The sequence below is a fragment of the Herpailurus yagouaroundi genome, unplaced genomic scaffold, assembly GCF_014898765.1.
Source record: "Herpailurus yagouaroundi ecotype Mexico unplaced genomic scaffold, PumYag 28, whole genome shotgun sequence".
Lineage (NCBI taxonomy): Eukaryota > Metazoa > Chordata > Mammalia > Carnivora > Felidae > Herpailurus > Herpailurus yagouaroundi.
Genome location: NW_024412376.1, coordinates 141,245,911 through 141,317,999, shown reverse-complemented (window position 1 = coordinate 141,317,999; position 72,089 = coordinate 141,245,911).

The window sequence follows — 72,089 nt, the reverse complement described above, 5'->3', positions numbered from 1 at the left end:
GGCTTTGCAAAACAGTTATAAAAATTTATATCTCTGCGTGCAGCATTTCAAAGTTTTAGTTGCTCCAAATCCTTGACAATACATAATATTGTCCTTTTAATTTTTGCTATTTTAGTAGTGATACCTCATTTAACATTTAATTTTTATCCCCCTGATAACTAACTATAATTTGGCCATGTGGATACCCTCTTTCATAAAGTCCAGTTTTAATAATTTATCCATTTTTTAAAAAAAAATTATGTTTATTTATTTTTTGAGAGAGAGATTGACAGAGTGTGAGCAGGGGAGGGGCAGAGAGAGAGAGGAAGACACAGAATCCGAAGCAGGCTCCAGGCTCTGGGCTGTCAGCACAGAGCCCCATGTGGGGCCCGAACCCACGAACCATGAGATCATGACCTGAGCTGAAGTCAGGTGCTCAACCGACTGAGCCACTCAGGCGCCCCTAATTCATCCATTTTTTAACTGAGCAATCTGCATTTCCTAATGATATTTTATTGGGTTTGTTAATACACTGTATTTACATCTTATATCTGATATATAAATGGCAAGTATCTTCTTCCACATGTGACTTGTCTTTTCAGCTTTTTTACAATAACTTTGAATATTAGAAATTCTTAATTTTAATTAGCCTACTTCATAAATATTTTTTCACAATCAATACATTTTGTTTCTTAAGAAATGTTTGTTTACCCCAAGTTTATTAAGACATTCTCTCATGTTAATTTCTAAACATTTTGATCATATGCCTTTCAAATTTTTAAAACATGCTAGATACTATCGAATAAATATATGAAAGCACTGAAGAGTATGCAGAGAAGATTATTGGGAAATTGTTAGTGGTCTGGGTGAGATACAATCATCACAAAGACCAGGATGATAGCAAAGGAGACAAAGGAAGTGTTTTTTTTTTTTTTTTTTTTTTTTTTTTTTTTCTGGCTCAAGAAATTGTGAGTGAAGATTGTGAGAAAACCAAGTTGCAGTTTTGGTAACTAATGGGTTCTTTGTAGGATACTTTGAGTTTCATTAACAAATACCAAATACGTCATTACATACACAAGACTGAGACTCATGGAATAGGTGAGACTTGGAACAGAATTTACAAGTTACCAGCATTTAGGTGGTATGGAAAAGGGCCAGGATTGAATCATACAGCTTTTTAATATCTAGAACCCCTGAAGAGGAGGAATATTGAGTGAGAAGTATCCATTGAGTAATGGTAAAGCAGGAGAACATAGCGTTACAGAAATTTATAGAAAAAAAAGTATTTCAAAAGGCAAACAATTGACATGTGAAATGATCCTGAAAGATGGCTTGAAAGAGGAGAAGGAAATATCTATTGAGTTGGTAACAAAATGATGGTAACAGAACTTTGGAAGAAAAGTTTTTGTTCATTGGCGGCAACAGAAAGCAAATTAGAAAAATTGAAGCCTCTATAGGACTACAGGATAAGTAAAACAACAAATACAGGGTATTCTTTATAAAATATTACTTTTCTTTTTATTTTTTTATTTGAGAAGTGGGTTGGAATAATGAGCAAGTACCTGAAAAGAATGTGCTTAAAAATTGTTTTTTATTTATGTGTTTTTTAAATGTTTATTTATTTATTTTGGGGGGGTGTGGAGGGACAGAGAGGGAGAGAGAGAATCTCAAGCAGGTTCCATGCTGTCAGCACAGAGCCTGACATAGGGTTCGATCCCAGGAACCATGAGATCATGACCTGAGCTGAAATCAAGAGTCAGACACTTAACTGACTTTCCACCCAGCCACCCTAGAAGATTGCTTTTTTAAATGAAGGCAAAAATGAATAAATTCATACAGAGTTACATGCATACATATCTACATACCTACTTACATACATACATACATACATACATATGTAAGAACAAAGCTAGGCCGTGGGAATGATCAAGTTGAATCAAGGAGATTAATGATCATGAATAAAGCAGAGCTGAAGCAGAGTCCTTGAGAAAGAGAAAGGCCAGCATCCAAAACACAAGATGAAGTATTGGCCTTTGAGAAGAACAGAGGCTCTTCTTTCATTGTAACAGGAAAGACAATAGAAATTTAGTTATCGATTCAAGTTTCTGTGTTGACTCATGGATGGGGAGATGACCTGTTTTCTACCTAGGTTTTCCCCCACTTTATGAATACTAATACAAAGCCATTGCCTTAAAATGAGTATGGAAAAGGGAGTGTTCAAGTCTTAAGAATGAGAGGAAAACAGTCATCTCCTGGAAGAGGGAGAGAGTGATTTTACTGGACAAACAGTAAGACATTCAGGTTGTATCGTGAGATTCATTGAGATCTTTGTTTTGAGGTAAACTTACATATAAATTTGAAATAAAACTAAACAGCCCAGTTTGGTGGTGTTTGCTATAAGGTCCAATTACGTGGATTGCTGCACAGAGAATGAATAAATAAAATGGTTAGTTCTACAGATTTTCAGATTTCCTAGATAAAAATAAAATTAGTGGCACATGGGGAATGAGAGTGGTTTGCAAAAAACTAGGTGTCATAATAGGCCACGAGTACAGACTGATTAGAAATACAGCAACACATAATAAGTCAGTGGAATAGGGTAAAGACATAAAGTACACTTTGTCATGGTAAACCAAGGTTACGAAAAACCTTGTATATAAAATTTCAGTTGCTTCTGTGTATAAATATATATATATATATATATATACACACACACACACATACATATACATATATACTTTGTACATCTTTAGACTTTGAAATTTTTTACCGTGTATATATATGATTATTTAAGAAAAAATAAACTTGGTAAATAATTCCAATAATACCAATCAATAATATATAAAATATTCATATAAGATAATATGATGCAGCAATTAAAATTAAGATATTTACTAAGTACATGCACTGTATTAGAGTATACAATTATATAAAATATTATTATATTTTATATTGTATAAAATATCCATGTATAAGAATGTCCCATCATAATGATAACTAACCAGTATACAAAATATTCATTTAAACATTTTCTATGTATTAATCTACAAAAGCCACATGAGGTGCATACAGTTATGATTCCCACTGTATTGCTAAGGAAATTGAGCGTCTGAGAAGCTGTGTCTTATGCCTAAGGTCACTTAGCTGTAAGTGGTAAAGGCCAGATTTGAGCAGAAGCTTGTTTGAGGATCTTGGTCATTACCACTACGTGATATGTATGCAGAGGGAGAATTCTGGAAGGGTTCACTGTTAAAACTAGCAACAATGCTTGTTTTTTGTTTGATTACATTTTTAAAAATTGTTATTTACCTGCATTTTCTAAATTTTATAATATAAAAGCACTATATGATTGCAAATGAAAAGAAAAATATAATTTTTAAGAGCAGCGGGGATCCTGTATAGCCTGAATTAGTGCTTTTTCATAAGCAAACAGTAGTCATACGGACAAAAATGTTTTGTTTGGTGCAGCATGGTTCAGGGCCTCAGACGGAAAGAAGAAATAACCTCTTCCTTACGCTGAAAACTACAGTCCTGCTATTTCTTTCCTTAAGTGATGGAGGTACATGTGTAGAGTCATCCATTGGGTCAATATTTAAAATTATATAGCACAGGGGAGCCTGGGTGGCTCAGTCGGTTAAGCGTCCGACTTCAGCTCAGGTCATGATCTCACGGTTCATGGGTTCGAGACCCACATCGGGCTCTGTGCTGACAGCTTGGAGCCTGGAGCCTGCTTCGGATTCTGTGTCTCCGTCTCTCTCTGCCCCTCCCCTGTTCATGCTCTGTCTCTCTACGTCTCAAAAATAAACAAACGTTAAAAAAAACAAAATTACATAGCACAAAATAAAAATCTATCGTGTTATGAATTAATTGAGTATGTGCTACCCACTGCCCACTACCTTGAATTGAAAGATTAATCCTAGTAAATAAACTCAGCCCCAAAACGAATTTGCCATAGGTAAATTATCAGTACAATTTTCTATTTTCTTATCTTCGCTTCTTTTCTCGATTTTCCTTAATTTGCTTTTATCTTCATGTAACATGTACTTACAATTATAAATTAATTGTGATTCACCCATAGCCATCCAAATTATAGATCCAAAAAATGAAGTGATATTTTAAGTATGCTTATTATAAATAAAATTAAATACTGAACCATTACCAAAATACCCACAAGGATAATAGTTCTTGAATGTGGACAAGTTCCTTATTCACTTACGACATATTCTTAATCATATAGATGTTAAAATAATTTACTCAAACATTAGGAAAAATATGACAGAGTAGACAAATCACAAGTCTTCAGAGTTCTGAGTTGTAACTGGGTGAACATGTCGTTCACGAGGCGATATAGGAAAATACTGGCAGTAAAAGTGGTGCTATAAAAATGATTCCAGGATAACAACATAAATCTAAACTCTGTTGGGTAATCTGTATTATGTACTCAAGCTACTTATAATCCTCATTTACCTCATACCTGATACATTGCACATTTATTTGTCTTCCTGGCCCCAATTTTCACATCTGAAAAATGATAATAAGGAGCAGATAAATATCTTATGTGTTTAATATTCATTTATTATTCACTTAATTAAGGTTTTTTACACACATACTATATGAATACATACCAGTTTTATATGTTGGGATAATAGCACAATAAAAAATATATATAAAATATCACTCAAGAAGAATATATTTCATGAAAGAAGATAATCTATGTACACGAGTAGTTCAATACATGGTGAAGAATTGGGAGGGCCATAATTGGGATAACAGGATGAGTCCCAACTCACTTCTTTTTCACCGATGATTCTAGAACCTGGATTGTATTCCTTCTCTTACCCACAGGTGCTATTAAAATCGAAGGTGACTTCTTTTCATGTGCCTGTTGGCCATCTGGATGTCTTCTTTAGAGAAGTGTCTATTCATGTCTTCTGCCCATTTCTTCACTGGATTATTTGTTTTTCGGGTGTGAAGTTTGGTGAGTTCTTTATAGATTTTGGATACTAGCCCTGTGTCCAATAGGTCATGTGCAAAAATCTTTTCCCATTCTGTTGGTTGTCTTTTAGTTTCGTTGATTGTTTCCTTTGCAGTGCAGAAGGTTTTTATCTTCACGAGGCCAATAGTTCATTTTTGCTTTTAATTCCCTTGCCTTTAGACATGTGTCCAGTAAGAAATTGCTGCGGCTGAGGTCAGAGAGGTTTTTTCCTTCTTTCTCCTCTAGGGTTTTGATGGTTTCCTGTCTCAAATTCAGGTCCTTCATCCATTTTGAGTTTATTTTTGTGAATGGTATAAGAAAGTGGTCTAGTTTCATTCTTCTGCATGTTGCTGTCCAGTTCTCCCAGCACCAATGTCACTCCTCATCAGGGAAATACAAATCAAAACCACACTGAGATAGTACCTCACACCAGTCAGAGTGGCTAAAAGGAACAAATCAGGAGACTAGATGCTGGAGAATATGTGGAGAAATGGGAACCCTCTTGCACTGTTGGTGGGAATGCAAACTGGTGCATTCGCTCTGGAAAATAGTGTGGAGGTTCCTCAAAAAATTAAAAACAGATCTACCCTATGACGCAGCAATAGCACTACTAGAAATTTACCCAAGGGATACAGGAGTGCTGATGCATAAGGGCACTTGTACTCCAATGTTTATAGCAACACTTTCAACAATAGCCAAATTATGGAAGGAGCCTAAATGTCCATCAACTGATGAATGCATAAAGAAATTGTGGTTTATATACACAATGGAATACTACTTGGCAATGAGAAAGAATGAAATATGGCCTTTTGTAGCAACATGGATGGAACTGGAAAGTGTTATTCTTAGTGAAATAAGTCACACAGAGAAAGACAGATACCATATGTTTTCACTCTTATGTGGATCCTGAGAAACTTAACAGAAGACCATGGGGGAGGGGAAGGGAAAAAAAAAAAAAAAAAACGTTAGAGAGGGAGGGAGCCAAACCATAAAAGACTCTTAAACACTGAGAATAAACTGAGCGTTGATGGGGGATTGGAGGGAGGGCAGGGTGGGTGATGGGCATTGAGGAGGGCACCTGTTGGGATGAGCATTGGGTGTTGTATGGAAACAAATTTGACAATAAATTTCATATTAAATAAATAAATAAAAGGTGACTTCGAAAACCTCAGTGAAAAGGTCCATTATTTCAACTGCTTCAGCAGCCTTTAGTCAATGATCACATTTCAAACCTTGCCGGCACCTGAATCAAAATATCTAAAACCTCAAATCCCAGAATGCCAATAGCCGGTTAACAATAATCTCACATTATTGTGTAAGCATGACTGAAGCAAATAAAGGCTAAAATAATGTAATTTCCTTTTCAGATTAATTGAAGACGTAACAAAAATGTAAATAATTATTGTGAGAGAAAGTGGATTCTAGAGATTGTGTAAATTGAAAAATCAACCAATCATAGCAACGATGTAGTGAGGATGAAGTGGTCAAACATGAACTTAGTTACCTGAATGGCAACAGTGTTCCTAAGACAGAAGCCAGAAAAACACGTATGTAAAGTAAATTACAGTATAGGTTATTAAAAAAGAGAGAGTTCATTTACACTAAATATTTTAATCATTAAAGAATACATTAATGGATAATATAGCAATTTTTAAGAAATTTGTCTCTTTTAATTTAATTTTTTCATATCATAATTTTATAGCAATATTGATCGAATACTTGGTTACTTCTAAAGGTTACAGAATTTTCTTTTTACTTAATTAGATATTAATAACTGTTATTAGAAAAATACTGGCACGACTGTGTGGCTCAGTCTGTTGAGCGTCCGACTTCAGCTCAGGTCACGATCTCATGGTTTGTTGGTTCAAGCCCCATGTCAGGCTCTGTGCTGACAGCTCAGAGCCTGGAGCCTGCTTTGGATTCTGTGTCTCCCTCTCTCTCTGCCCCTCCCCAACTTGCACTCTGTCTCCCTCTCTCTCTCTCAAAGATAAATAAACATTAAAAAATAAAAAAAAAAAAATAAAGGAAAAATACTTACCATCATGTCTTGGCACAATTCCTCATTTTTCTTCTCCCAAATTAATTATTATAGTCACTGATTTACATGGAATCACCACTGCTGATGCTCATTTATCTAAACTGACTAGTAGTGGGAAGGAAAGTGAGAGGGATCCGAAGCGTGCTTCATCTAAACCAATCGAACTGGGTTTAGGCATCTGTGAATATATAGTAGATGAAAAACTGGAAGAAATACTTTCTATGAGTCAAGTAATAATATTTTAGTCATAAGAAGTACTTCAAAATATGCCTTCAGATGAGAAATAAGCCATTCTGTAGCTTCTGCACTGAACTAAGCAACATCTGGGCACTCTGAGAACCAGAAGCTGCATACTCAACTACAGTCACTATGTTTACCATGGCCAGTGGCATACTAACGGCAGACAAAGATGGAAAGAAAGTTTTGCCAAACAACTTCATGGAGATTTTCTATAACAAGCGAGTAATGGTGCATAGAAGCAAAAAGGGAAAATGTGCCACAACAAAACTATTAGAGTTTTATAAGATACCACCATGGAGATTCTTAGGTATAACTGATGGACATTTTAACAAGGACAAATTCTAGAAATAAAGTAGGTGGGAGATTGTGCCACAATGTCTCACCCCCCCAAAAAGAATAGTCTAATTGGAGACCGTACCCAATATGTGGGTCATATGTAAATAACCACAATCTATTTAAAAAATAATAATCTTCATTAACTTTCAGTTGATTAAATTCAAATAAAGAAGTCATGTTATGTTGTCTCCATAAAGAGTGAATCAAGGCCAAAACAGAGTAAGAATACTGTTTGGATCACAGATAGTCTTTTAATCATTTGACTTCAGATTTCCTCAGTCACGGTGAATGTGGGTCTCTAATTAGTGTGTATTTATAAGGAATTTTACAGGTCTATCTGTGGAGTCTCAAAATGATCCATAGACAATGTCCAAAATAAATATTCTTATTCCTGAGAGCATAGCATAAGGTATACAGCCTTGACTTTGAAATCTTAACAATAACTTTGTATCCCAGGTGAGAAAATGAGATATATCAACTTGATATTTCCAGTTCAGTGTACTACCTTACAACTCACATCTTCCCTAACATTTCTGGAATCATAACAGTTTCAAAGCCTGTGATAGAAATAAGTACAGGTTTTATTTACATTTTATTTTTTGATGCCAACATTTTTAAATGCCCTACACTTATGTCTCTTTAGGGGAAAAGAAGATTTTCTAATCACAGCCTTACAAATGTGGAAACAGATATAAAGAGATAAAAATTGCTCAAGGTCATTGGCAGAGGCGCGATTAAGAGCAAGCAACCACAGAATATAGAACATTACACAGATGTTCAAATTGTAAAGAATATGGATAGTTGCAAAATGAAAAGAAATGCCTTCAAAAATCATTGTAGTCTAATGAGAAAGCAAAAAAAACACATTATAAAGTTGCATAAATATAAATAAGGAGAAGAGATCTACCTATACTCCCTGATTGTTTTCACAGTGCTTCCCTTGAAACTGGGTTAGTTATAGAACAGCATGGTGTAAAGCAGGCTGACTCTTTTCAGACAGTGTGAGAATCTAAGACATTATGCACACATACACACACACACTTGTAAGTGCATATAACGACTCTGGACTCGGTGAGGCCTGGAACATTATGATATATATTTCCATGGCTCTTTGTTATGTCAAGGAAAAAAGGAATGGAGCTTATTTTTTACCCAAATTGTACTGAACAAGTCATATATGTCATTTCAATCAGGACTTACAAAAGTCCTACAAAATAATGATTTATTCTCCATTAAAACAAGAAGGAAAGAGTCAAAAGTAGAATATCAGTGAAATCACAGACCTTGCAGGAAATACATCTAGGATTAAAATTTATATTTGTCATACTCTTTCCAGCAACTCACCCTTTCGAGGAGACCTCTGAAATGTAACTATCCATCATGAATGGGGAGGTGGCACTAGGGAGGAGATGGAAGAGAGAAGAAACGAGAGAAAACAAGAGAGAAAGAATTGGTGGGGGGAGGGGTTAGGTGGAGATTTTGAGATCCTTATGGAACAAACCAAAGTTCTAATAACAACGTGCCCTCTATACTGTCCAGTAGCCAGAAAAGAATTGGCACGCCTCCCCACAGTCTAAATCACCACCAGGAAAATAATTTGGCATTAAGGCAATCATTTTAGAAAATCTGCATCCACAATGCAACTGCTAATATAATAGTCCCACCGGGGAAAATAAAGAAAGAAACGGTTCAGCATGAGAACTGTTTTCAGCATGTGCCAAATTCTAACTTAAAATCCACTTCAAATAGAGTAGCGTTATTTCCTTTTTATTTCATTTCTCCCCCAGTATTGCTTTGAATATTGGATTTTCTTGTGATAAGCGTTCCAAGTTAATGATCAAAGTGCACTTCATGAACCAAAATGATTTTAACTCAGCTTTTCAGAGTTACTCTTCCTAAAATGTTCCCTGGGGAGTCAGATTTTCCTGACTCAAGATATTTCTATTCAAGATCTAAAACCACTTTTAAGGGTAATAGCTAAGTAAACACTGTTATATTTCGGTTGATTGAATCCACATGAATTATTTTTCATTAAATGGCAAAATCTAATTCTAGGGGGGAAAAGTCTTGTTAATTGTTTTCATAAAGATGCGCCCAGGGCAGCATTTAGTTTTTCACTGACCATGGGCTTCAGAAAGCTTTTCAATTCTGCCAAATCATTGCTTGCGTGTATTTTTCAATGGAAATGGAAAAAAATAAAAATGACTTTTTATGATGAACATTTATTAGATGCATTTTTCCTTGTAGCTAAAAACATCTTCCTAGTATAAATATTTACTTGTATTCAGTAAATGAAAAAAGACATGAAAGCCAGTAGACTGGTATGAAGGGAACTTTTGCCAATAAACCAGTTAACAGTTTCAAGTCATGTCTCTCTAGAAAAAAAGCAAAACAAAACAAAACAAAAACCTGTCCATCATGAGCCCCTGCTCAGTTCTCCCAAAGTTGAAGAGAAAGAAAGAGTGTGGCCTGGGAAAAAAAAGGAGTGCTCTTCCTTGGCCAAATGCTCTAATCACTACAGATACTTCAGACACGTATATGCACAATTGTTTTTTTTAATGTGTTGCAAGAAAGAATGAGCCATTGTCCCCTAAGACTAAGCAAGATTCTTATTCATGGCTGATGATCTAGGGCAAGTACAGAAAACAAGCAACCTGATTAGCCACTTCAGTAATATCAAGGAAATGCTTTTGTCCACATGCGCACAGGCACATAGTCACAGTAGAGAATTGAGTGAAATATTGTCTTAGCGATGTTTTAAGTTTAGCGTTTTCTCCTGACCAAAGCATAGATTTTTGTAGTGTTACATCACTTTTATAAGCTGCTTTTATTTTTACTGTGGTCTAGAAGCTTCCTGTTGCAGAATGGATCGATCTTACTTTAGCTTATAAAATTACTCCAAAATGGACTTGATTCCTTCAAACTTTCTACTTAAAATGTCACTAAAGCTTGCATGTCCAGTGTAGAATGTACTTTTCTTAAGGAACATATTACTTGCATAACTTATTTTGTCTCCTATTTGAGAAAAAATTGTCAGCGGCTGTCCTGACTACTTCTACTAATAGAAGCTAAACTGGAGGATTCTAGTGACCTTACCTCTGTGGTAAATGTCCTTCAAATATTAAAGTAGAAAGTTTCCTGAAGTTTCAGTGGTAATGCAGTCAAATGGTTACGTCCACATTCTGGAGTCAACCACTGAGACTAAGAGATAAATTATTCACTTCATAAAATAAACAGCACATTTGAATATCATGTTAGTAATGTTATCATATTCTGTGATTACTCTTAATTGCAAAGACACTTTAACAAAATGTCAAAATATAAAATTTCAAAACAAACCTATCATTCTTTATATGAGAGGATTTTTCTAATTTATTTCTTATTTTTTGATAAGTATAGTTGAATTCCCTTTTCATTAAATTATAGAAAGAGCCTAAGTGTCCGTCAACTGATGAATGCATAAAGAAATTGTGGTTTATATACACAAAGGAATACTACTTGGCAATGAGAAAGAATGCAATATGGCCTTTTGTAGCAACGTGGATGGAACTGGAGAGTGTTATGCTAAGTGAAATACATCATACAGAGAAAGACAGATACCATGTTTTCACTCTTATGTGGATCCTGAGAAACTTAACAGAAGACCACAGGGGAGGCGATGGGAAAAAAAAAAAGAGAGGGAGGGAGCCAACCCATAAGAGACTCTTAAAAACTGAGAATAAACTGATGGTTGATGGCGGGGGGGTGGGGGTGGGAGGGAGGGGAAAGTGGGTGATGGGCATTGAGGAGGGCACCCGTTGGGATGAACACTGGGTGTTGTAAGGAAAATAATCTGACAATAAATTTCATATTAAAAAAAAAAAAGACTGTCTTATTTTTGTGTGAAAAATAACAATTTATTCAATAACAATTTATTGACAGACTGTTATATTGATTTGCTAATGAATACCATGTGTTTGTAAGGAGGAGAACATGCAGTGTTACTTTAGAAATGAGGTCAGTACTAGAAACAATTGCAGCTGTCAAGTATTGTGAAAGTCTAAATAGTGAGTGCTAAGTATTAGGCAAATTACATAGGTTATTTTACACAAACATGCAACTTTGTAAAACTGATAATATTCTCATTTTTAAAAATGTGTACCAGAAAACCTAAGCTTCTTGCACAATTAGTAAATAGAAATATTAACTCCAAACATGAGTCTGTTATGGTCACTCCAAAATATATGTAATACACTTCCTTTACACTCTAATACTAAAAACACAATCTTTCAATCCACTGAAATAACCTATTTAATGGGGGAAAAAAGTCAGGAACTGATGTCAGGAAAACTGGGTTCGGCTATTAGAAATTGAAATATCATGAGAATAAGTCAAAGATTAATGAGATTGGTTACCTACATGTAATGGATGAGAATGAGAAAAGGAGGTAAGAAGGTGGCATATTTCTAAATTTCTGTTTTTGGTACAATCCTGATTTTCAAAACATGCTAATGTTTCACACACTTAAAGAGAAAAAATTAAAATCGGAAATTTTGAAAGAACCTTAAAATTGATTAAACAGAAACAAGTTAATTTGTAAGTTAAACTGAATTTTAAGGCAAAAATACAAGTACACTGAAGAGTGTGTGTGGGGGGGAAGAAGCAACGCACGTATATTTTGAACACATTATTTGGACTATATGACCTAACCTAAAAGTAGTACATAAATATATTGTGTGCGTGTATATATATATATATATATATATATATATATATATATGGTTAGTAGACTTCCTTTTTACAGAGACATATTTTTCTATAATCTAGATATTAATTTTTCTATACATTTTAGAACTAAGCAAATATGTTGCTACGTTGTGGCTGATGAGAACCAGCTTTGTCAGAGAAGGTAGTTATAATGTGGAAGGGAAAAGCATAGAATAAACCATGTGGTGTTGAGTTGGAATTAAGGATATCCTAGGTTCCAATCCATATAGGTGGTTAAGGAAGTAGAAACAGATGTGTATGGGGATTGTGTGTGTGTGTGTGTGTGTGTGTGTGTGTGTGTGTGTGTGTTACATAATTTCCCAGTTCTATCAGCTAAAAATACTAAGAAGCAATAAAAACCATAAACAATGAACACGCAGTACCCATATCTTGGCTTCAAAATAGAATGAATCCTCCACAAAAAGCAAGCTGTGACAAAATGCCCGAATCCAGATATATAGCTGAAGAATAACAAGATAATCCTGGAATGCCCTGATGTGTCAGAAAACAGACAAGTATTAAAAGAAATGATCAGATAGGTCAAAAAGAGCAGGAGTCAGCTCGGAGGGGCTAAAACTAGAGAAATCTGGGACAATTTGAGTCTCAAAATAATAATGACAGTGAAGGATTATAGTCTATTTAATAATATAATTCCATGGATCCACACTGATACAACATAAATGAGAGATGATGGTGATGGTGATGATGATGATAGAAAAATAATAGGTGAGAGGTAGATAAAGGAAAACTCTTCTTTATAACAGAAAAACAATTAATAAATATAGTCAGAGTTATAGAACTGGAAAATAAATCCCAATTTGTCAACCATGGTAATAATAATTGATTCACGCATGAGTCCTCATAGATGCTCAAACTTGTGGTAGAAATTTTGAGAAATATTAAGATATTCGCATATCTTTCAGAATATCTCTCCACAGGATGTTTATTAATTAAAACGTATAAAATCATAACTTCATGATGTAGAAACTCGGCAGACAGCAATTTAACCAAGTATTAAGTTAATATCACCAATATTTTAACACACTTCCATTTCCTGTCTACTAATACAAGGCACCAAGAAGGATAAAAGATCACTTTTGTTGTCATTGTGCCCCCATGGTGCATAACCTGAATCTAGTCATGAGGAAACATCAGATAAATCCAAATTGAGGGAACTTCTGCAAAATAACTAGTCTGAATTCTTTGATCATGACACTGTCCAAATACAAAGAAAGATTCAGGAACTGTAACAGATTAAAGGAAACTAAAGACGTGAGAAATAAATGCATTTCATAACCCTAGTTTACTTTTGGTATAAAATATATTATTTAAACAATTGACAAAATCTGTATATGGCTTTCATACTGGTACCAGTATTAAATCTCTTGACTGTTAATTTCACTCTGGTTATGCAATATAATGCCTGTGTTTTTGGAAAGAAAACACTGAGCTATGTAGGAGTAAAGGGCTACATGTCTACAACTTACTGTCCAGTGATTCAGGAACAAAATTATATATACCCATACAGATGCATAAAGGGATTCACACAAAGAAAGCCTACAAAAGCTAAAGGATATCTAGCAACACATTAACACTTGGGGAAACCATACAAAGAACACATGGAGTTTTTAGTACTATTCTTGCAAGGTTTTAATCCTGAACTGACATTAATGTACATTTTTGAAGTCAGCAGTAATGGGCTTCAAATTTCTCATCCTAAAAATTTATGGTAATCTCAAAGAAAGCTTGTGACTGTCACATGCTCTAATTCAATGAAACAATTTATCAAAATAAATCTTCATGGTAGCATACATCCCATCAAGCATGATTCTTAAAGCTGAGTTCCAAAATTATCTTTATGCCAAACCAGCTGTAATCTAGCAGGATCTTTGAATTTAGAAAACTCATTTTTCATGATAGTAAGATACATGCTGGGTTTGAATGTCATTAGACAAAACCTGTTTATCTGCTGCCTTGTTAAGTGTTTAATATTGCCCTGAAATTAATGACATTCATGACAATTCACTCACTTAATTTTTCCAAACATTACGGTATTGCAATATCTCATTTAGTGATTGTCATTAGTACAAAACTAAACTAAACTAAAATGCAAGTGATATGGTATTTTGTAACACATTTTACCTATCACAGTGACACTGTTTCCACTCAACTTACCTTCACAGGCTTTGGGTGTGCTGCTTCCTTATATCCTTTTTGCATGTTTTCAGGTTTGCTTCAGAATTCAGGGTTTTGAAGTACTTTGAAGACTCTTCATTTTTCTTTCAATATGTCTGTTCAAAGTGAATTGACTTTACATGAAACTATAATTTTTGGCATTAATTGTAGTTAAAAAAAAGATGTAGACATCTACCTCTTGAGGGGATAATTAGATACATGAAAACACCAACTATGGAATAAACGATACACCTGTTGTAGAGTCATAAATTTGCTGCTAGAGAAGTAATATAACAATAAGTAATAGACAAATGGGTACATCTTACTGCATAATGCCTCCTTGTGACCATATGCATTTCACTTTGTTTACTTTAAAGTACCAGCATTTTGGGGCGCCTGGGTGGCTCAGTTGGTTAAGCGTCCCACTTCAGCTCAGGTCATGATCTCATGGTCTGTGGGTTCGAGCAGATTCCCTCACTGGAGCTGATTAGGCAGTTCCTGATCGGCTGGTTTAGAATTCCTTTTATGGGAGAGCCAAAACTATAACTAAGTTAACTCTCAGTTTGGTGATGTGGGGCTTCTCAAAAGCAACTCCATTTGAGGCCTGTTGTCTTGAAGAGCTTAAAATTGGCTCTTTCGGGAGCAGGATAAAATCCTTTATATTGAGACTTTGGGAAACAAAGTGATGTGCATAGTTCCAGTAGCTAAATGCCTTTATTTTTTTCAATTTAACATGTATCTTCACTTTTTTTTTAATGTTTATTTTGGGAGAGAGAGACAGACAGCAATCAGGGGAGGGGCACAGAGAGAGAGAGAGAGAGGGAGACACAGAATCTGAAACAGGCTCCAGGCTCAGAGCTGTCAGCACAAAGCCTGAAATGGGGCTGGAACCCACAGATTGCGAGATCGTGACCTGAGCCAAAGTCGGCTGCCCAACCAACTGAGCCACCCAGGCACCCCTATCTTTACCTGTTTTATGCAAAGGGTCAATACTATTATTATGTGAGAATACTATCTTGGTATGTTTTCTTATGACAAATGAAACTAACAAAAATATAGAAATTCAGGATGGGGATTGAGAGAGCAAACAAGTTTAGGGAAAATAATTTCTCCATTCTTGGGTAAAGTAAATGCACATTACTTTCCATAAATTATCCACCCCCTTCATGCTTCATTTTGATTGGTTTCAGAGCATAAAATAAATAATTTTGCATGGTATATTTGTTTTAAAGCTCAACATTTTTGCAAAGTCCCTTAGAAGCCATAGCCCAGCAGTATCCTAGATGATATCCAATACATTGAAAAACAGAAGAGAGCATTTCGGAGGCCTTATTGTGCTAGTGAAGAGAATAGGGAAGTAGACAGTAGCCGAAACCTAGAGAGAATAACAGATCAAAATGGAGGAGGACGCAAAGAAGTAAGTTTTACATTGGTATGTTGCTCACCCTTCCTTTCTCACGTCTTTGTACCAGTTTTACTTTTCTCAGGACCTGTAACATTTTTAACATTAACAACTTACTCTACCTTAGTATCTCATTCCCTTAAAACCAATAGAAAGCCAAAATGAGGGGGTGCCTGGGTGGCTCCGTAGGTTGAGCATCCGACTCTTGATTTCGGCTCACATTATGATCCGGGGCACTGCGCTGGGCACGGAGCCTACTTAAGATGTGCTCTCTTCCTCTGCCCCTCCTCCCAAATAAATAAATAAATAAATAAATAAATAAATAAATAAAATAAAGCTGATCGGAAATTTGTATGAACAGAGCCAAACTGGGAACCCTTAATACTGTGTATGTTACCAGAAGGATGTTATGCAATATCCTTTTAATGAAATTTCACTGCTCATGTTAATTCATCTGATCTGAAAACCTGGGAACTGGTTCTTATTAAAACTTCCATCAATTTCTTGAGTCCATTTACCAGGATTTGTGTTCTCCAGTGTTACAGACAAGACCACAGGCCCAAATGGAGTTGTTTGTGATAAGCCCCGCATCACCAGAGACTTAACTTAATTACAGTTTGGGCCACCCCAGTTAATCAGGAATTTCTTGATTAGCACTAGTTAGGTAATCTGCCTGATAGACCCCTTCCATCTACTAAAAGAAAGTAGCCTTGCAGTAACCAACTGCTTCACTGTCTAGTGTAATTTCTTGTCCCTCTCCTTTCTACCTGTAAAAGTCTCAGTTTGCACAGCTCTGTTGGACTCCTTTCTATGTGCTAGGTAGATTTGAATCAATTTTGCTGAAGTTAACTCTTGAAACTTTTAATAGGCATCAGTTTATCTTTTTTTTTTCTTTTTTAAGATTTATTCATTTTTCAGAGACAGAGAGACAGAGCGTGAGTGGGGAGAGGCAGAGAGAGAGGGAGACACAGAATCCTAAACAGGTTCCAGCCTCTGAGCTGTCAGCACAGAGCCCAACGTGGGGCCTGAACTCATGGAGGACAAGATCATGACCTGAGCTGAAGTCAGACACTTAACTGACTGAGCCACCCGGGCACCCCAGCATCAGTTTATGTTTTAACACAAGAGAAGTAGAAAGAGTAGAAAATATATATTTGGAAAAAGAAAGAGAGAGAATGAGAGAAAGAGATTTATTTTAAGGAATTGTTTCATGTGATTGTAGGAACTAGTAAGTTCAATATTTGTAGTCCAGACTGGCTGGATGAAAATCAGGCAGTATTTCAATTACAAGATTTGATTTCCTCTTCCTCAGGAAGCACCTGTCTTTTCATTAAGGCCACAACTGAATGGAAAAAGCCCAACCACATTATCATGGGTAATCTACTTAAACTGTCTATAAATATCAATCACAGTGACAAAATATCTTCATAGCAGTGACTAGACTAGTGTTTGACCAGACAACTGGGCAACCCAACCTTGCCAAACTGATAAATAAAATTTACCATCACAACGTAGTTGGACACTATATTTAACCAAGTCATGCCAAAGATCTATTATGAACCCACTGACAAATATTTTGTCCTTGACCAAACTTTAGCAAATGTCCTGTGAGCCCTTCTTTGACTAGGCTTCCGTTTTGTCCTATAAAGACCTGAACAAAACACTTATATAGTTTCTAATAACTCAAGGTCATGTCACTAAGATGACCCTAAGTCTCCTTGTAAGCACCTGCCTGGGAAAATTCAAACCTGCCATAAGAATTTGCTACTTTTTTCCAGATAATGACTGAATATAGGACCCTTGTCTCTCTCTCAGTTTTTGTGGGAGAGTAGGAGCCTGACTTGGATGAGCACCAGTTAGCAAATCCACATGGATTTCACATGGATCAACTTCCCCTTTCCCACTTGTAATTTTTCACTTCCCCACTCAATTGAGTCCCTGTTCACCCTGTTGGCTATTTCTTCATTGTCCCTTTAAAATGCTCAGTCATTGGCACCTGGGTGGCTCAGTCAGTTGAGCTGAGCGTCTGACTTCAGCTCAGGTCATGATCTCATGGTTTGTGAGTTCAAGCCCCATGTCAGGCTCTGTGTTGACAGCTCAGAGCCTGGAGCCTGCTTCAGATTCTGTGCCTCCTTCTCTCTCTGCCCCTCCCCCACTTGTGCTCTGTCTCTCTCTGTCCCTCAAAAATAAATTAATGTAAAAATAAAAATAAAAAAAAATGGGACTTCCTATATTTAAAAATAAGTAAATAAAATGCTCAGTCATCTCTGCACAAATCAGAGCTCAGTTCACCTTAGACTCTTTTCCTTATTGTAATAACACATTACTGATCAAAATCTTTCCTTACCACTTTAACTAGTGTCTGGTTTTGTTTATCTCTGACACCAGTGTCTTTTCCAAAAAACAAAGAAACATTGAGAAAACAACAGCAGAAATGTAGTAATTAATTATAATATAACTATAATTATATTAATTAATGTTAATAATCTATCAATTAATTAATATAGCATATTAATTAATTAGCATATATATTATTTAGCATATATAATTAATATATATGCTAAATATATATATTTAATATATATTTATATATATTATATATATAATATATTATATTATATTAATTAATGTTAATAATCTATCAATTAATTAATATAGCATGCAAACCTCTGATGCCATGATAAAACCAGAGAAAGTTAGACTTTACAAGACAGTATAATTAAAATATATAATTAATATAATTATCATTATACTTAGATGTCTCAGATGTCACATCATCCTATGTAAGTGAATCAAAATCTAAGCCTGGAAATGCACTTACAAAATCGAAGCCTAAGAACAACCAATCATAAAAAGCCAATTAATCTTTAGGCTACAGCCAATCAATAATTTATTTTCTTTGCTTCCTCACTTCCAGTTTGGCTCTGTCCAATTCCAATCAATTTTTTTTTTTCAAATAAACTCCAAATGTTTAATATGCTTCAGTTTATCTTTTAGCTACAGAAAACTAAAAGTGGAAGAGTTGCTAAGTTATTCCTGACTTTTTTTTAAATGTGAAGGAAAAGGAATGTTTTAGATATAAATATATAGAAATATACATATAAATAATACATGTTGTATTGTATTACATTATTTATATAATATATAACTATAAATATATTATTCTCCATGGAAAAATGATAAATGACTAAGAACTCACTTCTCTGAAAGTATCATTTGCCATTTGTCACCCTGATACTATGGTTGAAAGAAATGACTGTTGCAAGATTACTAAAGTCTTCCATAATTAAGGCAAAGATGTTTCCTTCTTCAAAACTTATTCTTCTACTGACAAATAGTTCCACCTGGACTTTATTTCAATGAATAATATTGTATTTCCACTTTCAATTCCCATTGTAGAGTATCCACCGTCTTGTTTTTCCTCTTTATTCTAGTCTTATATGAGTTAAGACATATCAATGCACATCTTCTCCCACAATAAGTGCTATTTCTTCTCTTGGTAGGAATCACTACTCAATCTAGTTCAGGTCACAGGTAAAGTACAGAATTCTATCTTGCATTCACAACTGCTCCTGGATCCATAACACAGAGCAGATTCTGCCTCTACTTGTCATTACTTATTATTCATTACTCACACCAATTTATACTGATTTACACCAAATATCCATTACATCTCTATTTATTAAAAAATATTTTTAATATTGTATCTTTACCTTTCTAAGTCCTTATTATATCCATCTACATTCATTTTTAATATAATATATAGTATATAAATTACTACAGTTAATATATTTGTTACTAATATAATAATGTCAATATATGTTAATAATACAGATGTCAGTTTCAGTTCATCAGAAATTGTATGTCTAAATTTGTTGAGGAAGTATTCCTGCCTATATAAATTCTCATGTGTTCGAAAACATGGAATATAGGAGTTAGAAATTTTGAAAGACTGAGCCTATACCCAAAGATAGGTGAACAAAACACTACTGCTTTAAACTGAAGAATACTGGGGCGCCTGGGTGGCGCAGTCGGTTAAGCGTCCGACTTCAGCCAGGTCACGATCTCGCGGTCCGTGAGTTCGAGCCCCGCGTCGGGCTCTGGGCTGATGGCTCAGAGCCTGGAGCCTGTTTCTGATTCTGTGTCTCCCTCTCTCTCTGCCCCTCCCCCGTTCATGCTCTGTCTCTCTCTGTCCCAAAAATAAATAAACGTTGAAAAAAAAAATAAAAAAAAAATAAACTGAAAAATACTAACTCAGCTTTAAGTAAAGAGTTTACCTCTCAGTCATGCATATCATTATATATCTTCTGTCAATTGGAATAGGAATGACAGAACAATTACATAAATTTATCTAAATAAAGGAACTTTTTTTTTAAACATGTGAGTTGTATTTGAATACATTATATTCTTGCCACAAGAGGATGTCAAGCTCTTTTTTTTTTTTTTAAATTTTTTTTTCAACGTTTATTTATTTATTTGGGACAGAGCATGAACGGGGGAGGGGCAGAGAGAGAGGGAGACACAGAATCGGAAACAAGCTCCAGGCCCTGAGCCATCAGCCCAGAGCCTGACGCGGGGCTCGAACTCCCGGACCGCGAGATCGTGACCTGGCTCAAGTCGGACGCTTAACCGACTGCACCACCCAGGCACCCCAAAGCTCTTTAAAATCACGATCTCAAAAGGTCCTAATTCAGGCATCTGGCACTTAATTCTCTCCCCCTCAAATCCCCCTAAGAAATGATTTAAAAGTATTTAAAAATAATGAAAACATATTTGTCACCTTATTAATCCATTTGGTTAGAGTTATTCAAGAATAGAAGTATACAAGTAAAAGGAAGCCCACACTGTTCCATTGATAGGATGTAAGATGTAGACAACTAGGCTATATTGTTAAACATTTTTGCCTTCATTCAGTTCAGTTAAATCCAGTTTTCCTTTCACTAATACAAAAACCCTATTTTTCTAATGAAAAGATAGGAAAGCATAATTAAAGTATTCAGCATGTTAAGTCATAAAAAAGGAAAGGAAAAGGCTAGCCTCAGTAGCTCTAATGTTTTCATTTGACTAAGAATATATATATGTAACAGAAGGATTTTTACAAAGTTTCTCCTCATTTTTGTAATTTTCATCTTAAAGGTTGTTAATTGCTTATTTTCAAGATAACTGAAATTCTTATCACATAGAGGGAGTGGAGATTGTTTTAAATTGCTTTTAAGTGTTTCATGAAATAATAGTCATTTCAAAGCAAATTTTAAGGAAAGATTTAGATTAGGGAACCAGGATTTTAGTTTCTAAACCAAACATTGGTGATTATAAGTCTCTTAGCTGTAAAAGGCTCATATTTCTATCTCTGTAACAGAAGAGGCCCAAATGATCAAATCCCAAAGTTTTTAATGACTCCAACATTCTATGATTTCCAAACCCTATCAAGTAAAGGATTCATGTTTCAGGTATTTTAATGGTTCTAAAAAAATGGGAAATAATGACTAAAATTAAAAAAAAAAAGAGTTTATCTGAAATGCTTACCTTTTCTTGATTATTATCCAACTCAACTCTTGAGCAATTCTAATGAGATTTACATAATAATAGCAATTATATCACAACAACAGCCAAATATAGCCCTAGTAAACTTAAAGAGAATTTTTCAACCCTCAGGGCAGCTGAGAGCCATACCAGGATATTAACAAGTGAACAAACAGAAATATAGTATGAAACAAAAAAGTAAGGGGAGGAAAGCCAAATATAGAACAAACTTAAATGATAATAAGGAAAACTAGGATATGAGGAATACTATTATTTCAAACTGGAGAGTGCTTTGTTTGTTTTATAGGTTTATAAGTTTGACCACAAGAAAACAATGAAAACATCTAAATTAAATTTGGGAATTTTTTTTTGAAAATAAAAAAAGGGGGTTAAATAAAGTTTTTATTAGAATTCTTATATGTTACAAGAGGGATTAAGAAAATAGCTTTTATTTCCCGCCCTTTGACATTCCCTCAGCAACCTAATACAGTGCAGTCATTTTCTGATAAAAAAGATCTCACATTAAAATCAATTTAGAGGGGCGCCTGGGTGGCGCAGTCGGTTAAGCGTCCGACTTCAGCCAGGTCACGATCTCGCGGTCCGTGAGTTCGAGCCCCGCGTCGGGCTCTGGGCTGATGGCTCAGAGCCTGGAGCCTGTTTCTGATTCTGTGTCTCCCTCTCTCTCTGCCCCTCCCCCGTTCATGCTCTGTCTCTCTCTGTCCCAAAAATAAATAAACGTTGAAAAAAAAATTAAAAAAAAAAAATCAATTTAGAAACAACTGTCAAGTTGGATTCAGATGAGAATGATTAAGTTGAACATTCATGAATGTGATTTTTGATAAGCCCTCTGGAACACAGACATAGTTTGGGGTCAAATAGAACCTAAGATTATATTTAGTAGGGCTCCTGGGTCCTTTCCTCAATCTTCCAATTAGAGAAACATTACAATCAACAGGTAGAACACTTTCTAATATATTTGATCGAGCTGAACAGACAAATGGAAAAAAGTAAAATTCCTTCCTTCCCACTATATGGGATTACACTTATTTAAAGAGTAAAATTATTTTCCTATGACTATACAAATTCAACCTATAAATGGGAGTGAAATAATAAGAATGGTCTCCCTATTAGCAAGCTATTTTTTAAAAAGTAATCATTTGCTGAATCAAACTTCAACCGGAAAAATGCAATCCTTTTATTTGAGCCAGGTATGATAAATGATGTTTAGTTTTAGCATCTTGGATGATCGTTAGACTTGAACTTTTATACTCATGAGTGGCCAAAACTCAAAATTTCTAAGAGATAATGATCATTATTAGAAAGCCAATTTTGATAGGTTTGCATTCCTGAAATATTTTCATTCAGATATGGCTAGAGGAGCTAGGTTCTCAGTTTATAAGTGAATGCAATTATATCACTCTTTTGCTTTCTGTTCAAGAAAACTGCATTTGGATAATCTAAACGTTCTATAGTAAAAACAATAATTCCATAATGTTTAAAAATAATTTATGTTTGGGGCACCTGGGTGGCTCAGTCAGTTGAACGATGAACTTCGGCTCAGGTCATGATGTCACGGTTCGTGGGTTCGAGCCCTGCGTCGGGCTCTGTGCTGATAGCTCGGAGCCTGGAGCCTGCTTCGGATTCTGTGTCTGCCTCTCTCTCTGCCCCTAACCGCTCACATTCTGTCTCTGTCTCTCTCAAAAATAAATAAACATTAAATAAATTAAAAATAATTTAGATTTTACTTTTAAGTTCTACAAAAATAAAAGATTTATAAATGTTAAAATTATAATTTGTTTATAATCAGGGAACTCCAAGACATTGATGTTTCCACCTGGTTCCTGAGCTACTGGTTTCCCATCTCTTTTATGCATACGTATATCCCCTCCCTGCTAGCTTCAAGCAGCCTGGTTTCCTGGCTGAGAGAGAGAGAGTGTGTGAATGGGCAGGGAGAGAGAGAGAGGGAGAGAGAATCCCAACAGGCCTTGCACTGTCAGCACAGAACCCAATGTGGGGCTCGAACTCACCAACCATGAGATCATGACCTGAGCTGAAATCAAGGGTCAGACACTTAACCGACTCAGCCACCTGGGCACGCTCCTAGCATTTAATCTCATGGGCCAAATCAAGCAGTAGGTCATGAGACAGCGATAGACTTACTGCTAGAGATTGAGCCCAGACAGAATTCTCAAGCATTTTCCTCCCTTCTTAATGTGGAGATTCCTATATTTGGTGCAGTAAACTTAGCCTATTAGAAATTACACTGATGGAATGCTAAAAAATAGGATGATTAACATCTTCACTGATTCCATAAGTATTTCCTGAACACCTACTTTGTGATACTGGTGGTGAATTAAGATGGATAAAATAGACAAAATCTCAGACCACATGGGAATTTCATAAAAAAGGAACAAAGCACTTTTCTTATTCTTGAGAAACTTAACTTATTAAAATAGGAAATACCTTGCTGACAGAAAGCAGTTGGAGCAAATAGCTAGGCAATGGGTAATCAAGAAAGAGGATGTAATTATAAAGGATATAGTTGCAAACAGCATAAGTTCAAGGAAAAATAGATCAGTATGTATTCAAGGAGTTGGAGAAAACATTCTGGAAAAGCAGAAATGGAGAACAGAACATTACATGTTTAAACAAAAAATAAGTAGGCATCATTTATCAGCATAAGGAAAAATCTAAGCAAAAGACTGGAAAAAGAGAACAAATTTGACACAGATATGTAATCGATGAGGTGTCTTCTCAGAATGACAATTTTACATGTTTAATTAGATATATGAATATGAGAGAGAGACCAGAACCATATAATTAGCTTCCTTAGAGTTAAAAGCACATGGAATAAATAGTAGTTAATAAATAACCAATAATGTACTATTCATTTCTCTACAAATAACTTTCATCTGGATTTTTTCATAATGGCTCATCCTATTTATATAGTAGTATCTCATATAGTAGAGCGATTTACTACATTGATTTCACATCTATAAATTGAGTTCTCCCATATTCTGATACATCGTTTGGTACAGTAAACATAAATATGAATCAACTGTCTCCATCTTTATCATGCCTACAACTGAGATTAGAGAGTGGTACAATGAAAGTATACAAATGCGGAAGTTACTTTCATGAGTTAATGCTTTACTTTTCAAAAACTTTTCACAGACATAAATTTGCAATTTGAAAAAAAAAACATGATAAATCTCAATTTCTGATTCAGAAAATGTGATCACAAAACTGGGCTGGAATCAGGCTCCAAGCACTGTTTTCTGAATTATAGGAGTGGCTACAATTAGTATGCATGCCATATGTTAATATCCAGATGGTCAAGAGCTTTGGAACACATTGTCGATATGTACTATATAAATAAACCTGTTTAACTTTGTCTAATATCCTTCTTTCTTAGTAACATAAGTTGAAAATATTTAGAAGAAAGGAAGGTCATGTCCCTTTTAAGATGCCACAAAATGACCATGAGTAAATAAAGACCACTGAAGGCAGGAAAATAAATGGCTATAATCACATGAAGGTCAGAAATACTTCAGAAAAAATAAATCCAGAATATTAAAAGTGAGAAGAAAGAGAAACTAGCCATTTTTCCACTCTGTGCCCTAAACAGAACCCTGAATAATAAAGAACAGATTTTGACATCTATGGTAATACTAAATAACAAATGAGGGGAAAAAAAAGGAATAATAATACTATCTGTGTTAAAAGAAGGGGAAATTTAGAAATAGTATATGTTACATTAGGAACTCAATAAATAATAAGTGAAATTAACTATGTGATGTTGGTTCCACAATAAATATTGTAGATAGATAGATAGGAAGATGATACATAGATAGATAGATAATCACATAATTTGTTTTACATATTTTTTAATGATTGAATGACTTCTGAATGAATTTAGTACTCAGCGTGACTATAGTATTGCTGATTACAAATGAGAAAAAATACTAGTAATACTGATTATAATGGTGTGAGGTATAGAATTTATAAATGCAAAGTATCATTCACAGTGTCTGTTGCCTTGCAAATTGTAGCTAATAAATTAACAGATTAATATGTTATTGATTCTTAAACATGTACTTTTGAAAGAATATGTTTTATATGATATAAAGGACTTAATAATGTAATATCGGTTTATGGAACAATTTGTCTATGATAGATACTGTAATAGTTTCTATTAGTCTCCTATTGCCACTGTAAAAATATTATCACAAACTCATTATCTTATAATTCTAGATGTCAGGATTCTAAGATGAGTTTTACATAAAATCTAAAATGATTCTATGATTTTATATAAAACCAAGGTATCCGCATGACTACATTCTTTCTGGATACTCCAAAGAAAAATCTGTTTCCTTGACTTTTCCAGCTTTTGGAGGCTATATTCCTTGGATCATGGCTTTTTCTTGCACCTTCAAAACATACCACACAAACCTCTGCTTCTCTCTTCATATCTCTTTTTTCTCTACTATGATCTGCTCACTTCCTTTTTATAATGACTCTTGTGATTACACAGGTCCTATTCCCCCTTATCCAAAATAATCTCCCCATCTCAAAATCCTTAATTTAAGTCACATCTGCAAATTCCCTTTTTCCATCTAAGGTAATATAGTCACAGATCTGAGATTAGAATGCAGACATCTTTAGGGATGTTATTCTTTCCTCCACACACAGTCTTAAAAACGTATATATTCTAATTACATATTAGAAGTGGGAGTTACCCTGTTTTGCAAGTGAACAAATGTAGGCATCATCTAACAAATAACAGACTTCATCTCTATTCTGTCTATCCAAAGCCCTATCTTTCCATTTGAAAATCCTACTTATTCCAGTATTCCTTACTGAGAAATAATTTACTGTTTGTAAGGAATATAAAGAAAGATCCCACATTTCAATGCTCCCCTTGGTTTTGCGGCTAATATATTAGGATGATGAATATGAATGGCCAGTCTAGCCTCTGAAATGGTCTTTCAGACCAATTACTCTCACAGCAGTGCCTCAGAATTTAGCCGATGCTCCTGGTGAAGCACATGGCAACAGCAACTGTCAACACAGGGACTTCCAGAGCTAACATTTACTTCCTTTGCTAGTAACTTCCTAGTAACTGCTTCTGGTGGCATCTTTGTAAGCCCTTCTGTGTCTTTCATGTTCCCCCAGCCTCTTCTGTGACAAAATATTTTAAAGTTGCTGTTTCAGGAACTGCTCTATTGTTGCTCAAAGAACAGTTCAGGCTGAGCCCTCTGGTGGTGGCCACAGGGCAACACAGCCCTTTTGAAAAACCTGTTCAGGGCTACCTAGATAATACACCATCTGATAGTACATCTCAAGTGAGCCCTCAGTGCCATTTAACTGTTCCACTCATGACATTAAGTGGGACATAATCCTAAAACGACTTTGGAGCCTTGGAGTAAACCTTGCGATTATTCCCCCTATGACTTCTCTTTGTCACAATAGTGCAGGGGGGTGATGATGCAAAAGAAGAGCCAGGTTAAACTAGGGTGTTCCATTATCCCTTAGAGGCCATGTTTCAATTAAACTCTAAGAGTAATGTGAAGTGTGTGTGTGTGTGTGTGTGTGTGTGTGTGTCTATAAATACAAATAAGCACATACAATCACATGCACATATATGTGCATTTGGCATATATACATAAATACACACATACGTCTGTAAATATGCATAAAACTCTTTATGCACAAGTATACTATAAGGGATAGATACTGGCTTGATGCTGTTGACCTCACTTGAAGTGAATCTACCTTTGACATCCTGTAATTCATCTCACTGGAAGTAGTGCCCTCTCCAGGGATATTTTCCTGAGCCTTTCTCTCAACACCACAGAAGTGCTCTGTTCAGAGCTCTGTCACTGCACTGGTTTAAAATCTCCTGTTTTAGTCAGTCTGCTTGACTTAAATTACACTATAAGCAACTTGAGGGGAAAGACCACCCATTATTCATTTTCATAATTCCTGAAACATAGAAGCTCAACAATAATTGGCTGGCTTAAACAGGCGTTCAGTCAGACAGTAGTGATCTGTGCCCAGGAAAACGATAAAGTGCCCTGGAGAACCCAGGAAGGCATTCAGGGTTATTCTGTGACTTCATAGTTTTACTATGATGGCTGCATCAACCAGTGTTCAGAGCTCTGCATTTCCACTCACTGGTACCCACCTCTAGTCTCAACATTCCATTCCTCTTTTGTATTACCTTCCAGTTACTTATGCCAGTTTAGGAGTGTTCATGTGTTAGGGTATAAATTGAAGATATTATGAAAAAATTCAGAGGAATATTCTGAAAAAAACCCAGAAAACATGTTAAGCAGATAATTTCCCCCCTGGACCTCAATATCTTGAAAAGGAAAAGCAAAACAAAAAACAAAAACAAAAGCAAAATGTATGCAAACAGCCATAGAAGCAAGCAAGAAACCAACCAACCTCATTCTGGATTCTTCCAACTTGGAGAAATTGCAACTTAAGAACCATGCTGGCTGAATTAGGACTCACGCAGATTCCATTATGTAAGTTCACTGATTGTTTGGTTCAACCCACTTGAGGCACCAGAATCTTGGCCACAATGTTAGTTCGGTTGATTAGTCAGGTAGCTTTCTTCAATAACACCTCAAGGGGTTGTGGCTTTTGGCAAGAATGAGGCTAATTCCAGTTTAATTGCCATATAAAGTTTTCCCTAAAGCACAGAAGCCACTGACCTTATGCTGCTTCCTGTGACACACTTTTAGACATCCCTCTTGAGCGTAATAACCTACGCTGGGTTTGCTGGTTAACAGCTTACACCCACAGCAGATGATCCTGTCACCACTGTCACTTTACCTTTTCTGCAAGGAAAGAGGAAAAACTTCAAGTGTTTATACCTCAGACCAGTGAACCCCCATTTTGTTCTGTGTGAAATAACCTCCAGTAGCTGTCCTTTGTCCTTCACAGAATGGAGATTCTAAGCACAGAGCAATTCAAATGCCATCTCTTCTTTTCCAAGGCCTCTAAAGTCCCCTCACCCATGCGTATTCTCTCCTCCCTCCACACTATCAAAGAATTCCATGTGTATTCTCTCCTAAGTATAGCGTTCAATTTTTCCCTCTTCACAAGCTCCTTAAGAGCTATGTTTAGCACACCTTTGTGTTTGGCATAGCATGATTAAACACCTATGTTCTATTGATTCCCTATTTACATCAAGGCTGTGATTCCCTTGTTTGTTCTAAGAATTCCATTGTATGTAGAGTCTCCATAACAGTGTAAGACACTTGTATGCTACCATAGTGTTTGGTTAGTTCAGTAGGACTATATTTTCAGCATTTATTTCAAACTTTCAAAGAATCTGGCCAAGAGGTTCAAAAATTTCAAAGCTGTTTTCCCTTTCTATTAGAGAAAAGCCCTATAAAATTTCCAAAGACCTGACCTTATCCATATTGCTTTCCAAATCCAACAAAATTCAGAATGGATTCATCAAGTCTGGTTGTGGTTGGTCTTCTAAAACAAGATTTTATCTGAAGGCTCTTTCTGATTGGGCATGGGCAAATTTTAGGTGAAAGCATTCTTGCCTGTCCAAAGGTAATTCTATAAGACATACAGAAATGTTTTGCTAATGATTCATTGTTTCAGATAAGCTGGACTTTTATCCTAAAACAACACATTAGGTTAGGAGAGAATTGAATTGAACAGAAGAGGACTATACTTCAAGGAAATGTTGGGTAGAATTTCAAGCATTGAAGGGTTTACAATACATTTTCACCATCCTTACACAAATTTAAATAAAAAGAAACCATTAAAGGCTGGAACAAGTGTAAATAAATATAGCAAAATTCTAGCAACTTACCTCCTTATTTTGAGTATTGCAAGACTTTTTAAAAACATGAAATATCAAATTATCTAAAATAACTCCTGCCTTATTTGAGAAGTACTCTCTGAATCTACCAACTGGATTATCTGGTATTACAAAAATAGATGAGCAAAGATGACAACAGCCTTCAGTTATTTCATAGTTGTATGAAGCCTGGCAGTGAGTTGAATCTGGACTTGTGTCTGGCCGTCCTCTAAATATAAAATACAAATCTGATTTCACTTCTCATTCCACACAGTTCCCTGCTTTAAGATTGTCTTGCATGACTTCTTAGTTCATACTTCCCACCCCCTACTATTGTAGCTTTGGCTTCTAGGATTTGGTATAATTCTTGAAAAATATAATGAGTGTCATCCACCATGTTATGGAGACAATATATACTACGGAATTCTTAACAGCAATAGAGGAAATTAAAACCTTGATATGTCTAAGTGCTGGCTCAGGATCTGGGTAGAATGTTGTGCTTCAGATTCTCAGCACCCAAAAAAGGAGCCCATTATAATCATTAAACAAGATAATGGCTTGTAGTGCATGACCTAGTACATAATGGCCAGACTTTGAAATCAAACCCACACACCATACCATGCTGCACATAAGGTTCATTCTGCTTTAGCAAAAAGTCTAGTGGGTTTTAGTCATGATCCTAGACAGGAAAGTGGCAGCAAAATTCTCAACAGCCCCATTCCCAACCATATATTTCCACAGAAGACCTATTTTTCCCACTGCTAAGATTAACTTGCCTTCCTTGGGTGAGGGAGAGGATAAAAAGTGGTGTGGGAGTTGAAAAAATCACCCAAAAGTAGTGAAGGTGTGCTGTACGTGCAAAGACTCCATTTGAAGTTTGCGCTCCATGAAGATTACATTTGAGGCTTTTACACAGCACTCTGTAAAGTTTCACTTCAGAAATTATTTAAAAAGCATGAACTTATGTCAGCAGGATGATCACAGGTACACTAGATACGAGAATTGTGAGCGGGTAAGCCATCTGATACCAATTATAGAAATTAATTCCATTACTTATTAACCTACTAACTTCTGCCTGATGCATGAAGCTTTTGGGTGTTCAAATGTATAAGACACATTTATATGAAATGTTGTTTCTGGATTCCCAATTTCATTCCACAAATACCCTTTAAAAGCTATTACATTTTACTACATTATTTATTAAGCAATTGAGCTCAATCTTCTTGTGCCATATCATTTTACATTCTAATGACATGTTATATTGTCTACAGCATCTTATATTTGATCTATTTTGTATGCACAGCTTATTACATTTATAGATTGACATTTGCATATCTGATCAATTACAAACCATCAGCACACAGTGCAATATGATACCTTAGTTTAATTCAATTTCACTTTCAATTGGCTCCATCCTTAAATATTAATTTAGGTAAATGTGAGTGCACAATAGTGTAATTACTTCAAGCAAGAACAGATTTAATCTATTTTTAAAACTACAGAAGTAAGATTTATGTGCCTATTTTCCAACTATAAAAAATGTATTGAAAATTGTCCTGCATTCAACATTCTACTTTTTGTACTTCCAAATTGCTTCACACACACACACACACACACACACACACACACACACACACCAGAAAATAACTGTTTTAAATAAAGTTTCATAGAAGCATGCAGTGACCTTCCAACCAATAAAGACACAATCAAGCTCCTGTCTGAAATTATTTATGGCTGAGGTCAAAACATTCTTGCCAAAGAGGTCTGGAGCTCATTTTAGATAGTCTTGGTCTATCCCCCAACACAAAAGAGGGCCAACATTTTAATATTAGACAATTTTGCACAAAAGTCCAAACTAGAGATCTTAAACACCTGGATTTCACTCTTGCATGACAACAATTCACTTGAGTGAAGTGGCAGGACTTGACTTTTTTTTTTTTTTTTTTTTAATGGACGAGGCACAGTCACTACAATTTGCTATAGTCCGACTGTATCTTCTAACACATGCTTACTAAATAAATAATATAGTTACATCTGCCTGTTCGGGGAGGCATTGCTCTTTTCTGTTGTTCATCTCTTATGTTCATATTGTAGACAAACACAAATGAAAAATATACTCGGGGGAGGGGGCCAGTGGGCACATCAGTGCTAGTTGGCATCCTGTCTTGGAAACTCACATAATGAAGAAACCTCCAGAAAAGTACCCCTCACTCTGTTCCTGCTCCTTCTTTTTTCAGCTCAGGTTAACATGAGATACGTTATTACAAAGTAATATTCAGCAAGTACTGGGAAACACAGGTAAGAACATTTTTTGAGGTTGTTAATTTTCCTTGTAATAGGAAGTGATCAGAAACCAAAAAATGCTTTACATTAGGGAAAAAAAAAAACCCTGGTTTTCCTGAATTATTTTGCCAATTTCCCCCACTTGTTACAAATTAATGTGATTTGGGAGGATGTTGCTTCTATTGGTTTTCCATTAAATATCTGTGAGACTCTGAGTAAGTCACATAGACTCTCAGGCTTCTGATTTTCTGCTAAAAAGGTGTCTAATATAGTGATTAAGAGCACAGAGTGAGGAGTTTCAATGCTGGCTATACCATTAGTTTTGAGACTTTGTGCAATGCACCTGAAGTTTCTTGGCCTTGGCCTCTGTACCTGCCCAGTAGAAGTGATAACAATAGCATTTCTTTCATAGGGTTATTTGCAAATTAAATGAGCTACTATTGTAAAGCACTCAGAACTTTGGTTGGCATATATTAAGCACTATGTAATTTTTTTAATAAATAAAACTGTTGATGAATTCTATAGGTTATATCTAAATAAGTTATAAGTTCTAAACTTCTGCACTACTTTGACTTAATATTCTGTGACTTGATATATCAATAGATTAATTAAAATACCTCTCTAACTGTGTAATGTTAAAGAGGTTATCCCCATTATTAATGATTTCAGTTTTATAAAATTATCTTGGCTTAATATTTTTTCAATTCTGTATACAGTTTTTTTATTATCATATATATTTTTAATTTGTTTAATGTTTATTTATTATTGAAAGACAGAGAGAGTCAGAGCGTGAGCAGGGGAGCAGCAGAGGGAGAGAAAGAGACACGGAAGCCGAAGCAGGCTCCAGGCTCTGAGCTGTCAGCACAGAGCCTGACGCGGGGCTCGAACTCACAAACCGCGAGATCATGACCTGAGCTGAAGTCGGACACTTAACCGACTGAGTCACCCAGGCACCCCAATTATTATATTTTTTAAGAGAGAGAGAGAGAGAGTATGTGTGAGCAGGGAAGATGGGAAGAAGAAAAGAGAAAGGATCTTAAGCAGGTTCTATGCTCAGCATGGAGCCCAAAGGGGGGTTTTGATCCCATGACCCTGGGATCATGATCTGAGTTGAAATCAAGAGTTGGATGCTGACTGAGTCACCCAGGTGCTCCTGTATATAATTTTTTTTAATGTTTTTTTTCAACGTTTATTTATTTTTGGGACAGTGAGAGACAGAGCATGAACGGGCGAGGGGCAGAGAGAGAGGGAGACACAGAATCGGAAACAGGCTCCAGGCTCTGAGCCATCAGCCCAGAGCCGGACGCGGGGCTCGAACTCATGGACCGCGAGATCGTGACCTGGCTGAAGTCGGACGCTTAACCGACTGCGCCACCCAGGCGCCCCCTGTATATAATTTTTAATAGAAAAAAAAAAAGATAGAAGCTCATGTATGGAAATTCATTGTTCAAGGTCACATCAGTTCCTTAGATTAGAGTGAACTTTCAGCTATATTTTGAAAAAAAATACACAACTTGGTGGGTAATAAATCGGAGATGTTATGATATAGTTATACTGGAAATGTATGTTGATAATCAGGCAATGAAACCTCACACCAGGTAAACTGTCCTGACAACTTTTTCCAATTTAATTCTACCAACAACTTTTCTTCACCTATACTTAGAAATGTTACTAATTATGTTGTGTTCTATCTGGGGATCCCAACTTTAAAGACAATATTACTTCTTTAAAACTATCCTTATGCTGTTTATACTTAACATGGTTTTAATACACTTAATTGAATATTGAAATTATTCTCTCCAGAAAATTTTAACCAGTTGTTTAATTCCAAGGTGATGAAATGTCTACAATTGTTGAAATGCCTTGGCAAAACTAGTGACCTAATTTCATATGGAAATGCAATTTTGAACCAGTATAGTTCTATGCTAGAATATTTTAATTTTTTCCTGTTTCCAGTGAAAATGTATTTTAAACTCTACTTCATGAGTCATTGAGAATTACTACCAAATGGGACTTAATTTAAAAAGAAAAGAAATTATTTAGTTGCAGACAATGATAGAGAAGGAAGGAAATATAGAATACATCTGGTCCAATGCCCTCACTTAAAGAGGAAATTTCAAACCAGACAGTTTAAGTTGTCAAAAATTTATTCCATGAGGCAGAGTCACAGCAAAAACTGGATACAAGCCATCCTGCTCACTGACCACTTCTCAGTGTTTAATGTGGGCTGGACTGTTAAATAATTCCCGAGTCCAACCAAAAACTCAAATCTTAAATGATATTTGGACACTAAGTGTATCAGGTGTTTTTCTGTTGTTTGTTTTGTTTTGTGTGGGTTTTTTTTTTTTTTTTTTTTTTGCTTCTTTAAAACACTGAATCTCATTAACATTTATGACTTCTCACTGGAAGAGGATTAATAAAATTGTTTTTCAAGTTGAAGAATTGTACTGACCAGTAAGTTCAAAGTGTTGGCTGCAGCTAGATTTTAGCTCTAAATATTCTATATTTAGATATATCTGTAAATAATTCTAAGATAAACTTAGAACTGTGGGCAGGATGTATGCTTTCCTCTTTCACACTAATCCAAAAATAATTTTTATCTCATTCAATACAGAAATCATTCTTATTTCTCATATTGTATTTCAGGATGTTTGTAAGTGACCTTCCTCTTTCTGTCTCACACACATGGAGGAATATACATTTACAAACCGACTTATTGTTTAAATTATATTTTCATCCTACAGAAATTAAAGTTTTTTAATTGTTTTAATTTTATTTTTATTTTGAACAGAGAGAGACAGAGCATGAGCAGGTGAGGGGCAGAGAGGGAGACAGAGAATCCGAAACAGGCTCCAGGCTCTGAGCTGTTAGCACAGAGCCCATCGCAAGGCTTGAACTGGTAAACCATGAGATCATGACCTGAGCCAAAGTCGGCCGCTTAACCGACTGAACCACTGAGGCTCCCCATCATCCTACAGCAATTAAATACAACACGAAGAAGACATAGGTATTAGGCATTTTTCACTATCATTAATCATTTCTGAATAATAATAACTTACAATTATAAATGCATACAGCTCTCAAGAATTTTAAGTGACCCCATAATTTAACCACCTACTTTAGCTACTGTAATGTTCCCCCCAGATTGTTTATGATACATATGTGTGTTTCTGAGTGTACCTGCATCTGTCATGTGCTAAGAGAGGAGAATCCTTAGAAAAATCTAAATTCATAATATTTTATTTGTTCTGTTCAAGGATAGTGCATGTACTTTAAGACTTGAACTCCTTTATGAAGACCAAGTATATTTTTCTACAACATTAAAGCTGATGTATAGTTATTTATTCGTCTTGACTTAAACATGTAAGTTAAAATTTTGTAATGCTGTACTTTAAAAATAGTGGGATTTATTTCTATGGATTTACCTCTAAATACAACTGACCAAATTACATGAATTTTGATGGAGATAAATTTCATTAAAAAATTTTTAAGTATTTTATTTTTTTAAATTGTTTAATGTTTATCTATTTTTGAGAGAGAGAGAGAGTGTGAGTGGGAGAGGGGCAGAGAGAGAGAGGGAGACATAATCTGAAGCAGGCTCCAAGCTCTGAGCCATCAGCACAGAGCCAGACGCGGGGCCAGAGCTCACAGACCGTGAGATCATGACTTGAGCCGAAGTTGAATGCTTGACCCACTGAGCCACCCAGGTGCCCCTTTAGTATTTTATTTTTATAACTTTGGCCGAATTATTCACTAATTGGACATTAAGAAACTGACTTCCATTCATTAATTCAAAAAGAGTTTTGTATCCATAGTGTATAAGAATCATTCTCTTAGATGAACATTAAATGTGGTGAACAAACATTGCCAAGCAAAATAATAAAGCCCTGCCTTAATAGAATTTAACATTATGATAGGCAAATAGATAGGATACAAATTAGACAAATTAATACACAATATGATGGCAGAAAGTGATAGTGTGATGAATAAAAATAAAGCAGGAGAGTGACGTTGGAGTTGACAGGAAGCATTGTTTGTGATGGGATAGTTTCAGATAGCCTATCTCAAGAGGTAAGATTTGAGCAGAGACCTAACTAAAGTGAGGGAATAGAAAAGTGTCTCCCATGAATCCAGTAGCCAGATGCAATGAATGCTGTCATCAACCACCTGAACAGAGAAGCTGAGCCTCTCTTAGGCAAGTATCCAGATGAAAACCCAGTCCGGACCATTGTCCCTTTGTGAAACCCTAATCAAAGAACCAAAGTACTGAATTCTACTGCTGAAACGGATATTGTGTTTTATGTTACCTAACTAGAATTTAAAGAAAGATTTGAAAACAAAACAAAACAAAACAAAAAAACACAAAAAAAGAACCAAAGTAAGGCATGCCTGGACTCCTCACTCATCATGGCAAGGGTGAGGTAAAAAATGTGTGGGGTGTTTTGCACCACTACATTTGTCTTAATCTGTGATGTGGCATTTGGAAACTAGTAATCATTTTAATAGCTGAAGTGGGATGCTGCTGAAAGAAATACCTCCAAATGTGAAGGTGGAGTTCATCGAGGCAGAGGCTGGAATTTTGAGGAGCATTATAGAGAAACCCTAAATTTCTTTGAACAAACTGTTAGTAAAATAAGATCTTTAAGGACACTGCTGATGAGGGCTCAAAAATCAAGTGAGGAATATGTTTCTGGCAACTGGAGGAAAAAGTATTCTTGTTTTATGCTGACAGAAAGGTTAGCAAAATTGTCTCTTACATTTATGTGGAGAGCAAAATTTAAAGGGATAAATTTGTTTATCTAGCTAAGGAGATTTCCAAGCAAATTGCTGAAGTTACCACCTGGATTTTTTGCATTGGATTTAGTAAAATGTGAAAGGAGTGAGATAGTTGAGGGGATGTCAGAGAGGAAAGAAGGGAGAAAGAAAGAAAGAAAGAAAGAAAGAAAGAAAGAAAGAAAGAAAGAGGGAAGGAGGAAAAAGAAACCAGATCTTGATGGTTTTGAAATACTGAGTCTTTCCAGGTTGCAAAGAGTGCCAAAATTAAGAAATGTCTTTCAAAAGTATGGCATAAGGAAAAACAGAGAGCATCACTATAGAACCTTTTGTTATTACCTCAGGAAGACTGAAAAGTCAGTCACACAAAGGACCCTTAAATAAATTAATAATGTGCCTGGTGATCCTCTCAATCTTCTCAATCAGCCTAGGGAGATTGAGAGTCTTGTCCTTCAGACATCTGAACAGGAGGTAGACAGGAATTATCTCAAAAATATCTGTAAGTGTGACTTGTGTCTAATGGACTGAACCCCACTGAAATCCACAGGAGATCCATAAGGTTCTTCAGAAAATTATTTCAGTAGATATATTGCCAGCTTGGACGGAAAGAGAGAAAATACCAAAGGATGTAGTTGAACCTCAAAAATTCTACTAACCATCTCTTAGTTCATTGAGGCAATCATACCAAAAATATCATAAGCCAGGTGGTTTATAAATAACAAAACATTTATTTGTCATAATTTTAGAGGCTGGGAAGGACAAGGTCAAGGTGCCAGACTGTCTGGTGAGAGCCCACTTCCTGGTTCATAGATGCCATCTTTATGCTGTGTCCTCACAGGGCAGAAGGGGCAAAAGAGCTCTCTGGGGCCTCTTTTCTAAGGGTACTAATACCATTCATGAGGCTCCACCCTCCTGACCCAAGTACCGCCCAAGGGCCCCATCTCCACTACAATCAGGGGTTAGAACTTCAACATAGAAATCTGGGGACACACAAGCATTCAGTCCATAATAGGTGAGAAGCAGACACACAAACTATTTACCTGCAAGCAGCTCTCTTTCATGGAAAAGAAGATGAAACCAAGAAACCAGAGGATGGAGTAAGAAGCCACAAGTAATTATTCTTAAGCTTTGAAATGTAACCAAAAAATTCCTAACATTTTCCCAAAAAGACCAGAACTCCTCTTAAACAAGGACTTATTTTTGCCTCTTATTTCTCACTTTTCTTTTAAAACATGTATTCAGTTTTGAGAGACAGAGCACAAGCAGGGGAGGGGCAGAAAGAGAGGGAGACACAGAATCCAAACCAGGCTCCAGCACAGAGCCCGACACGGGGCTCGAACTCACTAGCCATAAGATCATGACCTGAGCCTAAGTCAGACGCTCAACCTACTGAGTCACCCAGGTGCCCCATTTCTCACTTTTTAAACTGTACATTTATAGCTTATTATCTTGTGCTTCACCTACCACTGCATGGAACTGAGGCCAGTACTGTGTCTTGTGTTTCACAGGTCCACAAATGGAAAGGGATTTTGTCCCAAGAGCTATACATACGGGATTACACCCAGGAGCCTCATCTGCTCTAGGACCTGATTTATATGATGAGATTTTAGACTTTGATTCTGAAGCATAATGGCATGAGATTTGGAGGATCCTTGGGAGGGAATGAATGTACTTTGCCTTTGGCCACAGTATGATTAAGTTTACAAATGAAACATGGTTCTTGATCTCCACCCTGCACATTTATCCCTCCCTCTCCTATCCCCTGAAGTACCTAGAAAACCACTGGGCCAGATTATTTACAACTCCTTTCTTCTCTAACATGTGTTTTTTTATTTTTTCAGAAAGACACATGGGTATTCAAAAAAAAATTATCAAAAAGTGTGAATCATGTTCTTATCACAGATACTGGGTTTAATTCCTAACTGTAATATCACTATTATTAAATTATTTAATTATTAAAACCCCAGTGTTATCTACACATTTAAAGACAAAAATGCATGTTGAAGTGTCTGGGTGGCTCAGTTGGTTAAGCATCTGACTTCGTTTCAGGTCATGATCTCGACTTCATGATTTTGAGCCCCATATCGGGCTCTCTGCTGTCAGCACGGAGCCCACTTAATATTCTCTGCCCCCCTCTCTCTGCCTCTCTCTCTCTCTTTCTCAAAAACAAACAACAACAAAAATACAAAAATTCATGTAGAGTGCTTAACTCAAAGAAAGACAAGTGTATAGTAAGTGCTATATTTTAGATATTCTAATCATAACTATACTAAGTGATAAGTTATATACATCATTTATTATGGAAGTGGAGGAGAAACATCTAATTGTGTAAAATAAGCACAATATAAGATGAATATTTAGCCAAACTAATTCAGAAACCAGAAAATATGGTTTCATTATAATTCATGTCACTAAAATATCTCTCTCTTTAAATGACTCAACTTACTCCTGAAAAATCTCATGTTTTATTAGGCAAAGATAGCGGTAAAGAAGTTAACTTATTTGTGTGGGATTTCACGCTTTTACACTTCTCTGTTTATGAAAATATTTTTCCAACCTGCATGGCACACACCAAATCCTCCTTCTCCCTTGACAGTTTTCCTCGCCACTGGAGAAGCTGTTTCCAACTAACTCTCAACCTATTATACTTTCCTCCTCAAGGCGTTTATCACTAGCTATATTTTAATAGAGTCCTCCGTGCAGTATCCCATTCTCTGTACAGGGTTTTGTGAATGGCAGGTACACAGATGTTTATCAAGTTGTTCTACATTCTGCCATAATGACTCAAGCCTAGGGATTTTCTCTGTATTGTTTCAATGCAAAAAAATAATTACTTAATAGGCAAGGGATGTAGTTTCTATCCTCCACTTGTCCCACTCCCCAAATCACACAGTACCATAGCTTTGAAAAGGATATTATAACGTCTCTGTAATTCTCTTGCATTATTGGTGAAACGATTTTATGTCTTATCTTTTCGAAGAAGGAAATCCTGAACCAAAAGATCTGTCCGGGTCCCTTGCAAATCTTAGATCTTTGTTAAGCAAAGCCTTTCTGAACTTCACATTGAAGATATGTCTCCCGAAGTAGAAAGTAATTCCTCTGCCATGATTCACAAGGGAATTATAAAGATTTGTGAAAAACACAAGCGACCTGCCTTTAATTCTTAACAGGATTTCCAGATGGCTTTGTTATAGAAGGACATTTTTTTTAGTGGGAAAAAAAAAAAAGTTTGCTCGAAATAACAAAGCACAATTATGGGTTTGGACATGAAAGAAAAACCCAGCACCCTCTGAGTTTAATTTGAAAGTGAAAATAAGTACTTGGAATAAGGAAGTTGGGAATACAAAGAGGGAAAAAGGCAGACTCATGCATAGAATCAAGGTACACCAAGGCTGAATGCCAGTTGGGACGATTACCTGAAAAATTAGCAAACTTCTCCAAAGACAGATGACAAAAGTATACTTAGGGCTGTGTACAAGATGCTAGACCACACTGCTTTTCACTAGCTCTTTATTTTTGTGAGTGATGGTCTTTGATTTGGTTAGATGAATGAGACTTAAGGTGTTTTTTTGGCTGGTGAAGAATTTCCAAGTGTTACAATGGAGACGAATAGGAAGAAGAGGAATTTAGAGGATTCTCACTATTATCAGTATATCAGTATTAATATTTTACCCTTATAATCCCCTTCTGCCATCAGCCGGAAAACATCCTCTGCTTTTAAAGAGCTTGTGCAACTATATTAGGCCTGCCCCTATAGTCTCCCTATCTTGAGGTCAACCATGCCCTATAATATAACTTAATCACAGAAGTGAAATTTCATCATATTCACCACTTCTGGCCACATTCCAGGAGGCCGAGAAGTATTCAAGGCCAAGTTCAGTGAGGATCACTCTGAGAATTCTGTCTACCAAAATAGGAAATATAGTTCAACTTTAGCCCAGATATAAGCTTTCATTCAATGTGGAAAGGAGGCCACCAGCTTCCTTTATTATATATTGACTGCCACATTTAATAGAGAACATAATAATAATGAAAATTTATACAACATTTTTCCAGATACTTCCACATTTGCCCCTCACAGACAACCTAAGTGATTCTTATTATACCTATTTTCTCGAGAAAATAGAAGTGAAGCACAGAGATTTTAAGGGATCTCCCCTCAAGTTCTAGCAGTGATAAATGCTATATTCAAAGAAAAGACTGATTCTAAATACATTATGCTTTACTTTACACAGAATTATTTATCATAGATAATTTATTGTTGCCAAAATCATCAAACATGATTGTTCTCAATATTGACATAGTGAATGTGTTCTAGTGCCTTATGGTGTGGTTTCTAATGTAACTACATGAGTTATAGAAAATGTGAATATTAAATTTGGGATAGAGTCCAAGATGAAGTGAGTCACGTTTCCCTGCATCTCTGAGTCAATGATGGTGTTGAATATTAGGGATGAGAACATAGAAGAGGACTCCCAATTCAGGACTGTTCATCGCCAGATGATCTATCTGTCTTTAGGAGGCTCCCCAAATGCTTATGTTGTGGAAATTAGGCTTTCCTTTTGCTAAATGTCTGGAAGCCTATTCTGACCTACTTAGGTTTCTAAATAGATTTCCCTGGCATTATATATCAGCAGTTGCATTGAGGACAGAAAAACACACCACTTAAACTCTAACCTGCCCACTGCAAAATCTATGTCATTTCCCAAGCATTGTGCCTGTCTCTATTCTTTTGTGTAAGCTAGTTGACTGTTATAATGTGGCTTCATTACCAGAAAACTAAGTAAATGAGGTATCATTATATGCACATCCAGAGGGACATTGAAATAATTTAAGACGATATAACCCTTTCTTCGGGATGATATTTTTCAACAAAAATTTTACCTTCTGGCATTTTTCTGCTGAGTTAAAAAAATCGACAGCTTTAGTAACTAGTTGGCCTTAATATATTGCTTGTAAAAACTTGTACAAGGAATCTCAATGACGGTCCCTAGGAGAATTCTGCTTGAATAGGATTTACACTTAAATAGTTCATGCATTGTTGATTTTTGAGTGTTGGTCTTCCGAGAAAGACAAAGTGCTTTATAAATTATGTACTTTAGCCATGGTGGCCTTGAAATTTCTCACAGACGGTATCTTTTTTTCACATTCTGAATGTGATTACATAGCACCTTTTCTAAGAGTTCAAGTGTCAAAGTGAAGAGCTCTATAGGAATTACTAATTATAATATTTTCAAATGGGAAGCTAACCATAACTAACAACAATAGAGGCAAAAGATAAAGGACAATTAAAAAATAAAATATAAGCTAAAAAGATAATTGGAGGGGTAGATAATAGTCAACAGTTGCTAACTTGCTATTTGGGCTTTCTGAAATACTTGGAGTTTGCATGGTGAAAAGATTGAAAGGTATTTTTCTTCAATTTTGACATTTGGATAAGAAAAGCGAAAGTAGATACTTCGAGAGATGAGCTGATTTAACAGAATATTTTTTTCCAACTGTGACTTAGAGCATACATACTTTGCTTATAGAAGTACCACATCTGAGTCTAAGAACCTAGACTTATCTTCTCAAATAAAACTGAACAGAATGGTAAAAGAGGTTTGCACCTACTTATAATATGTTTAAATTTAAAACAATCCGAGTTGTGATTAATACCTTAGAATAAATAAGAACACAGAATTTTATCGATTCAAGGAATTTTTAGAGGATTTCTGACCTCTGTATTTTCCAGAGTCAGATGGGTATTTACTGAAAGACAATGGATTCAAAGTTGTCATAAGAGTCTTCCTTTATGCATTTCCATTTATATATAAGATAGAAGATTTCAGGTATATCATTCCACATTATCATTGACTCATTTTATTATTAGCAGGAAGATGTTTATCAAGGTTTTTAGTAGATGGTAGTCGTATCTCGGCAAATTTTAGGGGCCCCTGGGTGGTGCAGTCGGATAAGCGTCCGACTTCAGCCAGGTCACGATCTCGCGGTCTGTGAGTTCGAGCCCCGCGTCAGGCTCTGGGCTGATGGCTCAGAGCCTGGAGCCTGTTTCCGATTCTGTGTCTCCCTCTCTCTCTGCCCCTCCCCCGTTCATGCTCTGTCTTTCTCTGTCCCAAAAATAAATAAACGTTGAAAAAAAAATTAAAAAAAATTTTACTCTGAAATTTGAAATTTTGATGATTCTAGTTTAGTTTTGAAACCAGCTAAAGTGCTGGTACATTAAACCAAGTTTTCTTAAAGTCACAAAATAATAAGAATAATAATGCAATAAAATTGTGGTAGCAATATTGGATTTTATTTAAAATGAAAATAACTTATTTTGGAGGGCTTTGGGGGGCTCAGTTTGTTAAGCATCCCGCTGAGTCTGTTAAAGCATCCAGCTCTTGATTTCAGCTCAGGTCATGATCTCATGGTTCATGAAATGAAGCCCTATCAAATAATACCTATCACATAATATGCAACACTTAGTTTCAGTTTTTGTTTTTAAATTTCATTTAGTTTGAAGTGCCATACAAATGAGACCAATGGCGGGAGTTTGTCATACCTATTTGGTTTCTCACAAATGCAAACAGAAATAGCCTCCCTGGAAAATTACTTTGAAAATTATATTTGAATGAATTCTATGAGGTTCAAAACATATTCAATAGTATATATTTTCTGTCTTTTAAAAACATGTCACGTGCACCTTATAGCAACAACACAAAAACTTCTTTCATCTTGAGCAGTAAGAGATCTACCTGTCTGAAAGAAATTATAATTTTTTCAACAATGAAAAGCCAGTAGATGAACAGACAGACATTCCTTCTGGTAATAAATTTACTCCAAGGGAGACATGTGACGTCACACAAGTTATTTGATCTTTCTAAAAATCCGTTTCTTACTTAGACAATGAAGCTAACTAACCAGGATCTCAAAGGGCCCCAGTATCACCAGGGTAAGCGAGCAAATGCTCCTATAATGGGGAAAAAAATGTCAAAATCTCATTGGCACTTTCTTTTTTTAACTCACACAAATTCTTCTGAAGATCCGGACAACTCCCTAACCCTCTGAGGCTGCTGTGCCCCACGCATCTGCTTGGTGACTGGCAGGAAGCCTCCTATCCTTGTATAATCTGGAACACGTAGCTTTTTTGGATGATTCAAGAAAATATGGGTGGGTCACACATAAGGCAATATGTGCTTTAAAACGTGAATCTCCTTAACCAAATTCTAGACAGGCTCCTCTGAGTTCTTTTTCAACTAGTCCCTGTCCTTTTGTGTCCTCAAGATCCCAGTTGTAGCAAGAAAACTGCTCAGGTCAGTTTAACGAGATTCTCCCCACCCCCAACATCTAATCACCCTTAATATCTGATCAAATTCCTCATCCTTCACTATTATAGTCTGCATTTTTATGTCTCCCTAAAATTCATACGTTGAAACCTAATCGTCAATGTGATGGCATCAGGAACAGATGCTGATGGGAGATGATTAGGTCAGGAGGGCAGAACTCTAGTGAGTAGGATCAGTGTCCTACTCATAAGCAACCCCAGAGAGCTCCCTTGGTTGTTCACAATGTGAAATTAGCAGTGACAGGTTACCTTCTATGAAGCAGTAAGTGGCCCCTTATCAGGCACCAGATCTGCTGGCTCCGTGATCTTGGAATCCCTAGCTCCCAGAACTTGGAGAAATACATTTCTGTGGTTTATAAGCTAGTCACTTTACAGTATTTTGTTATAACAGCCCAAATGAACTAAGATACTCATCATCCCCCAGGCAATATATATTTACCTTTAGTCCAAAGTTGTAATTCTGCCTTCAGAAATTCAGAAAGCATTCTTTTAGGCCAATGTGGCAAGAATTTTCTTACCCTCTTAATAGTTTTCTGTCTACCAGCTCCCTACTCCCGCTTTTCCTTATTATATTTGGTATTGAGCCCTCTCTAAACTGAGGTCTTTTGTCCTCTGTTGTAATAGTGCTTAACTAAAATCTGTTTTTACCACTTCAGCCGCTGTCCAGCTCTGGATTTCTTTAAAAGTTGGAAGTGATCAGTGACTCTTCCCCACACATTTCTTCGGTCACAGCTGGTCACCCAGTCACTCTTATTCAAAGAGGCATGTAGAAAGGTGAGGAACACTAGAAATCTTTGTGGGAACTGATTATGTCTATCATATTCCCTTGCAGCTCTGACTTCCTGTAATTCCATTATCCCTTGAAATTTCCCCAGGGTTATGACAACTTTACCGATAATAAAAGCTTGAAAATTTCATCATTTTAAACATATTTAAATACCTTTCCCAATGTATATTCACACATACACATGTTATAGTCAGGTATGATAGACATCATTCCTTTATCACAAATAAACTTAGGCACACAGTAATGAAATAAAGGTATTAAATAACATCTAAAATTTGTACCCATCTGCTCAGAGGCAGAACAAAGTCTAGAATCTAATTTCCTGAATCCTAATCCAAAATTCTTTTCCACCAGGCTATGTCAAATGCAAATGTAAATAACTAGAAAATCCTAGGAGAACCCAGTGTCGACGAAAGTCAGCTTGAAACAGTGTTTCAGTATTTGAAGGAAAATAAGTAGTTTCATTTATTTTTATTAAAAATATGAACGTCCCCAAATAGGAGTTATGTTCCGTTCCATTTGCTTCCATCCCAAGTTCAAGGCAGGACAAGAAGAGAGCTGGCTCTCCCCCACAGCATGCACACCCCTCTCCCAGTCAAAATGCATTTTTTTCCTGAATACTGCTCACAAATAAGCCTCTGCACCACTCTGTGATATGGTGTTAAGCACCCCAGGATAATTGGAACTTATAAAATATTAGCACACGTAGGTCCTCAGCGAACATCTGCACTAATGCCCTCATTTGCAGATAAGCTGCATGAGATTTAAGGAAAGGGATTTGTTTTTCAACTGCTATGCTACGGGTCCATATTTTTAAAATTTTTTTTAATGTTTATTTATTTTTGAGACAGAGAGAGACAGAGCATGAACGGGGGAGGGTCAGAGAGAGAGGGAGACACAAAGAAACAGGCTCCAGGCTGTCAGCACAGAGCCCAACGCGGGACGCGAACTCATGAGATGTGAGACCATGACCTGAGCTGAAGTCGTTCGCTCAACCAACTGAGTTCCCCAGGTGCCCCTGGTCCATACTGATGAAACATGGACTGGGCTTAAATCTAAGTTAAGATGTTTGCAACATTTAGTATGATTGCAAACGCTCTAAGGGATCTATCTGGGGAGTTGGCCTTAGAAATCTTCCAGTAACAAAATTCATATAGTTTGATTGTTTAAAGTAAACTTGTTGCCACTAATCTTCTCCCACCTTTTTATATATTCTGTTTTTCTCCCAGTCATTGCAAAAGAACAAATACAATAGCATAACACCCCTGCCAGAAGACCTCCGTAAGCCTCTCTTACTTTCGATAGAAAGTACAAATTCTGCAGTATCTAATTTTGCAGTCTGGCTTCCATTTTATTCTCTACACTCATCGACAATTCTACAGCCCACGGCACAATCACACCAAAGTCATTCATTTCTGCACACACCATGGGATTTCACAACGCTGTGCCTTTGCTATTGTTTACTTCTATCCAATCCCCCTGCCTCTTCGTCCAGCCAAGGCCAATCATTTGACATCCCTCATCTCAAATGACAACCTTTCAGGGAAGACTCTCCCATCTAGGGAGGATCTGTGCCCTCCTACAGCATACTGTCACATCATTATTAAAATATTTACCAAACTATATTGCAATTGTCTCTGCTTCATCCATTAGACACCTTGAGAACAGGCAGAACATTCCATGCATTTTCATTTCTCAGGGATACCAGAGTATCTGGATCTGATAGCTGTGTAATGTATTTTGTAGAAGAATGAAAATATCAATGAATAAAATCTCCTTGCATTGGCGTAACATTTTATAAATCACAAAACACTTTTCACATTGTGTTATGCCAACCACATTGAATCCATCTATTTATAATTCTTATACACAGGCTTGGCCATATGTGGGGGAGGGGTCCTTTTGAAAATTCCATGACTGAAGAAAACTGCTGGTAATTGGAAAATGGGAAACATTTCACCAACTCTCTCCGCACATCTGTGCCTCCTGGTGACTTACCCAGTTGTGTACATCTCTCCTTCTGAATGGCATGACCATGGCGACGCAGCGGTAATCTAAACTAGCAGCTAGACACATTTTCTCAAACTGTAGAAAATGAGGATTTCAAGGCTACACACCAATTTCCCTTTGTAAGGTGTTTCACTCATTATGTTCACTGACCTTATTTCCACTGTGTTAGTTTATATTGCTCTCTGCTTGAGGAGTTTAATGAGTGTGCGAATTCCACTGGGCATTCTGATTACAATATCCCTGCATATGTGCACCTTTTTATGAGAAAACAGATTACCATGTATCTAAAAAAAAAAAAAAGTGTTTTTTTTGTTTTTTTTTTTTTTTTTTTTTTTTGGTCTTCCATCTGAATTTTACAGTTTTGACTCAATTATGTGTTTCTCAATGCAGATTATAATATTTGTGACAAATAAGCTAGTATGTCAAGAATAAATTCATGTATTTTATTTTAGCCCAGCTAGAAGTGGAAAGAACATGAAATTTTGAGTGAAACATCTAGTTCCACCCCCACTACTTACATTTCGCTTGACATTGGGAAAGTCTCTAACTGCACTTAGCCTCAAGTTCTGCTAAATGTAGATACTAATTAGATTCAGATTCTGTCAGAACCAAGAGAGGGGATAGATGTAAATGTGCCTTTTTAGATTCAAAGATGTATATACATTTCATAGAACAAAATTATATACGCATATTTTCATTGGTTCTTGCTAAATCTTATTCAGGTATTGACCTGATGCCTCTGAAGGCCGTCAAGGAATATAATGAAGCAGCTATGACAACTAATTCTGGCTCTTTAGTCAGAGACATTAATGGGTGACATTGGGGAGTTCACAGTAACCTTAGCCAAACCTGCTTCCTACTTTTAATATTAACAGATTCTGAGAACTATCCCTGTTTTGGAGTTATTGGATATGAGTATATCACCACGGGTCAAGATAATTCTTTCTTTCTCTTTTATATCTTTCCCCCTCTTCCTTCTATGACTCAAATGACAACACAATTTTGCCTGTGTCTGGAATCTACTCTTTGTCATTTATTCTGAAGAGTTTGTCAATATCTCCATGATATTTCAGTCCACAGAAAGAAATCACAAATAGGTGCAGACCTAAATTTAAACTAAAAATTAAGAGATCTGCAATCTATTATGAGGATCAGCATTTAATACTGGACATTCCCAAGTTTATATCATTTACTAAAAAATTCAGATTTTTAAAATATTCAATTTCCCACACAATATTACAATTTTAAAATACATATGCAGACTTCAGGTTTCTTCACCAGCACATGAAGAGCTTACAAGTCACCTCTCCATCCTGATGGCAGTAAAAAGATGAACAAAGTGAAAAAGATCAACAATTCCTCTGAGATATGTCAGAAAAGTGAGATCACAAGACAAACTACTGCACAAAAAATTAGACATACAGAGGTAACATAGAATCATAACTTACCCCAGCATAAACCCTTGGGGAGAAAGCTTTGTAAGGTCCAGGGAATGGGTAGAATAACATGCACTATAATTAACAAATTCCTGGAGGCTTATCATAGACAAATACGAGAGTTTAAAACTCCAGGAGGACCCAGTAAGTTTCTTCATGCTTTTCTGTTTTCTTCCAAGTCCTCACTATCAAAAAATTTCCTTATGCTTTTGGCAGGGGTAGAGTAAAAGTATCTGTTTTTAAATATTCTGGAATATTCTTCTCTTCTAAACAATTCCTGCCCTCAGGAGAAACTATTTTACCAGAGTTTAACCTGCTGGGGGTTTATCAGAGCCTAACCTACCATGTGGAAGGACAAAACACAATTCTGTCCCACTCTAGCCATCCTTTCTCACTTAAAGAGGAGAGAAAACTGAGTCCAGGGTACAGGCTAATCAAAGGTTAAGATCTAATTATGGGACTATAAGAGGCTTCTCCTCCCCCACACCTCATCACCACATTATTAAATGCCTATTTGTAGCAATTCATTTTATTCGCCTAATTATGTCAACCATTCAACAACAATGAGAACAACAAAATTAAAGTCATATTAAAATTTAAAAAAAGTTTGAAGAAACTAAACAAGTATCAGAGTTAGTTATGGCAGGAAAGTTAGAATTATCAGAGTAGAACATTTTTTAAAAAATTATGATTATATGCTAAGGGCCTTAACTGAAACAAACAAAAAAACCCCACAAAATGTAAGAACAGATGGAGAGTGTAAGCAGAGAGTAGAAATTGTAAGAAAGAGTAAAATAGAAGTATTTAAAACCAAAAACACTGTAACAGAAATGAACAATGCTTTGATGACCAATAGACTGGATATGGCTGAAGAAGGAATTTCTGAACTTGAGGATATGATAAAAGAAATGTCTAAAACTGAAACACAAAGAGAAAAAAGGACTGAAAAAAACAGAACAAAATATGCCAGAAATGCAATTATAAACAGTGTAATATATGTGTAATGGAAATTCATTAAGGTGAAGAAAAAAGAAAAAAAATTATTTGAAACAATAATCATCAATAGTTTCCCCAAATTAATGTCAGACACTAAGCCACACATATAGGAAATTCAGAGAATACCAATTAGTTTAAAACAAGACAAAACAGTACCTAGGCATATCACTTGCAAAGTACAAAATATCAAATATACAGAAAAAGTCCTGAAAGAAGAAAGAGGGAAAAGACAGCTTGCCTGAAGGGAAACAAAGATAAGAATTATATCTGAATTCTCTTCATAGGCTATGCAAGCAAGAGGAGAGTGAAATATTTAAAGTGTTGACAGGAAAAAATACCAATCTAGAATTTTGTACCTTGTGAAATTACCATCCAAAAGTGAAGGGAAATACTTTCTCAGACACACAAAAACTGAACAAATTTGTTGCCAATAGACTTGCCTCTCAAGAAATGTTATTCAGAGAGAAGGGCAATGATATACATCAGAAACTCAGATCTACGTAAAGAAAGGAAAAGCATCAGAAAGGGAAATTTAATTTTTCTTATTATTAATTAATCTAACAGATAACATTTTATGCAAAATAATAATAGTGACAATGGCTTTGACTACATATGTACATATATATGTCATATGTACATATGTATATATATGTGTGTATATATGTATATATATATATGCATATATATATGCTTATGTATAAGTAAAATGAATGTCATCAATGATAGAGGGATAGAAAGAAAAAAGTAGGAATATTTTGTCACTATAAGACACTTACACTACAATATTCTTATTTGGAGGTAGACTTGAATTCACTGTAAACATATATTGCAATCTCTGACCAACTACTAAAAAAAGTAATAAAAAGAAGCATAACTGATATGCTAAGAAATCAGAGAAAATGGATTCATATAAAATGCTCAATTAAAACCACAAAAAAGCAGAAAAAGTATGGATGATAATAGGAACAAAAAACAAGTTCAACAAATAGAAAATAGTTACAGATATAGTTATGAATCCAAATATATCAATAATCACTTAATATTAATGGTTTATATACACCAATTAAAATACAGAGACTGTCAGAGTAGATTGAAAAATAAAATCTAACTATACGGTGTCTACAGGAAACCCGCGTTAAATATAGAAACACCTCTAAATAACAAGGAAAGGGATGGAAAAAGATATACCATGTTAGCACTAATTAGAAGAAAACAGGAGTAACTATATTAACTTCAGACAGAGTAAACTTCAGACTAAGGAAGTTATCAGGGAAAAGTAGAAGCATTATATAATGATAAAGGAGTTGATATTCCAAGAGGAAATAATTCTTTTTTTTTAGTTTTTATTTTTATGTTTTTATTTTATTTTTATGTTTATTTATTTTTGAGAGAGACAGAGACAGATTGTGAGCTGGGAAGGGGCAGAGAGAGAAGGAGACAGAATCCGAAGCAGGCTCCAGGCTCCAAGCTGTCAGCAGAAGGCCCAACGCGGGGCTCAAACTCACAACTGTGCGATCATGACCTGAGCCAAAGTCAGATGCTCAACCGACTGAGTCACCCAGGCGCCCCGAGGAAATAATGATTCTTAATGCATGCACCATACAAATGAAAGTCAAAACATGAGAGGCCACAACTGATATAATTTTAAGGATAAATAGATAAACCCACTATCATAATTAGAGACTTTAACACCTCTCTTCCGGAAATGGACAGAGAAAGCAGGCAGAAAAATAGTGATGGCACGGTTGAACTCAACACCACCACTAATCAACTGAGTATAATTGACATCTATAGATTATTTCATCCAACAACATCAGCCTACGCAGTTTTCTCACACTCGCATGGAAGATTCACCAAAATAGAACCACACTCTGGGACTTAAAACACACCTTAACAAAATTTAAAAGAATAAAAATCGTACAATGTCTGCTCTCAGATCTCAATGGAATTAAGCTGGAAATCACTAACAGAAATATGGCTGGAACATCCCCAAATACTCAGAGACTAAACAACACACTCCTAAATAATACAAAAGTCAAAGAAGAAATCTAAGTAAATAAAAGTGAAAATGAGACTTACTGAAATCTATGAGATGAAATGAAAGCAGTACTGAGAGAAGAACTTAAGCATTGAATGCAGAAATTATAAAAGAGGAAAGATCTAAAATTAATAAACCATACTTTCACCAAGGGGAACTAGAAAAATAACAAATTAAATCCAAAGTAAATAGAAGAAGAGAAATAATAAAAATTAAAACAGAAGTCACTGAAATTGAAAACAGGAAATCAATCGAGAAAAATCAACAAAACAAAAATCTGTTTCTTTACAGTTTAATGAAATCAGTAAGCCTCTACCAAGGCCACCTAACAACAACAACAACAACAACAACAACAACAACAACAACAAAGGACACAATTACTGATATAAGAAATGAAAGAGGGAACATCACTGAAGATCCTAAGTACATCAAAAATATAATAAAGCAGAATTATAAAAAAAGAAACTATGCACATAAATTTGATAACCTATATGGAAAGGACAAATTCCTTAAATGATACTATCTGCCAAAATTCACACAAAAAGAAGCAATCTGAATAGGCCTATATCTATTAAAAATTGAATCAATAATTACAAACTTTCTAAAACAGAAAGCGGCAAATCCAGATAGGTTCACTGGCAAATTCTACCATATTTTTAAGTAAGGATTTACTCCTTATGGTCTCTTCCACAATTTAGAAGCAGAGAGACTATTTAAAAGCCAGTTTGGCAGTTTCTTACAAAACTACACATACTCTTACCATACAATTCAGCGATGCTGTTCTTAGTATGAAGCCAAAAGAATTGAAAACGTATGTCTACAAAGAAACCTGCACATGGATGTTTATAGCAGGTTTATTCATAATTACCCAAACGTGGAAGCAACCAAGGTGTCCTTTAGTGGTTGAACGGCTAAATAAACTGTTGTACATGCAGAAATATTATTTAGCACTAAGAAAATGAGCTATTAAGACATGAAAAGATATGGTACAAAATTAAGTGAATTATAACTAAGTGAAAGAAGCCAGTGTGAAAAGGCTTTATACTGCATGCTTCCAAATATATGATGTTCTGAAAAAGGCCAAATATGGAGAGAGTAAAAAGGTCAGGAGTCGTTTTAGGGGAGAGGGGGGAAGAACACAGAGGATTTTTAGGGCAGTGAAACTATTCTGTATGATACTACAATAGTGGAAATGTGTAATTGTACACTTATCAAGACCCATAGAATATGCAACATTAAGAGTGAACCCTTTCAGAAACTATGATGTGTGATGATGATGCACAACTGTAGGTTCATTGATGGTAACAAATGTCCTGCTGTGGTGCCCATATCAATAGTGGGGGAGGTTGGGCATGTGTGGGAACAGGGGATATATGGCAACTCTTTTGTACTTTCTGTTCAATTTTACTTTAAATCTAAAAGCGCATGTAAAGCCCATTTATTAAAAAAATACAAATACATCTTAGAGTCCTGTTGTCTAAAACAAAACCAGTCCAATTTTTCCCCAAGCCTTGCCATTCTACCATATTTCCTAACTCTTTGAATGATACCACTATTCAGTTGATTGCCAAGCCATAAAACCAGTCATGCTTGATTCTTGTTACCCTACCAACACATTCACGATGTGATAAAATCTTGCAGATTATATCTTCTAACTGTCTCAGTGGTTATTTTGCTTCTCTTCATCCCCACTGCCACTACCTTAGTCCAGGGTTTCTCACTTATTCTGTGGATTGCCTCATTGCCTCCTCACCACTTTTCCTGACCCCAGTCTGGCTCTTCTCCAATCACTCCTCTTCCTAGCTACAGAAATCATTTTTCAAAAATATGAATCTGGTGATATCGTTTTCCTTCTTAAGAATCTTCAATAGCTGTAGCTTCAATGGCTTCAAAGCCTTGTAGCTTTTGTACTGTAAATACATTAGCATCCAGAGACCTTTGTGATCAGGATTGTGCTACTTCTTGCTTTATCTCCACCACTTTTCCAGTAATTCTCCATGAAACTCTCTCTCACTTCCTTGATTTCAGTAGAACTCCTGTCTAACAGTACTTTGTCCCCGTTGCTTTATCTTCATTTTGTAAGTTTATTTATTTTGAGAGAAAGAGATAGTACGTGCACATGTGAGGGAGGGGCAGAGAGAGAGAGAGGGAGAGAAAGAATCCCAAGCAGGCCCTGTGTTGCCAGCACAGAGCACAACTTGGGGCTGGATCTCACGAACTGTGAGACCATGACCTGAGCCAAAATCAAGAGTCAGACACTTAACCGACTGAACTACCCAAGCACCCTGCTATTTCTTTGTTTTACAGACCTTGGAATTATTCCTACTTCTAGGAACATTTCTTTACTAAACCATCCTTCCCATCTATGCTCATCCTCCAGAGTTTCAGACATTTTTAAACTATTCACTCATTTATCAAATATGGTATATCAAGTTGATACCAAGAATTATTCTAGGCACAGGAAACATAGCTGCAAACAAAGACAAAAATCCTTTCCCTAATGGAGCTTATATTCTAATGAGTGAGAGAGATAATAAACAATAAATGTAGGATAGGCAATACAGTGTCACATCCAATTGCCATGAACTCAAATGGAGCAGGGACAAAAGAGAAAGTCTGAAGAGAAGTCTGGAAAGACCTCTCTAGGGAGGTTACAGTCTTCCTAGCAGAAGAGAGTTACTAATAAGAGCATCAAAACTTTATGCCAAGAGCAAGAGCACTATTCGGCTTTTTAGGAAAAGCAGAGGCCAATGTGACTGCATAGGAGAATTAGGATTATAGTGGCAGGAAATTAATTCAGAAAGATATAGAGGAGACTAAGTATTTGTATCATTAACAGATTTTTTTTCTTTATAAAAGACTTTCAGTCTAAGAACTAAAAGTGCTGTCATATTGTGTACCAGGTTCAACCACATTTAGTCAATTACTCAATTTCAGACTCCGTAAGTGTAGTTACAGAGTGTTGAAAAGGTCGGTAGCAAAGATCTTTTAATAGAATAATTTAGAAAGCCTAGAGGTATTCTCCAAAATTTGGAAGACAATGACAATTTTACTTGCATCTTTGACAATTTCTAAGGAAAGCAAACTGATCTTCCACAGATGATAGTGGAGATGTGGGGATTTGCCATAGCACCAATTGTGGGCTCTTTGATAGCAGTCTTTGAGTAATGTTGAAAACATCCCTAGCAGTCTTTGAGTAATGTTGAAAATGTCCCCACCTAGGAGGATTTCTTGCTAGGAGTAAGCAAATCTCATTAAAAAGAAGCTTAAGGTATCATCATGTGTAAAATAGGTATAGGTCAGTGGTGGGGGTGGAGGAAGTCAGGAGGAAGCATTGCTCACATCAAGGAACTGAAAGCAGAGGTCCCTAGTGGTATTCCAGGGTAAGAGAAGCTCTGAAGAATGCCATAAAATTTATTTTCCATGGGAAAAAGAAAGAGCAGCATAATGCCAGATTAGTACTGCTCCACTGCAAGTAAACAACTCTCAGAATGAGAGTAAAATACAATTCAATTTATGTATTTGTTTAGGCTCCCACACTCCCTTTACAATGTATTCAGGAGGGTAATCCTCATGCCTTAATGGAAACTTTGGAAAGCTTCCTGCCCTCTTAGGTAATAGACAATGCTATTCCCACTTTACAATGCAAATAGGGTCTCCGCTCTAAAATTAGATTATATTTTTGAAGATAGTATCCATCATTATTTAATTATAAGAAATCTCCCAGTAAACACATCTTCCTCTGCCTGCCCTGAAATGGGCAGTTCTCGGCATTTGAGTATGGGGTATAATCTCTCTGCCCTCTCCCGGGTTACATTAGCTCTTTTAGTAGCTGGGGAAGGGATAAGGTTCAGATTGCATGATTGTCTGCTCTCTGGCTCCGGGAGTGGTTAAAATAGCTTCTTTCTCCTAGGTTGTTCAGAAATTTCCATCTCTGGGCACCTCTTACTCTTGTCAAGATCAGATGTATCACTTTTAGTCCTCCATAATTCAGCATTAACCACCAGTTTCTTGATTCTGTGGTTTCTCCACTTGAGTTTTTTTAGACAGAACACTACACAATCATACACCAGCTTTCTCTCTTGTAGGCTCACCTCTCACACACATTTCCTGGCTGAGCTCCCATATTTCTTGGTTCAACAAATTCTGGGAGGACGTGCCTATCTCCAACAACTTATATTTTGCCTTTATGTGTTCTCAGAGGCTGTCAATACTCAATCCGTGGTGACCTTCAATTCCAGGAAAACAAATCAGGTCCTCTGAAGCAAATTAAAAAGATATCTTAGAGAAGAGACTTAAACTTGGGAAGCTTGATAAAAATACCAAAATTGGTATCTGCAGAATCTGCATCTCAAATAAGAGGTGAAGCATCTAAAATATTTAATGTACTTCCCTGAGATTACTGTAATTCACACCAGAGTTTGAGATTAGCTTTCTCACAGCTTTTACTTTTTCTTTTTCCTTCCCTTTTATTTTTTTTTAAATCAGTCATCCTTTCATCTGTCAACAATTTTAAGTCACATAACTCCAATTGTTAAAATCAATTTTAGTGTAAGTGGGACATGCATTTGGCTATAAATTTTTCCTAACATTATATAGTTTTCCTCCATATATTGTTTTACCTTAGAGAGTTAACAGATGCAGTCAAATGTAAAAATGGTATTTTTGTTAAAAAGGGAAAGGCATGATGTTGATTTGCAATGTTCTTAAGAGCTTCCTAGGTGGGGGCACCTGAGTGCCTCAGTTGGTTAAGCATCCAACTCTTGATTTCGGCTCAGGTCATGATCTCAAGGTTCATAGGATTGAGCCTCACATCAGACTCAGTACAGATGGTGCAGAGCCTGCTTGGTATTCTTCCTCTCCCTCTCTCTATGCCCATCCCTCTCACTTTCTCTCACTCTCTCAAAACAAACAAACAAACCAAAACAAACAAACAAACAAAAAAAGCTTCCCAGCTGAAATCTGAAACCAGCCACTGAATGTGGAGGGCAGGGAGAAAACAAAGAAAGAGACAAGCCACTCCTAGTTGGTAGGTGCAGGTTTAATAAGCAAGAGAACTTACATACTGAATCTTGTCTTCTTGTCTTGGGTGGCCACAAGGAAAGAAGATCTACAGACCCACTTATCAATTCTTAAAAGTTTATATAGAGGTCTCAAATAGGTTTAGTCATATACGGCTTCCAGATGGTCTCATCATCACATTACTATCTCAAGGCTATGTCCTTGGGCAGTTTCTAGGAGTGGACAAGTTGAGCATAACCTACATTCCAAGGACAGGGAAGGGGATGAAGAGACTTCAATTATCCTGGTGCCACTTATGGGTTAACCACTTATGGGTTAAGTCAGTCATATCTTCTTGATGACTTCTCCCAGCACATGACTCCTAAAGAATATAATGCCTTAGCTGTCTGTAGCTTTCATTAAATTATCCCTCAATTCTACTGATAGTTACCCCTGTACCTCTGTGGAAAACACCTTTTACAATGGCAAGCAAAGTGCTCTCTGAACAGCTGGACATAAGTAAAGATATCCAAGACATTATTGAGAAGGATGAAATGTATTTGTGGATTTCAGTTACTAATGAAAGGAAATTAGGATAGGATATTATCTTGCTGGAAACTACATACAATTAAGAATGTAGTCACTAATATATATATATATATATATATATATATATATATTCCATAAATTGTGTGTGGGCATAAACAAAAAATGAGAAAATATAAAGATCTACTAAGCTTCATACTGAAAATAACATTTAAACTTCTCACTACAAAAAATAATGTGAACAAATTGGCTTCTTTGGATATTCTGTCCCCTGGTACTGAGGAGTTTCTGTAACTAGTCACATAGGCAAGTAATTAAGCCAAGAGAAAGCTGCATCACTACCATAAAATTACTTGCTTCCAGTGGGTAGGGGACTGGCTTGTAGCTTGCTATAATATTTGCTGTTTTCTCAAAAAGAGCATTTGGACCTGGATTCCTCATTTGTGATGCAAACCCACTGCATGAGTAGTGTCCATCTGGGCTCATTGTCTCGCCCTGGTGGGACTTGTGGGCAAATAAAACCAATGCAAATATGCTGATACTTGTATTGCCTGCTATGCTGTGAGTAAGAAATTCCTTTGTCTCTAATCTCTCAGAATACATGAAACTGCAAGCTAATTTTTTAGTTAGTAGGGTAAAATCTCAGACACTTTAGTGTTCTTGATGTACTCCTTAACCAGTCTTAATATTAGCTCTTTTCAGACTGAGATGGAAAATTTCGAGTTAGTAAATCCAGAAAAAAAACACAAACTGTCATATAGCATTTAAACACTGTATTAACTTTCTATTATTGGTGTAATAAATTACCACTAACCTATCATGGCTTAAAAGAATATAAATGTATTATCTTATAGTCCAGGAAGTCAAAAGTCCAAAATTAGTCTCATTCGGCTAAAGTGAAGACATTGGCACTTTGGAAGCTTTTGAACAGAATTTGTTTCTTTGCCCATTCCAGTTACTGGGAGATATCTGCCATCTTGGCTCATGGCCCCATCCTCACAGTGGAGTCGCTCCAACCTCTGTTTCTGTAGACATTGTTTCTTCTTCTCACTCTGACCATCTGCCTTTCCTTTATGAGGATTCTTGTGATAACATTGAACCCACCTGGTAAATTCAGGAAAACCCACATGTTTCAAGGACCATAACTTAATCATATTGCCAAGTCCCTTTGCCATTGTATGAAATCATCTTCACAGGTTTTATAGATCAGGACATGGCTATCCTTGAGAGGCCATTATTTGGTCTACCAGAAGGTATTTAGGACGCTAACAAGCCCAGCAGAGGCCCAAAGCTGATCATATAGGGAGTGACTTCAGGGGAAGCTTTTAGGGGATTCACAGACTTTTATGTGTCTCCAGGGTGCCTGAGGATCCAAGAATAAGAAATATATCTTTATAAACAGGGATTCTTAGGGCATAATTAGGATTTAGCTGCACCACAATCACACATGAAGGCAATTAAGACTTTCTACTTAAGGCAATAGCGATGGGATAGACATGTAATCAAAAGGAAAGGATTTGAATTCTACCCACATGTGTGTCTTTGAAAAAACTATGTGAACTAGCCTAATTGATTCTTTAATTAAAAGGTACCAATACATTTATCTGGTTGAATTTTATGAGCATTAAATGGATAAAAACACATTATTAATTATACTGTCATGTAAATATATTATTTATCATGGCACTTAAATATTATATTTTAAGATATAATATGGTTATATTTATATGTAATTTAGTTTATGTGAATTTATTTCTATTATACATTACATCCTTATAGAAAGTTAATATTGGAAATTCCAGTCAGTATCTAACTGGATAGCCCTTTCAAATACATTCTTAATTTAAAAATGATTGAAGTCTCTCTTTAGCTCATATTTGTATTGTGGTTGCAATTTTCTTCTTTTAAAAAAAAGGTTCTAGGGGCGCCTGGGTGGCTCAGTCGGTTAAGTGGCCGACTTCGGCTCAGGTCACGATCAAGCCGTCCGTGAGTTCGAGCCCCGCGTCGGGCTCTGCTGACAGCTCAGAGCCTGGAGCCTGTTTCAGATTCTGTGTCTCCCTCTCTCTCTGCCCCTCCCCTGTTCATGCTCTGTCTCTCTCTGTCTCAAAAATAAATAAACGTTAAAAATAAATAAATAAAAAAAAAGGTTCTATATTGAATTTTAATAAAATTGCTTTATAGGACATTGAGAATATATTTTATAAGACAGTAAAATAAAGCAGTAGACACAAGTAATATTTGTAGACTCCCTACATGCTATAGACTGAATATTTGTGTCTCCCTCAAAATTCATGTATTGAAATCCTAAGCCCTGATTTGATGGTATTAGGAGGTGGGGTCTATAGGTGGTGCTGATTAGGTCATGAGGGCAGAATCCTCATAAATGGAATTAATCTCCTTATGCAAGTGACCCCAAAGTGCTCTCTTATCCCTTTCACCATGTGAGGACATTATAAAAAATATGGCTATCTATAAACCAGAAAGCAGGTCACATCAGACACCAAATCTGTCAATGCCTTGATCTTGGATTTCCCAGGCTTTGGAATGGTGAGAAACCAATTTCTATTGTTTATAAGCCACCCAGTCTATGGTATTTTGTTATAGCGGCCTGAATGGACTAAGACATCATACTTCTGAATAAAAACATATATACTACTGTTTCAGATTAATATAAATGAGATAATAATTACCACTGTGTAGAGATTTATAAGAAAGCTCTGAACTTATGTGTTAGTTTAGAAAATTTAAAAATGACTTCTTCCTAAGGTTCCTAATTTATGTTTTTTTTATGTCTACCTAGATAATTCTTATACAAAGAAGCTCACCACAAGAGGAAATACTATTTTTTTTTAATTTCAGATGGATCTAACCCCACAATGAAAGATTGATTTAATACCATTAATAATAATTATTTTTATACACATATCACACATGCTAGTATAATCAAATATATATTATGTACATTGTTTCTTTTTAAATTCTGAGTAATCCCCTTTATTTTTTTTACAGATAAACTAGCTTCAACTAATAGGTAAGGAACCTCCTCTATACCATCAAACCCAGAGAAAACAGAAAAAACATTTTTTAAAAGACTTTTCAAAAGAATGTAAAGAAATATACATGGAGGGATCCTACTGAAGGGGGTGTATTTGAACTAGAGAATAAGAGATATAAAGGATTTTGATGAGCAGGAAATTGATAGACTTTTGGCAAAGGAACTGAAATGTATTATAAAATATCCCATAGTTTCTCAGAATTGAAGTAGAAGATACAGATGAAGGAAGGATTTTTTTTAAAAAGAAAGTAATTTGAAAAGAGAACTGATTACACACTTTGTTGGGGAAAAGGCATTCTAGTTACATGCAATCATTGAATTTCCACTCTTCAGTGGTCTATGCCAAATAAGTGTATATTATGTTCTCTTTTTAAAAAATATCAAAAAAGAAAAACGCCAGAGAATTTTCAATATAGGATGTGTTTATGATACTAACAAGGGTAACTAACTCATTGAATGAGCTGAACAAAATGGAGTATGAGCAAAAAACTATTTTCTTTCTTACCATTGCTTTTTAAACTTATTCTGTTGACTGTAGTTCCTAACCTTAAATGAAATTTGGATCAAACCTCACAGTTTTCATGATCGCATTTAACTATGAATAAAAAGCCTTATTTGTTTGGACATTAAAAGCTCGAGAAAATCTAATACTCACTTTCTTCTACCCCTAACTTTGGCCTGACTCTGTTCTAGAAGTTAATGGTAGGGAGGGGGTATTTCCAGTATTATTTTGTCTTCCTCACATTCTTTCCTTTCTGATCATTCACTGTTATTTCTCTATCCTCCTAGGTTGATCTTTGTTTATTTTTTAATTTTTTTTATTGAAGTATAATTAATATGCAGTGTTATATTATTTTCAGATGTATAATATGATTCAACACTTCCGTATATCACTCATCAAGATAAATGTACTCTTGATCCCTTTAATCTATTTCACCCTTTTCTCCACCTCAAGTAGCTAAAACAATCTTGAGAAAGAAGAGAAGAGCTGGAGGTATCACAATCCCAGGTTTCAAGTTATACTACAAAGCTACAGTAATCAAAACAGTATAGTACTGACACAAAAATAAACACATAGCTCAATGGAACAGAATAGATAGCCCAGAAATAAACCCAAGCTTATATGGTCAATTGATCTTTGTTTATTTTTGATGTGTGGGGAAGTAAAGGCTTAAGAGCAAAGGGCACTATTTATGATGCGAGTGTATTTATAATACTATACAGGCTGTATAATGCCCTCAGAGACAGCAGATTTTTTTAAACGTAGGATTTCTTCTTTATGGGGGGTTCTTTTGTATATTCTCATGGGCATTTACTGTCTGTATTTCCTTGAGGTGAGAAATGTCCCCTCCCAAATTCCTGACCTCTGATCTACTTCTCAGTCCTTGGACTGAGTGTTTGAGTCCACACAGATTCTTTTTGTTGTTGTTATTGTTGTTGTTCTAAAAATTAAACCTGAAAAAATATTCAGTAAGTCAAATTCAAGTTCTTGTTTAATAGGAAAGAGTGAGTTTATCTTAGGTTCTAAGTATTGAATTTTTAATGGTCAGTAATAAATAATAGTTTTCACACTAAAACATTACACTATGACATTTGTATTTTATGTGAAGATTATGCTCCAAGTCAGCAGTCAGTAAACTATAATCCACAAGTCAATCTGCCCCACTGCCTGTTCTTATAAATAATGTTTTATTGAGACAAACCTACACCTATGTTTTCCTTTTTTTATGTAACTCTCTATGGCTGTTTTTGAACAGCAATAGCAGAGTTGAATAGTTGGGCAGATACCATAGAGCTCACAAAACTGAAAATATTTATTATTTGACCCAAACAGTAAATATTTGCCAACCACAGTTATCCATTGTTATTCATAGTTATTCCTTAAATCCACATATGCATATAAAAATAAATATTTTTCTTTTCTTTGTTTTATTTAAATTTTAGTTAACATACAGTGCAATATTGGTTTCAGGAGTAGAATTCAGTAATTCATCACTTACATACAATACCCAGTGCTCATCACAAGTGCCCTCCTTAGTACCCATAACCCATCTAGCCCATCTCTCATCCACCTCCCTCAGTCAACTTATAGTTTGTTCTCCATCACTAGGAGTCTCTTGTGATTTATTTCCTTATCTCCTCTCCATCCCTTGTTTTGTTTTTTAAGTTCCACATATGAATGAAATCGTATGGTATTTGTTTTTCTCTGATTATTTCACTTATCATAATACATTCTAGTTCCATCCACATCATTACAAATGGCAAGATTTCCTTCTTTTTGATGGCTGAGTAATATTCCATTATATATATAATATATTGCATTATATTATGTATCTATATATCTTTATATATACATATATATATATATATATATATATATATATATACACACACACACACACACATATGAGAGAGATCACTTCTTATTTATTATTATTCATCAGATGATAGACATTTGGGCTCTTTCCACAGTTTGGCTATTGTTGATACTGCTGCTATATACATTGGGGTACCTATATCCCTTTGAATTAATATTTTTGTATCTTTTGGGTAAATACCTAAGAGTGCTGGATCATAGGGTAGTTCTACTGTTAGTTTATTGAGGAAACTCCATATTATTCTCAGGAGTGGCTGCACCAGTAGCATTCCCACCAATGGTGCAACAAGTTTCCCCTTTCTCTGCATCCTTGCCAACACCTGTTGCTTCTTGTGTTGTTAATGTTAGCCATTGTGACAGGTGTGAGGTGGTATTTCATAATGATTTTGGTTTGTATTTCCCTGATGATGAGTTATGTTGAGTATCTTTTCATGTATCTGTTAGCCATCTGGACATTATCTTTGGAAAAGTGTCTATTCATGTATTCTGCTGATTTCTTAGATGGGTTATTTGGTTTTTGGTTGTTGAATTTGATGAGTTCTTTATAGATTTTGAACACTAACCTTTTATCAATTCCAAATGGGATCGATTCCTTGATTTCTTTTTCTGTTGCTTTGTTATTGATGTATAGTAATGCAACAGATTTCTGCACGTTGATTTTATATCCTGCAATTTTGCTGAATGCATGTATTCTAGCAATTTTTTGGTGGAGTCTTTTGGGTTTTCTACATAGAGTACCATGTCATCTGAAAATAGTGAAAGTTTTACTTCTTCCTTGCTGACTTGGATGCCTTTCATTTTTTGTTGTCTGATTGCTGAGACTAAGACTTCCAATAGTATGTTAAACAGCAATGGTGAGAGTGGACATCCCTGTCTTGTTCCTGACTGGAGGGGAAAGGATCTCAGTTTTTTTCCCATTGAGGATGATATTAGCAGTCCACAGATTCTTTGTCCTGGAAATGCCTTGTCTCCGTGTTCAGGTCTTTGGGCAAGACGTTCTTTCATGATTCTAGCCTCACAGAGGCTACATGTACCTTCCCGTAGTCACTTGTTTTGGACTTCCTTGGTGCCGTGTAATGTGCTTCTACTCTGTTTCTGTACTTGCCCTGCTTTTGAAGCTGCTCCAGTTTCACTCTTGCTTTTAGTGTTTTTCCATAGGCAAGTAAAGTGCTAAGTTCTGTGTCTACCAAACTCTGCAAAATCTGTCAAATAATACAAATTCAAGTAGGGAGAGAATGGAGAAATCAATGCCACTTACGGAAATCAGGATTCTAAGAAGAATGGTATGTGAAATTGATTGAACTTGTACAAGAGACTGAATAGCAATGGCATGCCAGGTCAGAAAGTTTTCATCGGGTTTAAGAGTTCAAGATTTATAATTAAGTAGCTTTAGATTTGAATTTAATTTCTGGGATAGATTACCTGGTTAAATTTGAACCGGACACTTCCATTATTTTGGCTTCCCTATCTTTTCTATAAAAGGAGACCACTATTATATATTTCTTTTTTTTTTTTTTTTCAACGTTTATTTATTTTTGGGACAGAGAGAGACAGAGCATGAACGGGGGAGGTGCAGAGAGAGAGGGGGAGACACAGAATCGGAAACAGGCTCCAGGCTCCGAGCCATCAGCCCAGAGCCCGACGCGGGGCTCGAACTCATGGACTGCGAGATCGTGACCTGGCTGAAGTCGGACGTTCAACCGACTGCGCCACCCAGGCGCCCCCACTATAATATATTTCTTAAGGTTATTATGAATGTGAAATTATTTAAGGTATGGAAGAACTTAATACCTAGTTTATTGTAAATAGTCAATAAATCATAGTTTAAATAAAAGATGGTAGAACATACGATTCTGGAGTTAGAATTTTTAATTCCTGCATGGATATGAAGAAATAGAAAATAAATATAAGTTAATAGTGAGAGCTACAGTTGGATGGTAATGATGAGTTCATTCTTACATTCTAGGCACTCTCAGACTACTTTGCACATTACATTGTAATCACCTGGGTGATCACTGATCTTCCCTAAAAAAATGACAGGCTTTTTAAATCAGATACAGTACCTTACTCATCCTTCTCTGCCCAGGCCATGACACATAGAAGTCTTTGAAAGGAATCTCCTGAATGAATATATTAAGGCATTATGAAATAATTGTTCTTAGAAATTAAATATTGGCAAGGTGATCAAAATAGGTATTGAGAAAGACGGTTAAATAATGAAAAAGCTGAAGTGGCAAAAGTGGCCTAGTGTTTGAGTGCAGAACAAATTCAATGAGATGAAGATGAGAAATTAGAAAATGATTTCTCTAGAGGCACATGGGTGGCTCAGTCAGTTAAGCATCTGACTCTTGATTTCAGCTCATATAATGGTCTTGCAGCTTGTGAGTTCAAGCCCCTCATCAGACTCTGAGCTGAGCATAGAGCCTACTTGGGATTCTCTCTCTCTCCCTCTCTTTCTGCCCCCCCCCACACATACATACGCACAATAAATAAACTTAAAAATTAAAAAAAAAAGAAAATCACATCTCTAGACATGACTCACAGTGACAGGATCCCAGACTAAGTGGCAGTATTGGATGTACATAATCATCCAAGAGATACTATGGAGGGAGAATGGGTGGTCATGTATGACCAAGTGAATAAAGAATATGAAAGAAATTTTAAAATATGAAGTCCTGCTCCTAAAGTGAAGGGAATAATAGTATTATGGACATAAATGTGGGAATTAAGAAGCAAATTGATTTAGGAATAAAAAATCAAATATTGACATTTGGATTTTGAGACAGCATCTGGACATTTAAGCGTAAACGTCTTACTCCAAATTTGGAAATATAAAAGTAGAGGACTAATTAAAATAAAAATCAACATGCACAGTTATTACTGAAAAAGTGACAGCTGTAATGTGAACTTAGATTAATTGGGAAGAATTATCCAAAGTACATTTTCAAAAGTAGGAAATCAACATTAAGCTCGGAGTTTTCTTAGACTTAGAGACTAGAAATGCTACCATTTATTGAGTGCGTGGTGTGTGCCAGCTAAAGAGAGAAACTGGGCTTTGGAGAAGGTAAGGAATTTGCCTAAAATCACACCATAGTAAATGCTACCAAAAGGGAGATCTAGGAATCATCTCAAAATCTCCTCTTCCCCACTAAACCTCTTCTCCACTTTACAAAGACAACATATGTGAAATAGACAAAAGAAGGACAGTTAATCCGGGTTTTTGTGAAGATGAATGTTTTAAGAGTAGATTATTAAATGTATAGGTTGGCATGGGGAGAAAACGTAAGGATGCGAAATATAAAATGTGATCAAATGACCCAGCTGCCCAAACTGTCCTTGAATGTCCGTTCTTAGAGAACTGTGCCACTCTGCTTTCTGGCCACCACTAAATAACACTTATGTTACCCATGTCCTTACCAATGATTGAAATTTTTAGGTCTTATAAACAGTCTTCTCCAGCAGCACTTCTGGCAAATTTGTCTTGAAAGTTTTCCATAGCCCTGAACACTGAAGGTCTCGTGTAACTGACAAGATAACGACAGGGGCAATTTTAAACTGTTAAAAGATCGCTGTATTTGATCTTTACCAGTGCTGATTTCAGCAAAAGAAGGCGGAAATGTTCATTATGTCAAAAAGAATGTAAAACACAAAATATGATGCCAGTTTCTGAGACTTTTCCATCCAAATCTTCTCTTACCAAATGACAGGAATATGTCAAAATTAGAGTCAGGGAAAACGAAGCAAATGTTGGTCGATCTCAAGCTAAGAAAGTAGTTACTGTTAACAAGCTTTGCAATTTTACAAATCCCCATTTATGTATAACAGTACATGATTTTATATTAGCCAGAAAAGATGACAGGGAAAGGGGTAATATTCACTGCAATAAAAATGATCTTTGCTTATATGAGGCAGGTTTTATTCTTTGATTTTCAATATGATTCAATGCTCAACCTAATGAAAATGCTACAGCAAATAAAACGCATTTCCACTGCACAATCATTTGTGATTTTGTTTAGACTAGCTGTGAAGAACTCCAGTTTTTCTTAAATGAAGTTATTTAGTTGTCTAGTATCAAACTGCTCGTTATGTTGCAAGCAACAGAAGAGAAGAGGTTAATTTAGAACAACATTAAGGGGGAAAAAAAAGTTCAACAAGGGAAAATGCTAGGTTTAGTCAAAATAGACAATTGGGAACAAATGGCAAGGAGCAAAATACACTAATTGAAAACCAGGCAGGATGTTTTTCCATTTCTTTCTCTTTTAGTGCACTGATTAAAAAAAATAGTTAATTAGCACACATCATCAGATCTGCTCCACACTAGGAGCTTAACCTTGCAATTTTGTCATTTTTCAAAGAAGTAGGGTGTTTAATGAAAGCACCATTAAGTTATAAATGCATAATGATGTGTATTGTTGATAGACCAGAGACCACTCAAAACATTCCTTTGTAAAGTTTGCGTATTGCCAGCATTTATCTACCACTTCATGTCTACCAAGGGTTTTATTCTTATTCAAATCTATTTTTCAAAATCATGTGTGAATGTTTTTGTTCAGGGGCTATTAGAACACACAATGGTGACACTTGGTAAACTTTCCTTGACGGTTTGTGTAACCCAGTTCCTCTCAATTGTATAGAAAAGTTATATAGAACTTCAATTCTAGGTAGATTAGAACTCCTTGATTCAACAGTTAATTGTCTATGGCCTACTATGCTAATGTAAATACTAGGTCCTTTATCTTTTCAAGGACTTTTTTAAAAACTTTATTTATTTATTTATTTATTTATTTATTTATTTAGAGAGGGAGAACCAGTAGGGGAGGGTCAGACAGAGAGAGAGAGAGAGAGAGAGAGAGAGAGAGGTGGGGAGACAAAGGAGCCGTAGCAGTCTCTGTGCTGACAGCAGAGAGCCCTGTGTGGGCTTGAACCCACAAACCACGAGATCGTGACCTGAGCCGAAGTGGACCTGAGCTGAAGTCGGATGCATAACCAACTGAGCCACCCAGGCGTCCCTTTTCAAGGACTTTTCTAACCTTTTGGAGGAACCAGAATTCTCATCATGTGTGTTACAATAACACAAGGCAGTTGAAACTTAGCTGGGTGTTTAAACCTACATCGATGCAGTATTTCTTCAAGCATACCTCCTGGCGTTCACTATCACATTCAAAATTTTCTCAACTCATAACCATCCAGGGAAGAAATAACTGCATGCAGATACTCACAGCAATAAGTTGCGTGTGTCTTCTGGATTGTGCTATGCTTGTTTATCAAGTACTCACCCTTTGGAGGTTGATAATAACTTCATAAGGCACCTGTTAGAATGACTCCCCGTTTTCAGATGAGAAGACTTAATTTAGGAGAGTCTAAATAATTTGCCAAACATTATATAACTGAATGAGATGGAGCTGGTATTCACACTCACATAGCCTGAATCCAGAGTCTTTTTGTTTTTTGTCTAGTGAAATATACTTCCTCCCCCCCATCACACTGGGGACTTGGAATGCCCTCACCTAGTGACTATTTAGACAAGTGCCCTTATGCCATCCTAACTACAATAAAGAGGATAAGCGGAGCCAGGATTAAGCCCATTAGGTGGAAAGAATAATTTCCCACTCACTTCTGTCCAAAGGGATTTATCTCATGTTGGCTCATGAGGCACCTGAGCCAACAAAAATAAATAAATAAATAAATAAATAAAATAATCCAAGCAGAACTGTTTAAGCTTCGCCTAGCTTCTGTATATAGTCAGGAGGGCAGCTGTTCCTGTGACGGCCGGATCCTCTGGGGATGCCTTGGCTGTGACTACCCATATGATTATGACTGCAGATTGCCGCTTGGCAAAGAGAAAGCATATTCTGACCAGGGCAAGTGAAGGAGAAAGGGTCATGCATTCACAGTTTGGGGAAATTATGAATTTCAGAGTTGGAAGGGCTCTTAAAGTTTACTATCCCTTTACAACAACAGTGTTTGACCCAAATCAAGAAGATCATTATGCCTCTCATCACAGCAGAAAGAGGAGAAAGCCTCTGTTAAATGAGCTTGTCAGAATATTCTATTTTAGCTCTAGTATCTTGTCCTCTGTGGTCTGATTGATATATGTTGCAAAGGTAAGGAGTTTTGAGAGTAAAGGTACAATATAGAACATAGAAAGCTACGGAAGGTACAGAATGGATGATATGAAGACAACACTGACTCAGGCATATCATCTCAGTTGTGTTGGGTCTTATTTTCTCTAGCTTCAAACGCTGATCCATTCTTACCTTCAGAATCAGTCCAATCTAGGTACCTAGCCAACCCTCACAGATTTGGCAGAATTATTTCAAGCTTGATTACCACTCTGCTGCGTTGGTATGGGTCACACACACCGACAAACTAACAAAGTTGTAGTTTTCATTCTTGCCATTTTTCCCTTGCCAAATTTCACCCCCTTGCCAGGATTTAGCCCCTGCCAGTTTTCACCTAGTATTTCAAATAAGGCTTCTGTTTGGGTTTTCTTATTCTTCATGAATCTTTCTACATTAAGTTTGATTTTTCTATCTTAAATTTCTACATTAAGTTCTACATTGAGTCCTGCCTTAAGCCCAAGGCAATTGACTAGCTCACCCACCAGATGACTTCTGGAAGTTGAACTTTTGTATTCTGACTTCCACATCAATACTGGTTATACTGATTTACCTTCGATCGGTCTATTACACCACGACTCTCTCAGCCTCCATGATGATTATTGTTTCCACAATATTCTACTTGTCATGCTTGAGCATTTCGACAGTGGCACAAGGTCCAATTGGCCAATAGTTCTCCTTTTGACCTGGACTCCTTTTCACATGTTTTTGAGGCCTTCGCTAATGGCAGATTGTTTTCTGAGGTCCAAACATTCTCTTTTTCTCCTGATCATCTATCATTTAGTTTTCAATATGTCTTTCAGTTGTTCTTCTCAAAAATTGATAGGAGGCAATTTTTTATTCTTCTTCTTAACTACAAAGAGCTTGTTTTGAACATCCTCCTGGACATGAAAGAAGGACTCAGGCTCAGAAAAAAAAAAATCAAATAAAACATGTCATATCAAGGTGCAATACCCACAAAAAATGTGACAGCAATAACTCTTTTATTTGGAGATATTTTTTCTAATATTTTGGAATAATCTTCTTTTTCTCTAAAGGAAAATCTTTAATCTCATCAGCTAAGAGGTTTTAATACATGGCTTTTAAGCCCATGGTTTTATCCAGAAAATAATCTATTTAGAAATAAAAGTGGCATTAGGAAAGTGGTTGAAGAGGCTTGCCTGAACTTTCCATAGTGCATCAGTCTCTGTACACTTAAAGAAATGAACCGTCTTTAAATAGTCTAATGGCTTTTAGAGGCACTCTAATAAAACAACACTTCCTTTCAGTTATTTGATGCACTAAATGTATTTCTGCTCCAGTAGCTTCATGTTAAGTGTGCCTTTCTCTTAAATTGTTTTCCTATTTGCATATATGTCTTTATAGCTATAGATATACAGTATATTTTGCACAATTAAAGGAAAAGGATTTTCAATCCAGAAAGTTCCAGTGCGTGATGTGTAGCTCCCAGCAACCCTTTCATATATTTTCCCAAACTGTTTTCCTTATTCAGGGCCTCTGTTCATGAGTCTTTGTTGTTAGTACTTGAATTCTGTGTTTAATATGGGTTAATCTCAGAAGTTCGTTTATATGCTTGCCATTAATAGTTAATATTTAATGAATGTTTTATTAATGGCGGAGACTATATTTACGTATATTAATTTATCTAAGACGCCCAAGGAACCCTTAGAGTGGGTGCTATTATTATTCTCGTTTGGCAGACAAAAAAAGGAAAGAGAAGTTCAATAGTGCATAGCAGCACCAGTAGATCAGGAAACTGCGGCCCAGAGGTTGTGCAGATGAGAGAGTCACATAATAAACCTGATCGTCAGGGGCGTCTGGGTGGCTCAGTCAGTTAAGCGTCCGACTTTGGCTCAGGTCATGATCTCGTGGCTCATGGGTTCCAGGCCGACATCGGGCTCTGTGCTGACAGCTGGGAGCCTGGAGCCTGCTTCGGATTCTGTGTGTGTGTCTCTCTCTGCGCATCCCCCTCTTGCACTCTGTCTCTCTCAAAAATGAATAAAAGTTTTAAACAATGGTTATCAGATCAGACCTCCTAGTGTCAGCCTCTGCTCTGTGCTTTCTTAGTTGATTAGAGAATCTTAGTAGCACACCCAATGCCTCTTAAGTAGGATCTTAACCCAGGTCTTCTAACTTCTAACAATTGCAGCATTATGTTTAGAAAATATTTACTTCCTGATATGGCCATAAAACTGGGCATTGTAAAATATTTTTGTCAAGAAGGACCTCGAGATACCTTTTCCTAACACTTCTCCCATCACCACCACTGCTGATATGCCCAATTGACGAAACCACTCAGGGAAACATTTTGTTAATCCAGAACATTTCCATTTGTATAAATATGTCTGGATTGGGACAGAGGGGAGAAAGCTCTTTTTCTGCTTAGTGGTCTGGTCTGGATTGGCCTCTCCTTGTTTGTACAAAATGTGGACACTGGAAGCAAATGGGCAGATAGCCTAGGTTTCACATCTAGTTAAAAGCAGCAGATGCATGTGAAAAGCAATGAAGGTCTTTCTTACTTACTTAAAAAAAAAAAAAAAAAAAAAAAAAAAAAAATGAGAGTGTGACTCTTAGCACTCAGAGCAAAATTCAACCCCAGCAGTCTATGCTCTCACATTTGAGACACGAGCCATGATACCCTTCTTATAGATTTACATTTCTAGTGGGTATTAGGCATTGTATCAAACACTAGGTTTACAAAGGGGAAAAGGGGAACAAAACATTGATTTTCATTATGCTTTGGCCAGTAAGGTATAAAGGAGAAAACACCCCAAGTTTGAAATAAGGCCACACTGTCCCTGGCAGAGAACAAGAAGAAATACTGAACACTTACACGTGAGACCTCTTCACAGACCATACTAGCTGATCTTCTGCTGATTCTTTTTCTTCTCTTCAACCATCTATTGTTGGGTTGAGCTCTTGGACAATTCATGGCCTTCAATCTCCTCACTTTTTCTCTAACGTAAACTTTCTACTCCTCTGTCCTCCAGACTCATATCTCTAGTTTCAAACCTAATACAACCAAATCTGCCTTCCTAATTTACTCCCTGTTCCCCAAATTTGATCTACGTAGTCTTCTCCATTCATATGACAGAAAATCTATTTTTCCAACTTCTCAGTTAAAAGCAAGACAAAAACCTGATACTTATCCCCGAACTCCCTCACAATCCACATTCAGTCAGGAAATTCTGCTCATTGAACTTTCACAAAAGATCCAGAATATGAAAGTTTCCCACCCTGTTCACTTCAAATTGGGTCCTGGTCCCAGCTGCCCCCCTCTATGTCCAGGATGACTGCAATATCACTCTAATCAATTGCCTTGCTTCCACACCTGTTCCCTTCCCACACTCTACTCTCCACCTGCTACAGTGGTCTTCAATTGTAAGCCAGACATATTCCAGTGCTCTGCTCAAATCCTGTGATTGACTCCCCATTTCCTCCAGAGTAGATGCTAAATTCCCTAAAATGGCCTACAAGGTCCAATATCATCTGGGCAACCTTACACTTCTAACCTCACTTGCTACTAGTTCCCTCCTCATTTATTCCATCATGGTGATCTTCTTGCTACTTTCAGAACATTTCAGGAAAGCTCTCACCTGATGGATTTTTCACGAATTATTGCCTCTGCCTTGAATGTTCTTCCTTCCTCAGATAATCATATGGTTTGCTCCCTCACTGCCTTCAGCCTTAATCAAAGTCATCTTTCACTCAAGCCTGCCCCAATTTCTTTATACTAAGTTACCATCACTCTCCTCATGTCCCAAAACACTCTTCATATTTTTGCACTTCTTTTCTCTACTGTACGTATCATACTCTAACAGATGCTACACGGTAATTGGTATTCTAAGCACGCTGCATATATAAATTAATTTAGTGCCTACAAGAACTCTAACAGGTAGGAAACATTATCATTATAATCTTCACTTTAAAAAAAATGAGAACATTGTGACAAAATAAATAAATAAATAAATAAACATCCTAATGAAGTTGTGTTGCTCGTGAGTGGTTCCACTAAAATTTCCAACAGTCTGATTTGAGATCCAGTTCTCTTAATTACTACCCTGTGGAGCTCCGAAAGGCAAGATGGAGTTTACTA